The following is a 72,089-nucleotide window of genomic DNA, read 5'->3' as shown; positions in this document are numbered from 1 at the left end:
TCCTGACATTAATATGTAGACCTTTTATTTTAAGTACGTCCCAGAGGTTCAGTTGACCCTACCTAATTGACGAATTCGACAGATCTGCTCCATTCTTGAGCTTGAGATCCCTACAAGGGAAAATGTAATTACAGCCAATTTCCTCCAGACGCTTTACCACGGAGAGAACTCGCGAGCGAGGATAATGCATGCAGATTAGATGCGGCATTTGAGAGCAGGGCTGTGTTCGTCCTCTGAACTCTGCCGATATAAAGTTATGAATTATACATTAATTTGTTACAAAAACATATGCGTTGCCAAGACTTTTGGGCTATACCTATTAAAGTTGTGTACCACAGAGGTCAAGAATAGGAACTCAATTTCTAGTTATTTTGATGTTCTTGTATCTTAGGGATTCTTCTTCTTATAAAGTCATCTCCCTCCGAAGGTTGGCGATCCAATTGATTATGATTACACGCGAAACGGCAGCACGGAAGATTTCTATCGACGTATGTCCATACCACCGCCGCAAGTCTTTCAGCCAGGAAATTCTCCGTCTTCCCACAAATCTTTTTCCATCAATATTCCCTTGAATGATCAGTCGGATAAGTTCATATCGTTCACCTCTTATGATGTGCTCGAGGTAACTGAGCTTAGGCTCCTTGATGGTTATGAGAAGCTCTTTCTTGACATAGATGTTGATATTTGTCAGGACAAATATTTCTGATTCCCTATGGGAATCAACATCTATATCATCTGATGGCCAAGCAGGCATCAATTTTTAGTGATGAGATAAAGTCTCTTAGTGCATTGGCACTGCCGGTGGTTCCAGTTAGCCTACGCAGTGGCCTCCACGGTATGCACTAGCCAGCGTATTGGTAGGTGTGCTAGGTACCAACTGATGAGCCCACCCTAGCACACGAGGGCGAAACGCTGGCAACCAAGAATGAGTTAGCTGGAAAATTTATAATGTCCAATAACGGACCATTTATGTTGGTATTATAAGCTCTTTCTTGTTCAAGATGTTGAGGACTTCTTCATTTGTCTTCCTTTCTGCCCAAGATATTCGGAGTATTCTTCTGTATTAGTACATTTCAAAAGATTCAATTCGCTTCTCGCTGAGCGTCCACCCTTCGAAACCATACAGAAAGACAGGAAAGACATAACAACGTAGCATTCGAACTCTGAGCTGGAGGTTGAGTTCTCGGCTGGCGAATAAGGTCCTCATGGTATTGAACATATCTTTTGCTTGTCCAGTCCTGGATAAGATTTCACATTTTGAATTGCAATGCTGTTTAATTAGAGTTCCCAGATATTTGATGGAAGATACTTGTTGAACGATGTTCTTGATATAAAAGGAGGCCTGTTTTGGTTAAACTGTAGGTTTCACTGGTCCTCACAATGTTATCTATAATGAATTGAAGATCACTAGGGTTGCTGGCTAACACAATCGTGTCTTCAGCAAATCGGGTGTTATTAATGACATAGCCATTGATCTTGATACCTAGATTAACATCTCCCATAGCCTCTATGAACACAGCTTCAGAGTAGATGTTGAAAGGGAGTGGGGACAAGACACATCCCTGGCGCACACCTGTTCGTATTACTGTGTTCTCAATAGTAGTTCCTTCTATTTTGACCTCTGTCGTTTGATTCCAGTGCAAATGGGTAATGATAAGATGGTCACTAACATCTACACCAGTAGATTTTAAAATCTCAACACGTTTTGCATGAGATAAGCAATCGAAAGCTTTTCGGTATTCGATGGAGCAAGCGTGCACATCTATATTCATATCTAGGCAACTCTGGGTCAAAACATTCAAGGAAAATAGAGCCTCGAGAGTACCCAGTCCATTCATAAAGGCGAACTGTGTATGTCCAGATTGGCGTTCGCATTTTGGGGAGAATCTAGTGTGGATGATACGCAGAAATATCTTTAACACATGGGATATTATGCTGATCATACGATAATCCTCACAATGTGATGCACTAGCCTTTTTAGGTATGGTGACAAAAGTAGACCTTAGCCAGTCAGATGGAATTCTACCAGATTTATATATTACGTTGAACAATGTAGTTAGCAGCTCTAGTCCTCTGCCATAGCCTTCAGCAATGAGTTTGAGAGTTTCTGTATGAATCTTTTCCGGACCTACAGCTTTTCCATTCTTCTGGAATTTGATTGCATACAGTACTGCCTCTTGGGTTTTATTTGGACTTGTTTTGCTGCCTTCGCCAACAAAAGGTGGTTTGTATGGCCTTACATCGCTAAATAGGTTTTCAACATATTTCTTCCAACACTTCAACTTGTCTTCTACTCCTACCAAAATGGTGTCATTGGCATCCCTCAGTATAGCTTTACATGGCCTGTGATATTTCTCTATAAGTTCCTTGATATTCTTTGTAGATTAAACAAGTCATGTTTCTCTTGGATAAGTTCTATTTCTCTGCATCTCTCCATGAGCCATAGTTCTTTTGCTTTCCTACACTTCCTCCTCACTGTCCGGTTTAGTTCTTGGTACTGGACTACACTTTTCACTTTCCGTCTTTGGTCCATAAGCTGTAGAATATCTTCTGTCACCCATGGCTGTTTTGTTTTACTGTTCAAATGTCCTATGTCATTATCTTGAGTATCAGTATGTTCTTTAGTGTAGTCCATTGTGATCAATATCCTCTCTTTCCAAGTTGTTTATTGTTCTCATATGTTCTTCGAGCTTCAAAGTTATTTGAGCTCGAAATACGGGGTTGGCAAAGATCTTTGTATCGATGCGCTTAGGTTTGTCAGAGCGTATGTTCTTGACGAAGCGATGAAGTGTTATGTTCATGACGACGGGATTATGGTCGCTGTTAACATCCGCCCAAGAGTAGGTTTTGGCAGCTTTCACGTATCTTTTCAGATGACTTTTGATGAGAATGAAATCTATGTGATTCCTGACAATATGACCTTCACAATATGCAGGAGACGTCCATGTATAGAAGCTCTGGGGATGTAGCTTGAAAAAGGTGTTGTTCTGAACAAAACTGAACTAGACGATCACCTCTGGTATTTCTCTCACCAAGGCCGTATTGTCCAACAAGTTCATCCTCTGCATCGAGACCTATCTTAGCACTGAAATCACCAAAGACAAGAGTTAAATCGCCTTTCTTTGTAAGGGACATTGCCTCCTCTAGAATGGAATAGAATTCTTCGACTAATTTATCTTCCATATCGCCAGTTGGGGCATAAGCTGGATAATATTCATGGGACGATGGGAAGTTTTCAGTTTAAGAAACGTGACACGCTCTCCAAAGGGAATTAAATCGATGACGGACTTCACCAGATAAGATTAGAGGAGCACAGCCACTCCATATTGATGTTGGAGATCGTTACCACCAGAGTAATACAATAACTCCATGATTAGTTTGTGTTCCTGACCCAGGCCATCGAACTTCACTAAGGCCCAAAATCTTGATTTCCAAGTGTTGCATTTCTGATTCAACGTTTGCGAGTTTCCCAGCCATATACAGACTTCGCACATTCCATGTGGCGATTCTTATTCTTTTGTTATAAATTTGAAACTTATCACTACTTGACCACGGGGGGATTCTTAGCACCCTCTCCCCACTTAAGGGGTGCCTCGGACTGAAGGCCGTTTCTTTAATACCTGTAACCATAATCATGTTGAAAATTTGGAAAGATAGCTCAGTAGGACTTCGTTTCCTTTCTGTGCTGTGGTGGGAGAACCGTAGAGGCTCTTCTCACATCCAATGTAGTACCACTAAGGAAGTGCTTCTTCATGTGCTACTATATGGTACTGTTGGAGCTGCTGCCCTCCAACAGGAGATGTCCATTTAGCCCTGGACAATTAAGTTGCCTTTTCCACCATCTATGCTGTACCGAAGGCCATCTTCTCCACCATAGCTCCCGTTGAGGTCTTCACCGTAAACCTGGAAAGGGACCCCTACCAGATGTTTCTCACCGGGTCAGTGTGCTCTGGGACTCGCATAAGCAGGAGCGCCACTCTCTGGGTAGGGCTGCCTCCAAGAAAATCTAATTGAATATATGCGGTAGGTGGGGTGAGGCACCGGAAGGTTACCGCACTCTGCAGGGGACTGTTGCCCGCAATACACTGCTGAGTCACCGGTAAACTATGGCAGTACAGCGGGCGTTTACTTTCATTACGGTAAACCTAAATTGAGGACCGTTTGTGCAAAACTCAACTACAAAAAGAAAAATGTTCAGGAAACACATTTTATAGACTATCTTCTAAAAGGAAAGAAATACACTGAAAATTCACTTATAATAGAGCATTAAGGCAAAGGTTAATACTATAATGCACTTTTCAAAATAATTATTAACAACACTAGAAAAATGGAGTTGAAATCTTCAGGAACAAAAGTTTACAATATTATATTCAAAGGCCATATTTGACATAGTATGTTGAACTACACATTGAAAATTAGTATATTGGCTCGTTTGTATACTCAGAATCATTATTGTCCTCACTTCGCTCTGAGCAACGCTGCAACACTGCGGAACAGAACCATTTTGCCTCCTTGGAAGATGCATCGAAATATTTAATTAGTTTCTTAACACTGACGTGATTTGATAACTTGATACTTCTGAAGCTGGTTGTACCACTTTTCAACAGCACAACAACAATAAGATCACCGAAATAATTTGTTTGAACTTTGCACTGAATTCGATCTTTTCATTTCACATACGTTAAAACCCGTACTTCTGTCATCTTGAAGAGGAATCTGTGTTTCTAAATCTGTCTACTTGCCGACTTCAATTCATACACGTCCCAGCTGTTCTCAAGAACAAGCCATCGCCCAAGCTGATTCAGTATTTTGTAATATTGAGTCGGCACTGATATACTTTCCATTTTTCTCAGTTGATTCTTAATATTAACAAAAATGTACATGCTTGCCAAAAGTAAAAATAACTTTGTAAATGTATATGAAAAACGAAATAGTATGTCGATGTTGATTTTTTATTTAAAAAATTCGTGTACATGTGGAGTTTTGCAAATTCTCCTAACATTTGAAGCTGTTACAGTGATAGGTGTTCAGTTTAGCTAAATTCTGATGAGTGCAATTGATTCCTCTCTTATTAAACTACACCACCTCATACATAGCTCATTTTCGGAAATTTTGCAGTTGTTGAGTTTTGCAAAAAACGGTCCTTAATTACTATAGGTCATTCCATCATAAGAAAACAGTATTGCTCTTATGGCAACAAGTTTGCAATATCGAACACCTGTTCTCTACAGCATCATGGGAAAACTGCGGCACATGTATTGGCGATACTCAGCATTTCATTTCAAGGTGAAAGGGGCAAAAACTAAGCTGAAAATTACTTTTTAGGAACTCGAGGGGAGGGGTGGTTTAAAAGGGGGCTCAGTTTGATTTTCACTGTAACCATAATCATATTCATATTGAAGATTTGGAAAGATAGCTCAGTAGGAGTTCATTTCCTTTCTGTGCTGCAGTGGGAGAACCGTAAAGGCTGTTACAGCTGCGCTTCTCACATCCAGTGTAGTACCTCTAATGAAGTCCTTCTTCATGTGCTACTACATGGTACTGTTGGAGCTGCTGCCCTCCAACAGGAGACTCTGGCCTCTTCCCGTAAAGCCAAGGTGCTGCTACCTATAGGTAATTTTTTTTTTTTAATTTCGAGTGGCTATTTCTAGCCGAGTCCAACCCTTGTAAGGCAGACCCTCCGATGAGGGTGGGCGGCATCTGCCATGGGTACGTAACTGCGTGTTATTGTGGTGGAGGATAGTGTTATGTGTGGTGTGTGACTTTCAGGGATGTTGGGGAGAGCACAAACACCCAGCCCCCGGACCATTGGAATTAACCAATGAAGGTTAAAATCCCCGACCCGGCCAGGAATCGAACCCGGGACCCTCTGTACCGAAGGCCAGTACGCTGACCATTCAGCCAACGAGTCGGACGCTACCTATAGGTGATGAATGCAGAAGGGGCCTCAGTCCAGAGACTGAGGAAAGTTGAGATCGTAAGATAATCATCGCAATTCTGAAACATATTTATTGTACCTGATTAACGTTTTAAAATTCGTGATTGTGTTAACCTTGACATTTGTCATACATTTTCACTTTTGTTTGTTTTGTTTGTGATTTTTGAAGAAGGGGCCTCAGTCCAGTGACTTTTACAGCTTCTAAATGGAAAATTACATAGATTAACATCGACATCTTCTTACATAATCCATAACTGAGCTGTAACCTACCTACTGCACTTGTTTTAAATATTAGATTCGGGTGATAGTGTTGGTCGACTCCTTGATTACTGACTGCCATGACGCCGGACTGAAGCATTTAAGATTGTTCGAACGGCCAATATAAAATGTCGATCTCGTAAAAGGTATACAGAGGCCCTTTCTGTATGAAACGATTCAATTAAGGCCACGGCGTCTTTCTTCACTTTCTCACCCTTGTGTCGCTGAAAACCTTAGAACCTTCCAAAATATTAATTTTATGTTTTCCCAAAAATATGCTATTTTGGACATATTCCATTTCCGCACGAAGCGCTTCAATTAATGTACAGCCCCAGCATTTGCCTGGTGTGAAAACCATCTTCAGGTCTGCCGACAATGGGGTTTGAACCCACCATCTCCCGAACACAATCTCACAGCTGCGTGGCCCTAAACGCACGGCCACCATTCCCTATTTGTAACTAGTTCTGTGGCGTAGTTTAGTTCTATAAATGTTATCTTTAAATCATTGGACAATGAGTCTAACCGTCCTTGTCTTGTTCGCCCTTTTCTTCTCTTACCGTCCATGATCGAGTCCATTATTCTCCTAGATAACCTATCCTCCTCCATTCGCCTCACATGACCACACCACCGAAGCCGGTTTGAGCGTACAGCTTCATCAATCGCGTTCATTCCATCTCAATTTATATCTCCTCCCGCCATTTCGAGCACCTTCCTGCCATATTTCCCACCTGCTTGTACCAGCAATCATTATCGCTATTTTCATGTCTGTTACTTTTAACTTATGAATAAAATATTCTGAGTCCATCCATCTTTCACCCGCGTAAAGCAAAGTTGGTCTGAAGAGAGAGATAATTTGAATTCCTTCCGAAAAGATTCAAAGAATTTCGGAATATCTTCACGTGATCCTATTAGAAGTCATATTATTTCTAAATGTTTCAAGAAGTCGTAAAATTTAAGAAACGAGATTTCCACTTCCGGAGGTGCACATGGCCCTGAGGTTCACTCAGCCTACATAAAAAATGAGTACCAAGTTAATTCCTGGGGCAAAGGCGGCCGGGCGTAGAGCTAACTACTCTACCCCATCATGTGCTGAGGTTGCGGATAGTGGAAGCCTTTACCTTCCACCCCTCCAAGGGCCTTCATGGCCTGTACGAAGATGACTTTGCTTTTTTCTTGGTTTCGGATTATATTTTTTCTTAAAATACCCAATTCGTGGCTCGTATATATACTTTTTTTTTTACAGCATTTAATTTTTCTGGCTGATTTCATCTAATGATTGGGTCTATAATGGTGCTTTTGAATATGCCAAATTGTCTGTGCCTCCCTTATAAATCTCTCACACCTCTCAGTTTGAACACAACTGAATTAAAGAGAGTAGTCTGAGGTTTGCTATTTATTCATTCTCCGTGAGAAAGAATGTTGTATCTCTTAAAATTTCAGCTCCTTTCATATAACTGGCTGTGTTAATGAACGACTCAGACGTGAGTTGGTCGCTGGAAGTGAGCTCATGGGCCGTTATCTGCCTGCTGTAACCGCTACACGCTCGCCAGTTACGGCGTTTCTCGTAAGCCAGAAGAGATTTTTATTGTTATTATTTCACGTCTACGGAACAGGGTGGGACTATGTGGGGGAGAGTTAGCAGGGTTGAAGGTGAAGAGGGCACGTTATTTGAAGCGTCGTGTTATGCTTAAAGTAACCTAATATTAACATAGCAGCCAGAGAGAGAGTCAGTTGGAGTTCAACCTTCATACACAGTGAATGGTTTCCTAGTTCGAATCTGCCAGAAAATGAATTACTCGGATTAAAGACTGACCAAAAATCTCCAGATTTTACAGGATGGAAGCAAATCTCTGAACGTTTTGGAATATTTGTATTAGAGTATATTTTCCAAATGACTCAATATACACTCATAATGAACCTTTACTCGCATCAGTGCACACTGTCACAAATGTTCCCCACTACTGGGGCAATTGTAGCAGATTATTCTTATATATATATATATATGCCTATTTTTATTTAGAGGTACAATATTTCAGATGGTCCATGAGCATCGGTAGGTAAGCAATTACAGACAGCCATTCAAATAGGAGAGACCATGAAATGCTAGACGGATCAATATCAACGAGAATGTTGCTAATTCAAAGAAAATTCACGAAGTAAACCGGAAACAATGCACTTTTTTGACTGAATTCTTAAAATATTACATTATTATGCTGAAACGAAAATTAAGGTCATTGATGTTTCACTCATTGATTAATTGATTGATTGATTAATTGATTGATTGCTTGATTGATTAATCGATTGATTGATTGATTGATTGATTGATTGATTGATTGATTGATTGATTGATTGATTGATTGATTGATTGATTGATTGATTGATTGATTGATTGATTGATTGAGAAAATAAATACATGACAGATCAGGTGGGTCTTGGCGGATGTTAATTCAAGCATGAAGGAACAGATTTCTGACTTTCTTATTGAAAGTGTTTATTCATAATGCAGGTGTTCGAAATCTTACCGCTGCTGATTGATAAGATAAGATAAGATAAGATAAGATAAGATAATTCTAGTCTCGCATAATCCCGGAAACCAAAGATCTGGGAGAGGGTATTGTTTATCATATTCATATGTTTTGACACATGCAGTTTACAAAAAGATTAAAATAGTTCAATGATTTTTTCATTTTCTAAAAAAATAGAAACGCGTGTTTTGCATTTCAACGCATTCTATTAAGAAAGTAATGAATGTGGAACATAGGAAAAGAAACGGAGCAACGTATCATCGTCATTTCTAGTGTGTAGGCTGGTGACGTCAGCGCAGTTACCGACTTGTTACTGTCGGCATCTTGCTGTTTAATTAGCGACTGGGTGGGCATGTTATTGAATTTCATTATCGGCTCCTTGTGGATGGCCTAGCGGTACACGAGTAATATACTCGCTATTGTATGAACAATGAATATGTATATCGACCTTCCAGTGAAAATTCCTTTCTTATTCTAGTACGGTATCCTGAACGAAGATTGGCGATTATTATGGCTCATGCATCTCTGACATAAGCTGTTATAATTAGCTGCTGTAGTATATAACAGAAACAGGGAAACCTTCATCTGTCTTTTTCTCTCCTCCCTTCGATTTTCCCTCCCATAATAAGCCGAGGACATTTATATATTTCATGCCTAAAACGTACTGATTTCTTAGTTTTAATGCTGTGAGGCAGCTCTCTCTCTCTTTCTCATCCTAGTTTTCGGAGGACTGTTTACATGCTTATCCGAGCTCTCTAAGGTATTTTGAACTCAGTTCGATATACCTACATCTCAAAAGCTTGGATTTTATGTTCAGTGCCTGTTTTGAGAGTCCATGCGACATTTCCGTACCACTACTCTTTTGTCGGAAATCACCCAAAACAAACTGCTCTGCTTTCATTTGAATATTTTTCAGTTCTCGAATCCACTTCCAGGGTCCCATACATTGTCGTGGTCAGTTTTAAGTACCTTACTCCAGGGATGGAACGCCGAGGAACGCTCCCAATAGTGTGACACGTAATACTGTTAACTGTATATTTATTGAGTGAAGAACGACTTCCCGCAATTACGGGTTGCCACAGTGGACAAGGTAAAGCGTATCAGGATCCAGAAATTTTTATCATAGAGAAATATAGCGCTAATATTTTTCATTATGCATCTCCGAGCAAATATGATCTCAGGATGAGAGGCCAGATCCACGTATAATGGAGGTGACTATTCTTTCAATGCTGTTCATAGGCAGGTGGAACTTCTTCCAGAATCCCATGAACAAGTCAGGAATTGTGCCACGAGCACCAGCTGTTAGACCGATAATATCTACTTCATTCAGCTGGTATTTATTTTTGTAGAACGGTATGGTGGGCACGTAAATAATCTGCTTTTCAAAGTGGACTTCAGTATGCTGGCCGACATAGTGCTCGAATCGGATGGTCGGATCAGTATTGAGGACTTTTTGTCGTTATCTTTAAAGACAATTGTATCGTTTTGTACACCCTGTTATAGACAAGCCATGCACTTCTTCATGTACACGGAGGTTTTTACTGCGAAGTTCTTCTAACATCAATGATCTTATCTTGTAATCACGTTAATTTCTCAGCATTTTGCCGTAGGGGCAAGAATACAACCAATCACTCAATACTGATCTGCATTTAGGGCAGTCGCCCAGGTGGCAGATTCCCTATCTTTTGTTTTACTAGCCTTTTCTTAAATGATTTCAAAGAAATTGGAAATTTGTTGAGCATCTCCCTTGGTAAGTTATTTCAATCCCTAAATCCCCTTCCTATAAATAAATATTTGCCCGAATTTGTGCTCTTGTATTCCAACTTCATCTTCATATTGTGATCTTTCCTACTTTTAAAGACGCCACTCAAACTTATTCATCTACTAATGTCATTCCATGCCATTTCTCCGCTGACAGCTCGGAACATACCAGTCAGTCGAGCAGCTCGTCTCCTTTCTCCCAAGTCTTCCCAGCCCAAACTTTGCAACATTTTTGTAACGCTACTCTTTTGTCGGAAATCACCCAGAACAAATCGAGCTGCTTTTCTTTGGATTTTTCCAATTCTTGAATCAATTAATCCTGGTGAGGGTCGCATACACTGGAACCATACTCTAGATGGGGTCTTACCAGAGACTTAAAAGCCCTCTCGTTTACATCCTTACTACAACCCCTAAACACCCTCATAACCATGTGCAGAGATCAGTATCCTTTATTTACAATCCCATTTATGTGGTTACCCTAATGAAGATCTTTCCATATATTAACACCCAGATACTTACAATGATCCCCAAAAGGAACTTTCACCCCATCAATGCAGTAATTAAAACTCAGAGGACTTTTCCTATTTGTGAAACTCACAACCTGACTTTTAACCCCGTTTATCAACATATCATTGCTTGCTGTCCATCTCACAACATTATCGAGGTCATTTTGCAGTTGCTGACAATATTGTAACTTATTTATTACTCTATAGAGAATAACATCATCCGCAAAAAGCCTTACCTCTGATTCCACTCCTTTACTCATATCATTTATATATATAAGAGAACTTAAAGTCCAATAATACTGCCTTGAGGAATTCCACTCTTAATTATTACAGGGTCAGATAAAGCTTCGCCTACTCTGAGATCTATTTTTCAGAAATAAAGCCACCCGTTCAGTCGCTCTTTTGTCTAGTCCAATTGCACTCATTTTTTCCAGTAGTCTCTCATGATCCACCCTATAAAATGCTTTAGACAGGTCAATCGCGATACAGTCCATTTGACCTCCAGAATCCAAAATATCTGCTATATCTTGCTGGAATCCTTCAAGTTGAGCTTCAGTGGAATAACCATTCCTAAAACCGAATTGCCTTCTATCAAACCAGTTATTAATTTCGCAAACATGTATAATATAATCAGAAAGAATGCCTTCCCAAACCTTACATGCAACGCATGTCAAACTTACTGGCCGATAATTTTCAGCTTTATGTCTATCACCATTTCCTTTATACATAGGGGCTACTATAGCAACTCTCCATTCATTTGGTACAGCTCCTTCAACCAAACAATATTCAAATAAGTATTTCAGTTATGGTACTATATCCCAACCCATTGTCTTTAGTATATACCCAGAAATCTGATCAATTCCAGCCGCTTTTCTAGTTTTCAACTTTTGTATCTTATTGTAAATATCATTGTTATCATATGTAAATTTTAATACTTCTTTAGCATTAGTCACCTCCTCTATCTGGACATTTTCCTTGTAACTAACAATCTTTACATACTGCTGACTGAATACTTCTGCCTTCTGAAGATCCTCACATACACACTCTCCGTGTTCATTAATTATTCCTGGTATGTCCGTCTTGGAACCGGTTTCTGCCTTAAAGTACCTATACATACCCTTCCATTTTTCACTAAAATTTGTATGGCTGCCAAGTATGCTTGCCATCATGTTATTCTTAGCTGCCTTCTTTGCTAGATTCAATTTCCTGGAAGTTCCTTCAATTTCTCCTTACTTCCACAGCCATTTTCTAACTCTATTTCTTTCCAATCTGCACCTCCTTCTTAGTATCTTTATTTCTCTATTATAATAAGGTGGGTCTTTATCATTCCTTACCACCTTTAAAGGTACAAACCTGTTTTCACATTCCTCAACAATTTCTTTAAACCCAACCCAGAGTTGTTTACATTTTTATTTACCGTTTTCCACCGATCATAGTTACTTTTTAGAAACTGCCTCATGCCTGCTTTATCAGCCATATGGTACTGCCTAATAGTCCTACTTTTAAAACGTTCCTTTCTATCACATTTATTTTTAACTAAGATAAAAACAGCTTCGTGATCTATTACTTCGGTTTCTCTTTAGAGCTCATCTGGTTTTATCAGTACCACGTCCAGGGTATTCTTACCTCTAGTTGGTTCCGTCACTTGCCGAATCAAATGTCCTTCCCGTATTAGATTATTTGCCATTTGTTGGTCATGCTTCCTGTCGTTCGCATTTCCTTCCCAATTGACATTTGGTAAATTAAGATCTCCCGCAATCACATTCCTTTCCATGTCGTTTCCCACATAACTGATTATCTTATCAAATAATTATGAATCCGTATCAGCACGATCCTTTCCCGGTCTGTACACTCCAAAGACATCAAGTTACCTATTATCTTTAGGAATGAGTCTTATACCTAGAATTTCATGATTCTCATCTTTAACTTTTTCGTAGCTTACACATTTTTCTTTCAAGAGAATGAATACTCCCCCTCCCACGATTCCTATGCTATCTCTACAATACACACTCTAGTGCCGTGAGAAAATTTCTGCATCCATTATATCATTTCTCAGCCATGATTCAACTCCTATTACAATATCTGGTAAGTATATATCTATTAAATTACTTCATTCTATTCGTTTCTTTACAATACTTCTACAGTTCAACACTAACATTTTCATGTCATCCCTACTTGACTTCCTGATCTCTATACCCTCATCACCGCTCCCTAAACAACCCCGTTTCCCTGAATGTACCTTCCTATTACCCGTCTAAACAAATTTTATAACTCATACGTACCACTGCGGTATAAGTGAAGGCCATCTGAGCGCAGATCCCTATCTCCTACCCACCCATTACGGTCTAGAAATTTCACTCCCAGTTTCCCACATACCCACTCCATAGTCTCATTTAAATCCACAATCACCCTCTATTCAGTATCCCTCCTACACAGTATTCCACTGATAAGAATCTCCGCTTTCTTAAACTTCACCCGTGATGCATTTACCAGATCCCACACATCCCCAACTATGTTAGTACTTATATTGGCTTGCCATACGTTGTTGGTACCAACGTGAAACACTACCACCTTCTCCTTCCCCTCCTCCTTCTGTTCTACTTTTCTCAGCATCTGCCTGAACCGAATTCCCGGATAACACTCTACCCTGGTTCCCTTTCCTCCACACACTTTCCCCACGTGGCTAACGATGGAATACCCTATGATCAGAGCCTCAACCCTACCCACCTCCTTTGATCCCCTCCCTTGCTGGTCAGCCCTATCTTTCCCGACAGATGCGAAAGCTACTTCCTCCTCCCTATTCTCCCTCCCGTGACCCTGTTCCACCTGTCTTTTCCTATCCTTTACTTTACATTTTCCTTTCCTACCTTTTGCTTTCCTCCTACTTCCACACATCTCAGCAACAGTTCCCTGTTCCTCATCTTCCTTCTGTTGCTCTACCTGGAGTGGCTCGTACCGATTTCTCACAGATACCTGTCTTGAATAGAGCCCTTAGTCTGCAATCTCCTTCCCCTTAGAACTTTAAATCACCTGTCTTCTACAGTTCCCACCCTTCCTTCCCATCCCTCTTTTACACCTGCTGTAACCTGTACATTCTTTGAGGGAAGCCTACCTTCCTTCCTGTCTTCCACGAGAAACCTAATTATCTCCCTCAAACTCTCCAACTGCTTCCTCATACCACTCAGTGCCTCTCTACACCCACAGTTCCTACAATTGCACTCTTTAGCCGTTCTTTACGGAAAAAATGAAAAGAAAAATACAAATAAAATGACTTGTTTTGTGCAAAAAATGAACGAAAAGGAATATTATCTATGATAGTATTCAAAGATCACACGACAATTAGGTAATTAATTTACTACTACACTATAATACTACTTAGTCGTATTCTGTTTTATCCTACAACACCCTAACAGAACGTGAGCCAGTGTTTCTTTCTCTCTGAGGCATCTGCGACAGAGGTTTCCGTCCTGAGCTCTGCCTGGAATAGTCCGTATAGCAGAAACATTTGATGTCATTTTGATTGCCTCTCGCCATTCGCTACAAGATAGTCCTTGGTGATGCCTAATACAATTGTTGGCCGGAGTGTACTCATTATACAGTTCTACACCGATACCCTTCTGAAGCAAAGAGCACCAAATTGTCATTTCATGACTTCTTAGCTCTTTGGGGGATTTTTCTTGGATTTGGAAGGTAGCTGCATTTATTGGAGAATATGTTAATATCTGTGATGTTCAGAGCCAGTAAACAATGCCTCTTTTCGGATGGCAGATCACGCATGATTAAAACTGCTGGCCTCGCCGAAGAGTGTTGGAAGTAGTATAAATTTGGATGGCTCAGCAACCGCCAAGTCATCACGACCCTGGGAGAGGCCTCCACCACACGGAATGTGCTAATAAAGAATTCATGCTTAACCTCATATAACCTCACTTGAAAAGTGACCTTACGCTGGCTAGGCATCCAAGCTTTACTTCACAGATCCGGGTTTCGTCCCCAGGCCCAAGGGCGTTACCGTACAGACCTAATTTCGATGCCTAGACTAATCGCATAACAGTGTAGGCTTAAACTTACATGATGTTAATGGCTGAGCATGTAGGCTTAGCCACATGCTGACCAGGCGTTAACCTAACGGGTTGCCCTTCCCTACACCCTGGCTAAAAGTACAGACTTAACCTTAATTTGACCATGCGTTAACCTAACCGGTTGCCCTTCGCTACACCATGGCTGAAAGTGCAGGCGTAACCTTACGCTGACCAGACGTTAACCTAATCGCTTGCCCTCCCTTACACTACACTTTGTACTAATGGAACTAGGGAGATGGTGTATGGCTTAATACAAATGCTTTATTCTTAGGAGCGTAACATTGGAAGGCAACCTCAGGGGTTTGGAGCTGAACTTGGAACAAGATGGCGGCTACATACACATTGTATTAATGGGACTAGGTAGCTGGTGTTAGGCGAAAACATATGCTTTACTCATAGGGGTGTAACTTTGGGAAGCATCTTTGGGGCTCGAAGCTGAGCGATGGCAGAATCATTCCTCCTCCTCCGCCTCCTTATAGACTTGGACTTCCTCTCCTCCTCCGCCACCACCTCCTTACAGACTTAGAACCGTATGACTACCTCCTCCGGAGTCCAGACTTAAGAACAGGAAGACGGACACACAGGGCACTGATACATGTGTTTTCCTCAAACAATTTGCTCCTATCTTAATTAGCGTAGGATAAAAAATCACAAAACTTCGGTCAATGTTTTTGAGAAGTCAATAGGTACAGGATACGCCATCACAGCTCTCAGTTCTCCAGGTCTCCCTCCCTTCTTAGACTGTGCAAAGCAGGTCAATGTGTCTCCAGGCCAGCGTACTGCGAGAGTTCAAGCTACAAGACTAGACTTACTGATATCGGTACGACCTTTACAAAGGAAATTTAATGTCCTGTTCAGTACACAGACATCTCCATCTTTAGATGGAGTAATATTAGTCATACATGTTTTAACTCATTTGAGCCATCTTCAGAGAAGAAAAGTTAACATTTTACTTAATTGATGCTAAAAGGATATCGTCGTTACCGGGGCAAAACATCCTATGTGAAATATTTTAGCTTAGAACTTTGGCCGGTAAGGTTCTGTCGTCTAAGGTCCAATATTGTGTGACTATTGTCAAGACATTCCCGCTCTTCATGAAGTATGTGCTGCGGGTCAGTATATCTCAAAACATATTATCACATAGGAGGTTTTGTCCCGGCAACGACGAAATGTTAATACACAATTAAGAATAGAATGAAAACAAATGAGACATGGTGGAATTAAAACAAGTGTATATAACGAGGTTCTGGACCTCTTAGTTTAAACGTGCAGTGTGTTAAATTAAAAAATCAGGACGAATTAACGGTGTTAAAATTTAAAATGGCAGTCTTAAGGAAAATTTTAGGACCACAGCAAAATGCTGATGGGGAGTGGAGGAATAGAAAAAAATTATGATCTCTACAAATACACCGAAAAAGTCACTGTCACCATGCGAAAGCGAAGGCTAAAATTCTATGTGTATCTAGAAAAAATGGATGAGAAACGGCTAACTAAGAAATTATTCAAGTACATCACTGGACTGAAAGTTTCGACGAAGTGGGTAGAAGAGGTAAAAAGAGGTGCAATAGAAAGTGGACTTACAATGGATATGATTCACAACAGAAAAGAATTAAGAATCCGAGTTACAGTATCAAAACATTCCAGGAGGAACCACCAAAATGTAGACCCAAACTGGTCATATCTGAGAAAGAAAGGAAGATTAGAAATGAAAGGATGAAGAGGTTCTGGGAGATGATGATGGTGAAGAAGAAGAAGAAGAAGAAGAAGAAGAAGAAGAAGAAGAAGAAGAAGAAGAAGAAGAAGAAGAAGAAGAAGAAGAAGAGTCTTAAGTTCGATGCGGTACATAGGCGGCCAAATTCGGAAACAAGAAGTTATTAGTCGTCCTATCGATGAATACTACGTAACTAAAATTATATAGAATTAAATTTCCGATCATTTATGTCTTATATTGTTTTACCATATCGGCTAAGGTAACAGAGGTATTCATGAATTTGTATTTCTGTTGCTAAGTTCGTATCAACACCGGCCACGGGAAAACAGAACTTAATGAAAATCGGTACTTAGAGACGGGGAATAAGTTTTACAAGTTGCTTAACGTCGTACCGACACAGATAGGTCTTATGGCGACGATGGGAGAGGAAAGGTCTAGGAAAAGGGAAGGAAGCCGCCGTGGCCTGGCCTTAATTAAGGTACAGCTTCAGCATTTGCCTGGTATGAAAATGGGAATCTACGGAAAACCATCTTCAGGGCTGCCGAGAGTGTGGTTCGAACCCACTATCTCCCGAATACTGAATAGTGCTCACACTTAAGGGACTGCAGATATCGAGCTCACTCAGGGAATAAGAAACTACAGTACAGTTTAAGCTATAAACAATTTTATTCACCCTGCATGGAATGGTAGTTTAGGGGAAGGCGCCTAAAATTTAATTTTTAAATACCTATGTTATTGGTCCTTTTGAAAAGTATACATACATACATTATCATTATAGACTGTTATGCCTTTCAGCGTTCAGTCTGCAAGCCTCTGTGAATTTACTAAACGTCGCCACAATCCTCGATTTGCAACTAATGTTGTGGCCTCATTTAGTTCTATACCTCTTATCTTTAAATCGTTAGAAACCGAGCCTAACCATCGTCGTCTTGGTCTACCTCTACTTCTCTTACCCTCCATAGGAGAGTCCATTATTCTCCTAGGTAACCTATCCTCCTCCATTCACCTCACATGACCCCACCACCGAAGCCGGTTTATGCGTACAGCTTCATCCATCGAGTTCATTCCTAAATTAGCCTTTATTTCTTCATTCCGAGTGCCCTCCTGCCATTGTTCCCACCTGTTTGTACCAGCAATCATTCTTGCTACTTTTGCTACTTTTGAAAAGTACTACATAACAAAAGTTATAGAGAATACAATTTCCGATCATTTATGTTTTATTCAGTTTTATAAAACCGACTATGAAAAAACTGGTATTTCAGAGTTGGAAGAAAACTAAATGTGAAGAACTACTATATCAAATGCTAATAAAATTGACTGACAATAACATTAGAATGATCATTTTTTTTGGTAATAGTCTTTGTCTCTTATGCTGCCACTCATCTCCGAAAGATGGCGCAACTGCTGCGTACCGTGTGTAACAGCCTGCCTGAATAGTGGTGGGAAATAGCTGGGGAGTTAGATAACTTTCTTCTTTAGCTTGCCATTTCTCTGGTTCATACATTTTCTGATACTGGTGGTACGTAACACACTGTTTCATCATAGTATTCCAGCTATTCGATCCCTACTCTGACGCGCTGAATGGAATGATCAGTGTGCACACTTAACGGAACAATGGCAGAGGCTCACTTACGACCTGGTGTAGAATTACAATGTCGGCCTATTCCAAATTATGGCACCACAATTCACTAAATAACTCAAAATTCAATCTTGAAAAGAACCATTTCTTACGAAACGTTCCCTCCTCTTCACTTTTATTAAATTCTACACTCATTTTATTTCAAATTAGTAGCGAAGAGGGGTTTCTTCTCTGGCTTGGAGGAAAAATTTGCCTCCAAGTCTGATAGTGTTTTCCCCGGCCAGTATAGTGAATTGAACCTTTTCGACTCACCGATTACTCCTATTAAATAGATGAGTAAAATGGCATTCATTTGATCGAGTATTTCATATAATACCATTGCTTTTAATCGCAACATTCCTACTGGCGCCATTGTAATGACCTATATTGATTTCAGTTTGAACAACCACTAAGTCTTCCTGGGGATGTGAAAAGGCAGGTGGAGAGTGAGTGCCTGCCATTATAATGAAAACTCCCCAACTTGACTGTGACTGATGGTAGGCAAGAGGTCCTACCATTACAATGAAAAATACCTAACCATTCTTCATGTAAGAAAATACGTTTCGTGACTTCCTCGTTTCTAAGGTAATGTTAAGAGCTTTGCAATTTAATACAATCCTACTCACAACGTGCACACTACCTAACCTAGAATTCTGTATAAAATATAGAATTCCGTAGCGAAGCATGGGTACATCAGCTAGTAATTAACATAATTACCCAACAACAAGTACAACAACAACAACAAAATACTATTACAACAACAAGAGTACAACAAGCAGTTCTATGGAAAGTTATGTCTACATAAGATTCGGAGATATAGGAGCAGGATTCAGGATATTTTAGCATTGGCAGGATAGTGCCTTCCAGCTCCCTTTAACTGTTTAAATTACGCCCCCTAATACACTGCCAGTCATCAATACCGTCTAACAACCATAAAACCATTCAATATTCTTAACTATTTGCTATAGACTGCATTAACAATTCAAGGCTATGGAGATATCCTGAAATTCCTTCTGTGGGTGGGGATGATAGACTTCATCCACGGTATCCCCACCTATCGTAAGAGACGACTAAGAGGGGGACCAATGGCTCTCAAGTACGGTTCCTTTAGTTGAGTAGGGCATTGCTTCCAGATATTCGTGTCATTGTCCATGCTTTCATCTATGCTGACCGACCTCCCTTGGTCAACTAATGTTATTTTCTGACTCCGACGGTATTAGGTATTAGGTTTGAGAGGCCGAGGGAGTCTTTCATATCCGTCCCCCTTCTCTTTCCTTTAACGCTGGGGTGACTGGCTCAGACCTTGAAGTGCTGGCCTTCTGACACTAACTTGGTAGGTTTGATCCTGGCTCAGTCCGGTGGTATGTGAAGTTGCTCAAATACATCAGCCTCATGTCGGAAGATTTGGTGGCACGTAATAGGACTCGTGCGGGACTAAATTCCGGCCCCTCGGTGTCTGAAAAAGCTGTAAAAGTAGTTAATGGGACTTAAGGCAATGACATTGTTATTATTTGTTTTAACGAAACCTTCGTTTTCCGAAGCGTGAGACCTCTTAGTGTACCCAGAGGATGGCTGTCCTGTTGTATTTCTCACAATGAGAGATTTAGTGACACCAATCGATGTCAATGATACACGAAAGCTCTCCTGATGTATTCGAGATCCCATGGTGCAAACGAGTGAGTTTTCAATACATACATACATACATACATACATACATACATACATACATACATACATACATACATACATACATACATACATACATACATACATACATACATACATACATACATACATACATGATTTCATATTAGCCGTCAAAGGGGAAACCGTTAAAGAAACGGATTGCTATACGAACATGGAAGTGAACAACTTAGTAACATGGGCTAAAAATAATAAAATTAATTTCAATGAACAGAAATCAAACGCTCATCAAATGCTCGCAACGAGGAGAAAACGACGAGACGGAAAATATATGAAAATCTACCTCGGTAATAGTACCTTGAAGCAAGTCGATAGGATTAAATATCTGGGGATAACATTTGACCACAAACTTAACTTTAAGCACCACATTATATATATCATGTAGTTGACAACTGTACGAAATTAATTCACGCATTGTCAAAATTAGCAAAAATATGTTGGGGACTTCAACTTGAGGCTCTTATGAAGGAAGAATACAATCTCTGTTGCTGTACGGAGCACCTGTATGGATTGGAGCTATGGAAAAGGAATGCTCCAGGGAAATTAACGTAAGAATGCAAAGGCTTATTAACATAAAAGTCGCGCCAGGTTTCCGAACTTTACCTAAGGAAGGACTGTGTGTCATTACAGGACAGACACCTACAGTATTGTTATTAAAGCAGAAGAGAGTGAAAATTTATACTGTGTTTTCAAAGAAATGAGACGAAGTAATTAAATAGACCTTGCAGTGGGAAGTGAACATAGATTACATCCAACAGAAAACATCGCAATTAGTGAGTTCAACGAATCTGAAAATGGCGTCCTTCAAATATTCACAGATGGAAGCAAGAGTGACATCGCAGTTGGTTCATAAGTAGCTATATTTCCGGAAAATAAACTTATAAGACAGTTGAAATTTATACTGGATAAAAGATGTTCAAATAACCAAGCAGAACAGTTGGCATTTATGAAATAACTTGAATCAATTAAAACATTGGTATTAAAGGAAAATATCTCGCGGAAAGACATGGTAAACAGTGACAGTAAAATAACAATATAATAACTACAACTACCTTATTCACCAAATAAAGATAAAAGCGAAGATTCTTGCAAGTAACAAGTGGAAAATCGAGCTCATCTGGATTAAGTCTCACACTGGGAACTACGGTAACGAAATCGGAGATCATCTGGCCAAGGAAGCAGCGCACAACAGTGAAATTAGGGTCTTCCAGCAAAATTCCTAAAACGTGTTTTGTTTAAGGAATTGAGAGGTGAGATCTTAAGAAAACGGCAGAGTAAATGACATCAAACTACAGAGGGTTCGGTAAAAAATCAGTTTTTCCCCGTGTAATGGACAGACTTTTCCGACATATTTATTTAACGCCAATTTTCACCGCAATGGCAACGTACTGTATCATGGGAAATTGAGAGCTTATTTTCATCGTTTTAAAATTTTAGATAGTCCATGTTCATGTATGATCAAACGGTTGACGATTTATTATTTCACTGTGAATTACTTGAGAGAGAAAGAAGCGGTTTAACTGAAGATATGTTATGTACTAGGTCATGGCCAGTGAGCAAGAGTAGGTTAGTCAAAAATATTATTTTTAAACAGTTATTCCGTTTCACAAACTCCATTGTATATGAACAACTGTGTAAAAAGGATATAATTTGGTCCACATTATTATTTTGTTTACTCATTTACATCATAACAGCCATAGAATTAATTGACATGTAATTTGAAAATCAAGTTACATTTGTAATATGATTACTTAAGAATGTAGTAATACTATCATGTAATGGGCGATGGTGTGAATTAACGATAAACAATTAATGTTATTAACATTACGTCCCATCAACTACTTTTACGGTTTTCGGAGGCGCCGAGGTGCCGGAATTTTGTCCCGCAGGAGTTATTTTAAGTGCCACGAGGCTGACGTATTTGAGCGCCTTCAAATACCAGCGGACGGAGCCAGGTAAAAATATAAAAAATACATACATACATACATACATACATACAATAATAACCACCACCACCAGTGTGTTAGTCTGTACGTTCCGTCCAAGCTTGTGACTTATGACTGCACATGGCAGTTGTAACTTGCGTGGTGGTCACAAAAATGGCTGCCGCAGGGAGCCGAGAAGTCAATGGCCACCTGGATAATGTTTGATCTCCCTATCAGAGTTCTGTTGTTCGAATATTGATTATGATAATTTCTTGTTTTGGGCAGAATAATCCAGTGAGATATTTAGTGACACCAATCTCTGTCATTAATAGCTCTCCTGATATATTCCAGAATCCAAGGTGCAAACGAGTCTGTTTGTAATCATTGTCAACGAGCTCTACCCATTATGTTCCATGGAGGCGATCTGATAACCTTTAATATCATTATGACCGAGCGAGTTGGCCGGGTGGTTAGGGTCACGTAGCAGCGAGTTTGCATTTGGGAGTTGGTAGGTTCGAATCCCACTGTCGGCAGCCCTGAACGTGGTTTTCCGTGATTTCCCACTTTCACGCCAGTCAAATGCTGTACTTTAATTAATTAAGGCCATGGCCGTTTCCTTCCCACTCCTAGCATTTTCTTGCCCCATCGTCGCCATGAGACCTATGTGCGCCGGTGCGACGTAAAGCAAATTGTAAAAAATATAAATAAAATGTCATTATGGAACAAGTGAGTGGGGGTGGGGGGGAAAATACACCCACTATATCCCTTGCCTGTTTTAAGAGATTCCTGGAGGGGGGCCCAGGGGATCTCAACTTGGGTGCGTGGATTGACGACCTTGGTTCCCCTAGTTCAATTACTTCTAACAGGCTGTTCATTTTCATCTTCCCTATCCAACCAAACTTTGTCATCTCTTGTTCTCTTCCATCCCTGAAGATATTAATTTCGTAACGACCATTTTCACGGCCTTCGTGGACCTCCTCTTTCCGTTGCCAATACCTTTATTCTTCAAAGTATCGGACGACTCCGATTTTCCCTCCGACTAGTGTCAAGAGGGCATTGTTGTCCAGTTGCTAACACCACCACATTACAGGATAAGAACCTTTGGTGATGACCTCCCACCCCCCTCATGTCTATTGTGGGCCATATCCGCAGCTACTTGATTTCTTTTCACAGGAAGTATCACTTTCAAAATTTTATCCTCTTCTTACCATGACAAGTTAAGAGGCTCTCTGGTAGATTGTTTGCCACTTTAGAGCTGTTCACTTCTATTAGTTGCCAAGTTATTGCGCATTTTAAGGAACACTTTGAAGATTTTCCTTTGATCACGTTAAAACTTTGTTAAAGTAAAAGCACGCTTGCTGTGTGTTTGGTACAAGATGAGCAGTTTTACTCAAGATATTGGAAATAATTTATCTTCACTCTTCTCTCTACCCGTGCAGTGATAATTTTACTTTTGACAGTAGAATTCGTCCAATGTTTTTGAAGACGTAGAGCAATGAACCGTGCGGGTAAAGTAGTTGAAAAATTGATGAGAAAATTGAACGAGGGTTTTTCTTCCTTCTTAATCCTTGTATTGTACAGCGTTGATTTTCCCTTGGACTCAGCAAGTGATCCGACCTCTACGGCCTCAATGGCAATGTCCTGGAGAGTGATATTTTGGGTCGGGAATACAGCTAGGGAGGAAGATCAGTACCCTGCACAGGCGGTCTTACCTGCTATGCTGCACAGGGGCCTTGTAAAGGATAGAAGGGATAGAGAAGTAAGATGCCATGACCTTAATTTATGGTCTGGAGGAGAAAGAGAAGTGGGAAATCATGGAAAACCATTCGAGGATGGCTGAGGTGGGAATCGAATCACTTTACTCAGTTGACCTCCCCAGACTGAGTGGACTCCATTCCAGCCCGCGTATCACTTTTCCAATTTCGTGGCAGACCCAAAAATCGAACCCGGGCCTCCGGAGGTGGCAGCTAATCACACTAACCATTGTACCACAGAGGAGGACACGACGGTTATTAAAGAGCACAATATTAGATTATAGGTAAGTGGCAATGTTTAGGACAATTCAACATATGCACGTGCAGTAAATACGGTAAGGGTGTGGTTTTCGGTGACCTCGATTATACCTGACCATGGAAGAGCACAACCCCTGCTTTTAGATTACTGTCGTGGGGTTGCCACTTTTTGATAGAAGAAATAAGGGACATTTACTTTAAAATACGGGATTTTTCACAAAAATTACGGACAGTTCATAAATACTAAAAAATCAAACGCTAGGTACCGATTTCAGTTAGATTATAATTAGTTTCATTAACAGAATAAGATAATGATTGAAATTCGTAACTTACACCCTCTTAAAATCAGTACATACAGTATAATGCATCTGACATCTTGACACTGATGTCTTCGATGGCTTTTGATAACCTCACAATTTACACAGATTTGGTCTCAAACAGTATGAACAATCACGTTGGAAACTGGAATGCAAGACGACGTAAATAACGAAGCATACTCAGCTTTACCAGAAAATGGCGAGACATCAGGGGATTACTATTTTTCTGGGCTCTAAAGAAAAATAAAAGTAATGGAGCTACTTTGAACTTCAACGTCTCTCAAATCAAATACGGAATTTAAAATATTTAGAGACAAGAAAAGACAACGCTCGTTTTTACGGGCCAACAGTTTATAATACGGAACGGAAAATGTTCACCTCAAATACGGAATGTCCCTGACAATACGCGACAGGTGACAACCCTAGTCTCGAGTGTAAACTGATTCTTGACGTTGTCGGGTAGTGTTGGGTTAGAGACGGAACATGTTGACAGACTTGTATTTACTGTATCTTGCACAAACTATTCACCTCTACAGGATGTTGGGCATAGGTGTTGCATTGTCTGAGTACCGCAACCCGATTTTCTGTAGGGTTCCCCATGTATGGAGAGTACCTTTACATCGCCTCAGCTCAGATTGAAGATGACTGTTCCTAAGGCTGTGTAGAGTGATAGCCTTCTAAGTCCTATTGGGGGTTCGATCCCGGTACAGGCCAATCGTATTTGCTGGAGCTCAAATACTTGAGCCTCGTGCCGGTAAAAAGAACCTTCCATGCGGCAACATTTCGGTATCACGCGTCTCCGAAAACCATGGCAGTTGAAGAAGCATCTGGGTGGTAGGCGATTCAGCGACGATAGAGTCGTTCAGCATACTGCCATGACCTGGCTTCAGGAACTGGACACAGATATCTTTCACGTCGGCACTGATACCGTGATGTAGGCCTACCGTTAAAACAAGAGTTTGGACAAGATAATAATAATAATAATAATAATAATAATAATAATAATAATAATAATAATAATAATAATAATAAATTATTAATTAACAATTATTAATTGCAATGTCCTATTATTATTATTAAAACATTTGCTGGCAAGATATAGTGTTTACAGTGCACTATGTCTTCTCGTATGGGCTAGAATAAATTTGTTACTTTCATTGACCTGTCTCAGTCTCATCCTAGGCTTTGACAATATGAAAGTGGCTGAGGTATGAGTGATGCTAGTAACACCTTTCCTTATGCAGCCAGTCCCTGCTATGAATGGTGTGAAAATGTTGCTCATAGGGTCGGTTGGTGCACGCATTTCAGTGGGCTTGGCTGACTGATGTGCAATGGCAACCTCTGGCTCAGTGAGGAAAGCAACGGGAAACCACTTCACTCCTCATTTCTCTAGTACGCCTCTTCAGTGACACCTAGGCTATCTATGACAGCTAATGGTGTACCTGTTGAGGATCCAACCAGCTTTCGGGCTGAATAACCAACATACATACTCAACCCTTTACCCTTCAAGCCTTTGAAATGTGGCACCGGCATAAGACTATCACAGGGTCGCTGACTGGGTACTACCCACAGAGACATCTTCGAATATTACAAACTAACCTTAAATTACTAGGCAAGAAGGATAAGAGAGAAGAAAAAATAATTAAATAAGAAGATCTGAATGAGAACCTTTTGTAAACAACAGATTTATTAAAATGCTAAACTTTGGCAAAGTAATGCTTCTATACAAATTAACAACAAAAATAATTTCGGACCATGTATTGATACATCACTCACTATATCATTCGGTTCATATGAATTCTGTTCAATTTACATAATTATGTATTATGAGGCACTCCTCACACCATCATTTGTTAGGAGTTCACCAACCTAAATTACCAAATTAGTTTCCAATTTTGTCAACTCTGACCCTGAGATATCAACAACCTGATTCATGAACTCAAAATCTCCTCCAAACACATCACTCGATTTTATTCCTATTACCTATCATTTTTCATTTTATAAATCAATTCAATTTCCATCATCTCTAGTTAACACCACATTTCGCATGCTTAGGATCATAAGGGCGTATCTACAATTTTTGACATTTTGAGGTTATGATATCATTGCAATGCGGAAAGAATGCTTTATTTGGGTAACAGAACGGCGTATCTCTAACTATGCTAGTTTTTAAAATTTGCATGGCGTAAGTCATTAAGAGATTTGTTTTAGTAAATAACAAAAGGGCGTATCAGTATAAGCCCATTTGTTACTCACGAACACGTAAGATATGAGGCACATACTTTAGGAACAAAATGGCGTAACACCTGATACGCCACTTTCACTCTATTATTTCGTTTATTCTCTTTGGAAACCTGTGTAACTAGCGTGTGTTAAACATATCATCGTTTTGTGAGGTGAATTAGTTTCTCTATTTTCGAGCACTATAAGAGTAATGAAATACTTGATAGTGTTTTAAAACTAGAATAATACTATAAATGAAGAAGGTGAGTCTAAAATATGAGCCACACAAATCAACAAAGTATATTACCAAATACAGTAGAGACAATACGCGACACTCTGCGAAATATTGAGGGACAGCGATTAGATCTCTATCTAGCGGAGTGACCTGAGAGTTACTGATTCTGTCATAAGAGTACGTGTATTTGTTTGCGAAGTTTTGGGGGTTATTTATACGTTTGTATTAAGATGACATAAGTAAATAGTAACGTGTGTCATTCCTTTATATCTCCTGTCAATATGAGTGGAAGGATATATGCTGCGTTTGGCTGCAATAACTATGAAGTGCAGAAGGATTCGCGGTCTTTCTTCCGCTTCCCCCGTGACATGAAAACGTAAGTAAATACTGTGTTTGCATATATATCCTTCCAGTTACAAAGATATTTTTATAGAAGGCCTACTTCCTAAACTTCTGACCTGCGCGCCCCATATTTTAACTGGCTTAAAATATTATAATAAGCTTATTTTATTGTATTAGCGCAGCAGTTAACCTTCAATACTGATGTGTTGTAGGTGTGATCTGTGGGTTTTGATTTAATTAAGGAACATGCATATGTGTGTGGCTGGTTGTGTTCCAAGTTACCCCATTTGGAATGCCGTAATGCGTTGTCAAGCACTGAAGAAAATATGGGTGATTTAAGAAATGTGATGATGATGCAAAGGTGAGTGGCTACTCATTGAATTCGATTTACAAGCTGTACTGAACTGGCCACATACAAATGCCAAAGCATTGTTTTACAAAAGAAGACTTGCTTTCTACAACCTAACAGTGTTAAATGCAGTTGCAAATAGTGCTGTCTGTTACACGTTGAATGAGACTATAGCTAAGAGAGGGTCATCTGAAATAGTATCATGTGTTTATAAGATTCTTACTCAAAATGCAAATGGCAAAGAGATTGTTTTTATACAGATACGTGTAGTGGCCAAAATAGGAATGCGTATATCTGTGCAATGTGTCTCTTTGCTGTAAAACAATTAAATATACCTGAAATCAACCACAAATATCTTACTCCAGGCCACACACAGATGGAGGTTGATTTGGTACATTCTATGATCGAAAAAAAGAAGAAGAGTGTTCACATATTTGAGCCATCTGGTTGGAAGACAGTCACCCGCCTAGCAAGAAAATCACCTTACGAAGTAGAAGTTATGTCACAAGATGATTTCTTTGATTTTAGAAAAGTAAAGCAGGCCCCTATAAAAAAACAACAGTAGATGTTAGTGGTCAAAATTACCGAGCTCGATAGCTGCAGTCGCTTAAGTGCGGCCAGTATCCAGTATTCGGGAGATAGTAGGTTCGAACCCCACTGTCGGCAGCCCTGAAAATGGTTTTCCGTGGTTTTCCATTTTCACACCAGGCAAATGCTGGGTCTGTACCTTAATTAAGGCCACGGCCGCTTCCTTCCCACTTCTAGCCCTTTCCTATCCCGTCGTCGCCGTAAAACCTATCTGTGTCGGAGCGACGTAAAACAACTAGCGAAAAAAAAGTGGTAAAAATTAGATGAAAATTGTGTGGTTGAAGTATTTGAAAGAGGATCCCAAACATGTTTACTTCAAGTACAACATGCATGAAAAATTCAACAAAATGCATATTGTAGGAAACAAGAGATCAGCACTTAGGAGGAAACAGAACTGTAACAGTGTTAGAGAGGATCTATTCACAACCTCTTCCAATTTCGGTTGGAAAGTTAAAAGATTTTCAAGAACTTTGCAAACAAGGTATTATTAAATCCAAGTATCATAAATTTTATATGTCCCTGAAGTCAGTCACCACAAGCCAAGAGAGTGACAATGATCTAGATGATGTTGGCAATTGATGAGTATCCTTTTCCTTTATTGATTCTTGCAATTATTGCTTACGGATTTCATCAATGTTATGTCAGTGCCGTTTTTTATTAGCAATATGAAAAATATTCAAAACTGGTCTACTGTATTAGGCATATTGCTTTAGTTTAGTTTTGTTATGCTTTAAATCAGCAATGATCTACATATTTATCAAAGTTTAATGTAGTAACTATCAGTCTTATTATCAGTCTGAATTTAGCATAGTCTAGATAAAATATTGTATGGATGTTCTGTTGTAACTTTGGAGTGTTCTGCATCACAAACATATTGAGTTTATTAGGCATTTTTTCATGTAAAACGCAAGTTTTCAGTCAGTGTTGTGTTAATAATGTAATGATCACGTTACTGTATCGTAACAATAAAATTATTATTATTATTATTATTATTATTATCTCATTTTTCTTGGACAGTTCGACTTACGCCTTGCCGTTATTTTAAGTTTTAAAGTACCAGACAAGTACTTACACCACCTGACTCATTGAAAATTGTGAATAACAAAAGGGCGTATGTCAGGGAAAAGAATTTTAAAATAAAGTTAGGAACAATATTATTCGAACTTGTTTTGAATTACTTCCTTTTTTGCTTAATTCAAACCTAAATGAAACCATTTAATTGCATCATCATGTGCTGGTACTTATCTTGTACTGGTGATTTACTCTTAAATAAATTGTGTAGTGATATTTCTGATTTTCTCAAAATGGCAGAAATGTAGATACGCCCTTATGATCCTAAGCATGCGATTTTCAAGAAATGATAATAATAAACTATTAGTGAAATTGACCATCATTACATCCATTAATTCGTCAGAGTGACCTTCGAAATCTATATATATAAAATAACTTGTCCTGACTGACTGACTGACTGACTGACTGACTGACTGACTGACTGACTGACTGACTGACTGACTGACTGATTCATCATCGCCGAGCCAAAACTACTGGACATAAAGAGATAAAATTTTGGGGATATATTCATATTAAGACGTAAGTGATCGCTAAGAGAGGATTTTTGGATATTCCTTCGCTAAGGGGGTGAAAACGGGGGTGAAATTTTAAAATGAGTTGCTCTATATCTCAAAACTTTAAAAGATTACAGATGTTAAAATTGGTATTTAGAATCTTCTTTAAAAATAAGGAAACACGTATTTTTTTGTTTTCAGAAAATCCCAATAGGAGGGGTGAAAAAGGGTGAAAATGGGGGAAAAATGGGTTGAATGCCTTTAATCAGGATACCGGTACCTATATCTCAGAAACTGAAGATATTACAGACCTGAAAATTGGTACTTTTGATCTCTTTTAAAAATAAAGAAACGCGTAATTTTTTGTTTTTGGAAAATCCAATTAATGGGAGGGTGAAAAGGGGGTGAATTTTTAAAATGAAGGAATCTATATCTCCAAACTTTTAAAGTTTGCAGATGTAAAAATTGGTATTTAGAACCTTCATTAAAAATAAAGGAACACGTATTTTTTTGTTTTCGGAAAATCGTAATAGGAGGAGTGAAAAGGGGCTAAAAAGTGGTTGAATGCCTTTAATGAGGCTACTTATATATCAGAAACTGAAGATATTACAGACCTGAAAATTGGGGTTTGGGATCTCCGTAAAAAATAAAGAAACACGCATTTTTTTGTTTCTGGAAAATCCAATTTAGGGGGGTGTGAAAAGGGAGTAATATTTTAAAATGTGTGTATCTATCTCAAAATTTTTAAAGGTTATATATGTGAAAATTGGTATATAGAATCTCCTTTAAAAATAAATAAACACACGTATTTTTTCGTTTTTGGAAAATCCAAATATTGTGGGGTAAAAAGGGGGGAGGGTAAATTTTTTAAAATGAGTGTGTATACATCTTAAAACTTTAAAATTTACAGATGTAAAAATTGGTAGTTAAAATCTCCTCTAAAAATAAAGGAAAACGTATTTTTTGTTTCCTGTAAATCCCAATAGGAGGGGTGCAAAAGGGTGAAAAATGGGTTCAATGCCTTGAATGAGGATACATATATCTCAGAAGCGAAAGATATTACAGAACTGAAAATTTGTATATGGGATCTCCTTTAAAAATAAAGAAACACGTATTTTTTAGTTTTGGAAAATCCAATTAATTGCGGTTAAACAGGAGTGACAAATTGGGTGAATTTTTGAAAGACTATATCTACAGAATATCTTGGAAACGTAAAATGTTACAGACGAAAAAAGTGGGTGTTTGTATCTCCTGTAAATCTAAAGAAACATAGGTGATTTGTGTTTGGAAACTCCACTTAAGGGGAACTCAAAAGGGGTGAAATTTTAAAATGAGAATTTTTACAGTTTATCTCAAAAAACTTAACATGTTACAGAAGTGAAAAATGGTATTTTTTATCTCTATTAAACATAAAGAAACGTGTATTTTTAGCTTCCGGAAATACCACTTGGGTGGAGGGGGGGGGTAAAAGTGACTGAAAATGGTGTTGAATTCTTTTAATTAGGCTACTGATATCTCAAAAATGAAGATGTTACAGACGTGAAATTTGATATTTGCAATCTGCTTTAAAAATAAAGAAACACGTATTCTCGGAAAATCCAATGAGGGGGGGGGTGAAAGAATTGAAAAATTAATTAAATTAATTGAATGAGAATACATACATCTAATAAAAACTAAAGTTGTTACAGACGTGAAAATTCGTATTTGGATCTCCTTTAAAAACAAAGAAAAACGCGTTTTGGGGGGAAACCATCTTGGAGGGCGGGAGTGTAAAGGAGTTGAATTCCTTTCATGAGGACACATAAATCAAAAACTGAAGAAGTTAGAGTCGTGATAATTGGTATTTAGAAGATCCTTTACTATTAAAGAAACAAGTATTTTTTGCGGGAAAATTCACTTAGGGGGGAGGGGAGTAGTGTGAAATGAAGTGAAAAAAGTAAATTATTTTTATGGGGATACTTATATCTCAAAACTGAAGGTAATAGACGTGAACATTGGTGTTTGAAATCTTCTTTAAACATAAGAAACAAGCCTTCTTTTAATTTTTTTTGGGAGGGGGGGTGCCGGTAAATAAACTTAACGGCGGTGGGGTGTAGAAGGAGGTGAGACCAATTGATTTTACTGTTCTTAATGTACTTATAAGAGCGCGCCGGCCTCTCACAGCTGGGTTCCGTGGTTCAAATCCCGTTCACTCCATGTGACATTCGTGCTGGACAAAACGGAGGCGGGACAGGTTTTTCTCCGGATACTCCGGTTTTCCTGTCATCATCCATTCCAGCAACACATAATAATAATAATAATAATAATAATAATAATAATAATAATAATAATAATAATAATAATAATAATAATAATAATAATGATGTTCCGGACCGTCGTCAAATGTGCGGACCGCGCTGGAAACGGCTCCTGGACGGGTAATGACTAAGAATGCAGTCCGGCCGCGGGTTCAGTGCCTTCTAGGCACCCAATATGACACCACGCCGGATCTCCTGAAGGATTTTATCCATATTAAAAATGATTATAGGAAAAGATGGCAAAGATTTACGGACCCAACTGACCGGGAGGAATACCTGAGCCTAGCCCGGGAAGAACGAAATCGATTGCTGGAAAAGAAGATTGAAAAATGGGAGGAAACATGCCGTAATCTAATAGAAAACGAGTCAGATCGGGAATTTTGGTGGGTTCTCGCAGAAAACGAGTCAGACCGCGAATTTCGGCGGATTATATATATAAAACAATAACCATTCAATTATAAATTTCAGTATAATACCGTAGCGAAGCACGGGTATCTTGCTAGTCCAAAATATAAATCCAAAACCTTCATTCATTTATTCCTGAATCAATTAATCTGCATTCACTTTCCATACTTTCAAATTATTTAGTTATTTAAATTATGAACCTTGTAATTATGATTCTTCAATCATTTACTTTATTACAACATTCCATCATGAAATTATGAAGCTGTATGAAGTCATTAAATCCGACATTCGTCGTATAATTCATGAACTCCTTATTTTATTAAATTAAATTAATTAATTTATTATTATTCATTAAATTGATGTTATCACCATTATAAAAGTCATTGCATCTGGAATCGTCAAAATTATTCAATTATATTTATGAAATCAAAGGGTTACTGAATCCACAAATTTGTTAAAATCATATAATTATTTATTCAATACTTTATGAAATCATTCCTAATATTATTTAAGTCCGAAATCTATCTGACTCATTCTTTCCTATAGCATCCTCTACTCCTATATTTGCAAATAATACGGAACGCGACCGAATCGATAGTGACCCCTGACACGAATAAATGAACTTACTATTCTGATTCATTATCAAACAAAATATCTCGCACAAACATAATCAGCTGTTTCCATAATACGTAAAATATACTCCAACTCTGTAGCAAAGAACCTATACTAATATCATAAACCACAAACTTAATCTACACTGATTCTAAGACAATAGGACAGAACCACATTGTCGCAATAAATCAACCATAATTGAAATGAATTCACACATCGACAAGAAATTATGCAACTGCAAACCAGAATTTGCATTGCCCATACATAGTAGACATATAATACAATGAAGCAAATACAACATCAGTCAAATAAATAATCACAGGAAAATCATATTCATTGACCTGGCCAGGCGTCGAACTCCGACCTTCAGCTCCGCACCATTACAGTGACCTATCATTCTGTACATCACAATGGACTGTCTCAAAGTATATCATTTTACTCTCAATGTGCTGTCCTAAATTCCTCAAGTCGGATTATATTATGAATGACACTTATTCTTTACTTTAAGACCCTAACAACGCTGTTTGAACTCCTCTAATACACATATCCAGTCGGCACGGGCGACTATCTTATCTCGCTCCTATCACATGTTTATTTCACTAGCACGGCCATTCATTCTCATTAGCACCAAATTAATATATATCTCTCTCCACTTTAATGAACTCATATGTTTCCTCAATATCAACCTTCGTATTACTGCTTCTCTGAGCTAACAATAATCACCATTTATGAGCATTCAACACTTTCAATACACATTATTTGCTCCATTTATCACGTGTTTAATTTCACATTCCTCACAACTTTCAGTATATTAAGATACACATATATCACTTGGCCGGTATTGATTCCCATATTACTGCACCTCATTGGTTCGACTCCTGCTACTGGCATTTGTGTCTTAAAGGTTCTACTTCGAAACTAGACTCACTAAATCTCGGATAAATCTATATGAAGAATATCTATTCCCTACAGCACATTTCGTCTACTAGTTAAAACACAGGTTACTTACTGATGAAATAAACTCTAAAATTCCACTGCAATGTGCCTGGATAGCCAAGGTTTGTATCTTCTCGGTCAATGAAACTTTCTCGATGATCTTGATATCATGCAACATGCTATACTATGCTATTTAATTCCCATGACTATAACATTTACTGAATGCCTCCTATATCACTTCAAATATTCACACACACGCTGATATCTTTAGTAGAAGCTCGCGCACTAAAAGAAAACCATATTTCACACACGTATTTATCACTATAAAAATCATATTTATACACCTGTTATCTTATTAAAGAAGACTATATACAACACACGCATATTAGCTAGTTATTCACTCCCCAGGCATCAGTATGAAAATTACGCCCTATAACTCTAACTATCCTTGCTACAGTGAAAGAAAAAAATATAATGAACATCATGCATGAAATTAATTAAATAATAACAGCTAATCATGTATAAGCCAGATATAGTGTATCAGGGGTACTTATCAAATTCGGCGACGTTCCATACTCAGCTCCACGGCCTCATGGTTTCAGGTCGGCCCCATGCTGAGAATTAAGCCATCATACCGGCGGCCTTAGCATGCGAACCAATGCCTTTCTCGAGACCTACGTTCTTCATTCTTGCAGATTTTAATGTTTCACACGGCTTCATATATTTCACACTAAAAGCACAAACACATATATAAACAACTTATAATAACACATTAAACACTTATTTACACCAATAATATAGACTTTGTCTCTGTTATTTCACGATTCTTAGTACACGGCACTGCAAGGCGTCTGTATATCGATATCGTTACGGTCTTCCCTGCTTTATCAAAGTTAATATTACAATATTATCTTCACAATTCTACAAGATTTTCACCATTATCTAGTTAAAATGAAATCTATCGGATCCCGTTGTATCCTCTCGAAAGTTACAGTTATCAGACTGAGAAATGCTCAAAATCGTTAGTCTGCATCGGACACCATGCGCCTTTCGTCCGGTCCATTCAAAACCACGTAGCGGAGTGCGTTCTTCCAAGCGGCATGCGGTTTCTCCCTGTACAGTAGCTTCCAGGCACTGAGTCCGGGGAACCCCATCATTAGTGGTGCATTATCCTGTCATGTAAGGCTGCATTTATTGGTTACGATAGATCATTAGGAATATGTCTTCTTTAATTCTCGTCCACGGGAAAACTTAAATTTGATTCCACACTGTCCCTCGGTAGATTTAGTTAATTTTGGAGGTCATTCATACGGGCGTCCATATTTAATTTTCCCCCATCACATGGAACTTGCTGTGCTCCTATTCGCTACTCAGAAATGTTGCCAACTTATGATCTGAGTACCTCGATCACCCACTTCTCTCATAATAGCGTAGAATATTCCATGACTTCCATACTACATCATCAAATGTCCGGCTCCATGGCTAAATGGTTAGCGTGCTGGCCTTTGGTCACAGAGGTCCCGGGTTCGATTCCCGGCAGGGTCGGGAATTTTAACCATCATTGGTTAATTTCACTGGCACTGGGGCTGGGTGTATGTGTCGTCTTCATCATCATTTCATCCTCATGACGACGCGCAGGTCACCTACGGGTGTCAAATCGAACGACCTGCACCTGGCGAGCCGAACATGTCCTGGGACACTCCCGGCACTAACAGCCATACGCCATTTCATTTTAATTTTTTACATCATCAAATGACCCTGACACGTGGACCTTAGCTCCCAGCTTGGGCAAGCGAAGTTACACCATATCCGGCCTCCATTGTGACTGTAATCCATTTCCCTGTACCTTTATATAATTTACCATATTTTAAGACAATGATATGGACCATTTGGGTTCAATACATACAAGCTCTTTAAGTCTTTAGGCTTTTTCAATCGTGAAATTACCAGCGTTTCGCCCCGTTTAACAGTGGGCTCATCAGTTGGAATGCTACATCTTTCCAAGACGCTGGCGCTGTTGTGCCGTTGAGACACCACTGCAAGACTCCTATGTATGTATGATTATTATTATTATTATTATTATTATTAACAAATGCATCACAATTGGGAAATATCCTGGTTGCAATGGTCATTTACAGTAATGTGATAATAAAGTTAAAACATAATTATCCAACAATAACAACAACAAGATATCTTTCACGTTGGCATTGATACCGTGATGTAGGCCTACCGTTAAAACAAGAGCTTGGACAAGATAATAATACTAATAATAATAATAATAATAATAATAATAATAATAATAATAATAATAATAATAATAATAATAATAATAATAATAATAATAATAATAATAATTCTATTGAGAGAAAATATTACAAGAAATACTATTAGTTTAACTTTCTAAATCCAGCACATCATATACAAATTCACACACATCTTAAGTATTTCCAGTGCTTACTATACTACGGCTTACTATACAACAGGTTGAGCTTAGTACTAGCTTAACATTACATTGCCATATACATTATTTTTTTATAATTAGCTTTACGTCGCACCGACACAGATAGGTCTTATGGCGACGATGGGATAGGAATGGGCTGGGAGTGGGAAGGAAGCAGCCGTGGCTTTAATTAAGGTACAGCCCAAGCATTTGCCAGGTGTGAAAATGGGAAACCACGGGAAACCATCTTTAGGGCTGCCGGTAGTGGGGTTCGAACCCACTATATCCCGATTGCAAGCTCACAGCTGCGCGACCCTAACGGCACGGCCACTTGCTCGGATCAGAGGATTCAAGAACAACTGATTATTAGGAGAGTCTTTCCATCCAGCCTTCCCCTAACAGCTGTTAATGAAGGAGATAGACCCTTGTTTTCCTCATTGGTGCTGTCCAACTCCCTCCCTTCACGTTTCGCCCTCCTCTCCACCCGCTCATCGAGGCTCCGGAGGAATCTTGACACCTTTCCTTATCTTCTTCGGGTGGGGGTGGTAGTATTTTTCCTTAGTACCCCCTGCCTGTTGTGCAAGGTTACCAAAAGGAGGAGCCCGGATTCTCAATATAGAAGAGAGGGTTGGGGACCATCGTTCCGTTAGCTGAGTCTGGCATTGCCTCCACTTACTTGTACCAGGCTTCTCGCTTTGATCATTACTAACCTAACTCTCTTGATCAACACCTGTTCTTATATGACTCTGACGACAGTAGATTGTAGATGTGAAATCAGTAGAGATGGGTAAGAGTAGTTCGCCACAAGGACTAGTGTAAGAACTGCTCAGTCCCTGAAATGAACAGTTCTTTGGGAGCAGTTCTTTTAGTTCCTACTCTTCTCCCTCAGTAACTTCGCTCGCTAGAGTCCCAGGCGGCTGGGCTGCCAACAATTAGTACGTTTATATGTAGGATTCAGATCGATCTCAGTACACTTCCCGTATTCTAAACGCCATGTAAACGGAGACTCAGTTTTGATTGAGTTTCAAGGTCGATACGATGAAATCTGGGATCGTATCGTACTCGGTTCGAATTGAGTTCCATGTAAACGCGGATCGTACTGAGATCGTATTGAAAACGACTGCGCACACACTCCATGTTTGTTCTGACGAAATCATCTCCATCAAAGTTCTGTCGAAATAATAACTATAATAAGCCAGTAAATATATTTACCTGTATAAAAGATCAGCAACTGCAATCATATTATAAGACGGCCAGCCCTTGCGATTAACAAAATCACGATAACCTTCTGTTGGGGGTAAAATTGGAATGTGTGTTCCGTCTATTGCTCAAATTACATTTGGAATAGAATGCCACACATACTTTGAAAACTTCAAGTTATCTCCTGGGCTTCCACTGCATTTGGCGTTTTTATTTTCTAAGAGGAGATATCGATTTTACTACAATTCTGCATCGTTCATATACGCCGATGTTGCCTGGCGGATTCAATACGATAATCAAATAGCCTACTACATGTAAACGGGGATCATATTCAATACGGTAAGAGTACTCAAATCGATCTCAATCCCCATGTAAACGTACTGAATGGTCCGTTGGTATGTTATATCTGCTTGCACTTCGCACCACAGCAGCCGAATGTACCTTTAAAAATTAACGATCATGATTGTTTTAAAGGTCATAGCAATTAGGTTACTGAGAATAAAATGATTAATGGTTCGATTTTCAATATATTTTCTTTAAATATCTACAGGAACAATGTTAGAATACCTCTGAAATGTGGCCATCAGTCACAAAGTACGGTCACAAACCATGGTATTAATTTCACTTGCAAGAGGGGGTTTGGAAAAGGATGTGGAAGGAATCAGCCACGGCTTTTGAAGAGGGTACTGTTCTAGAGTGTTCCTGGAGGGAAAATGGAAAACTAAAGAAAACCCTTAATGAACAGCCGATGGAGATATTCAAACCCACAGCGCCTCCCGAGTCCGGGTTACAAGCAAGCAGTACTTACCGTCACGAAACACCCGTCGGTTATAAACTATGAGTTCGGTGATTCCACATTATTAATATTTTGATTATGGAACTTGGGCTATGATTTCAAACCCTCTAAATATCGCATTACGTGCGTATGAATTACGCCTATTTTGGCTTTGAGTACTTTACATCACGAACACAAAAGTGTAAAAAATTGTGTCGATACTTACACAAATTTAGGCCAAGTTTTATGGTTTCCGTACTAGTGTTTCGTATTGCAATCAATCTACACAAGTAAATTTGCATTTCACTAGAAAATTTCCTCTGCGCACTCCTGTAGAAGAGTCCAGGGCCAAACTTCTGGTTAGTCTTATTCCAATTCCTACTCGTAGTCCCATCACGTCCCGCTCAAACCGCATACAAGCCTCTCATTGGTCGCTTGGGACTAAAAGTACTACAGCTCCGTAACTAGTCTCCCGACACGAAAATGTAAAAAATTATGTAGATATTTAGGGCCTACATAAATGTACGCCAAGTTTTATGGTTTCGCAACTGGCATCACATAATACAATCAATCAACACAATAAACTTATCTTTCACTGATCACTGGCCAACCTCCTGTTCTGATTAGTCTTACTCCTACTCTTAGTTCCACCATGTCCCGCTCATATCGCATGCAAGGTCCGACTCGTTGGCTGAATGGTCAGCGTACTGGCCTTCGGTTCAGAGGGTCCCGGGTTCGATTCCCGGGCGGGTCGGGGATTTTAACCTTAATTGGTTAATTCCAATGGCACGGGGGCTGGGTGTATGTGTTGTCTTCATCCATCATTTCATCCTCATCATGACGCGCAGGTTGCCTACGGGAGTCAAATAGAAAAACCTGCACCTGGCGAGCCGAACCCATCCTGGGATATCCCGGCACTAAAAGCCATACGACATTTCATTTTCATCGCATGCAAGCATCTCATTGGTCGGTTGGGACTTAAAGAACTACAACTTCCTTGAAGAGTTACTCATCCCGAGGAGCAGGTCTTTAGGAGCAGTTCAGTCAGGAACGACACATCTCTAGAAATCAGTCTGTTAAACAGCCAATGCAAGCATCGCTGTAAGGATGTCGCAAAAGAGAGGGAACGCGTTTAATACTGAAGAAAAGTCACAAGTTATGTCGCGATTACAAAATGGGGAAACAAACGTCAACAGCGCGAAGGAATTGGGAGTATCACTATCAACGATTTACACAGTTTAGAAGCACAGAAAGAGTATCTCATTTATTAGCCGAGACGGTGTTCGGCATTATTGATCATTTGACATCAGGGCCTCCCATGGTGCATGCACCGGTACATTGCGCGCGCAAGGTGCAAAAGAAGACTTCGCTAGGTTGACCAGAATGCATACCCTCACTCCTCGCATTTGAGCAATAGCGCTCTCTCTGTCTTTCCCTACGCCTGTCTCGCTCACTCCATCTGTTTCCGCCTCCCTCACTCGCTTTGTAGCTCTCCACCATCCGAACAGCGTTGAGCCGACCTTAGCCGGGTCTCCCCGAAACAAAACGCTGGTCCGAACAGAGCCAAGTCGAACCGATGCACGGTGCACAGAACCTCTGCGCCTCGTTTAACACGCGTGAGATTTTCGGACGTTTGAGATTGTTGCTACTTCTTTCCTCACTTATTATTTTATACTTTGCTGACAAAAATTCTTCTCAGTCCCAGTCCACAAATACTATATTACAAATACAAGCAAAGTCATCTCCATAAGACTCTTGGAGGGGTGGAAGGTAAAGGATTTTACTATCGGTAACCTCGGCACTTCATGGGGTAGAGTGGTCAGCTCTACGCCCAGCCTCCTTTACCCGTAGGAATTTACCTGGTACTCATTTTTGTGTAGCCTGAGTGAACCTCAGGGCCATGTGTACGTCCGGAAATGGAAATCTCGTTTCTTAAATTTCACGACTTCCTGACGGGGATTCGAACTCACGTCCTTCCGGGTGAACTGAGCACGCCCTTACCGCCTCGGCCAGGCAGCCCCTATGTTACAAATACAGTACTTTCTTATGTTTCTTGATGTTTTAACCTTATTCTGTTTGTACCCGGAGATACACCTCAACTCCGCTCATTTAAAGGAAGCACCTTAAGGAACGCTATCTCTCTAACAAAACGTGAAACACCTAACGGCATGAAGTTGGGACAATGACCTGAAGATGTCACCATTGAAGTATTGAGTAATTGTGTTATTGTGAAGTCGCCTAAACTGACTGGATTTATTTGCTTTGTGTTTGTTTACTTCAAGAAGTTCAAACTTTCCTCCATAGATGTCATTACAAAAAAAATACAGGTCATGCACTCTGGTGTAAGACGGAAGATTTAGTGATTTAAAGAAGTTTTTTGTTCTCATGTTTCCCAACGAAATTAATGTTAATTTATTTTGTTATTTCAAGGTTTGCAACACTTCTTTCTCATTCCGCCAGTTTTTGAATCTGATCAATCATAAATATTCCGTAATTAATTTTCAACCAATCACGTATTTCTTGTTCATTTTGAATTTGCCAATAAAAATGTGAGGGCGTGCCCAGACTTCGTCCAGATTCCTCTCGACCCGTCCCCTTGAGTATATAAGCTAAGGCTTTCAGGCTAACTTGTCTTTTGATTGCCGTATTTCTGAGTGTGTGTGTTAAGAAGGAGGCGGGGCGCCTCATTCTTCACCAGGCAATCCATCAGCCAAGGTAATGACCAGCAGTCTTATTTTTCTGTAGCTACCTCCGCAGACTTACACGAGGGGAAGGTTCAAATTTCTAATTATTAACCCCCTGTTTTCTAAAATGTAAACCTTATTTCGCCTAATGTAAAATTTCATAAATTCTAAAAACTCTAAATCGGGGATAGAGAGTGCGTTACCCTCTTGAGTTTCCCTTCAATTTAATTTGATGTGACTATGATTTTGTAACCTTATCTCTTTTGTGTAAAGTGTTAGATTAACCTCCATTCTAGTCACCTCAGTAGCTTGGGATTAGCCTGTGCATCATCGGGCCGAGAGCCCAATTAGGGTTTTTAATTTTCCAGGAGTGCAAGTGTACGCCTCCATTCATTTTGTGTTCGGGCCAGGAATTTAACCTGAACTTCTTTCCACGAAGGCCCAGTAGTTTGGGTAATAGATAACCCTGTGTAAAAATTGTACACGTGTAAGAGGGGCCTAGAGAGGCCAGAAATGTATAAGATTTTTGATGTAATGTTGCCTTGAGTAGGCTGTAAGAAATTCGGAGCGCCGTCTCCTTGTATAATGCTGGAGAGCATGTAAGTTCTGTCTGAGATTTCTGCAGCATTGAGGGGTGCCTCTGGAATGCTATAGATTTGTCACCTTGGGAGCAAAGTACTCTTGAATTGGGAGATTTCTGTACCTGCCTAAATAATACCACATTTGCGAAATCGTAAATTTGTAAACTAGGGGCTTGAAGCCCAGAAATTGTTAAAGTTCCGAACCTTGGGTTTTCCAATTCTTGAAATTGTCATTGTACCTGTAATCATATTCACTAAGTGAAAAATTAGTTAAGTTTGTGATTGAAAAAGAAATATAACCTATGTATGTTAAAGTTTTAACTTAATTTTTTATATAGTAGATAGACCCATTCCACCCAGCACCTTCTTTCACCTCTTTCTGCTCCACGGAAACTCCGTAACACTGTTAATTAACCATGTAAATAAAAGAAAAGCAAAGTCATCTCCGTACAGGCAGTGAAGGCCCTTGGAAGGGTGGAAGGTAAAAGCTTCCACTATGCGTAACCTCGGCACTTGATGGGGTAGAGTGTTTAGCTCTATGCTCGGCCGCCTTTGTCACCAGGAATTAACCTGGTACTCATTTTTGGTGTTGGCTAAGTAAACCTCAGGGCCATGTGCGCCTCTCAAAGTGGAAATCTCGTTTCTTAAATTTTACGACTTCTTGACGTGGATTCGAAGCCACGTCCTTCCGGACAAACCGAGCGCGCCTCTACCGCCTCGGCCAGGCAGCCCCTTAACCATGTAAGCGCGCAGAATACAACATAGAGATATGACATTTTTAACACAAAAATTGTTTGTTCGATCATCGCCTATAACGACCGTTAACTCGTGTCGTTCCATTTCGTCCAGGTGCCATTTCGTCCAAATACCACGAACAGAGGCAGGTGGTTAACTCTCTACCGGTCCACTAGTGCTATTTCGTCCAAAAACCTATAACTGATAGTTTGATAGGTCTACAATAACTGTTTCATTTCATTGCGTTCCTTTTGTTTGTAATAATGGACGTTACTCGCTCCGCTCGTTTTCAACCAGTCAACTATATTTTACAATTAAATGCTTATAATGTAAACCACATAGTGAGAATAAAAACAAATATTTTTACAAATCAGGTGATAAAATATATCCAAAGTTGCATTACTAAAACACCTGTTCAAATAAATATCTTATCATATATCAAGCAGGAATATTTGTTTATACATTAAAATTAGATGGGGACTTTGAAGGTCTCTCGGGAAGGAGCCCCAAGGGAATTTAGGGAAATCATGTCCTTTAGAAACATCTAGGGAAAGTTCCCTTTAATTTCACACCTCAATCATCAAAATCGGACTTATAAAACAAATGTAGTTCACTGGACAAAAATTTCCTAACGGAATTAAATATAAGATAATATACTCACTATTAACTGTGTTCCTCGAGATTGCCATGAAGTCACGTTCAGCCAATTTTCACGTTACTACAAAGGTTTGATTAAAAAAACAAACCAAATCTGGCAAACCAATAGGCGGCCTTTCAGCCTCGACAAGTTTTGTGTCTATTTACAAATATATGCAGTGTATACAATGTATGCAGTAGCTAATGCGTTGTCCGATGATGAAAATCAGTAAATTTTTTGTTCCTCTTAATCCATTTTAATTATGTAGGAGACGTTACTCAAAAACTTTTCAATGTCTCGTGACTTCTCCAATTTTTAAATGACTCTTTCTATTCTGTTGTCCATTACAATATACTACTTTATCCTCTTTAGACCTTCTAAATTTAGGTCAATCCTGATGATTTTTGTGTCAGAATATTCTGCTTCTTTCTTTAGTGTCATAATTGGTGTTTTATTCGAGAGTGTGGTTTGCAAACGATTGCATTCAAGCGATGGTTCCATCCTTCCACAGCGTTGTTGGTACGATGTCGCCTGCAGGTACAATTCATGCATCAATTGGAAAATGAGGGTTTTCTAACCACTGGTCAATGAAATAGTAAAAAATATCCTCCACATCTGTCGTCTTTAAAAAGGCGAGCAGCGCTCATTCTCACGGCGTCTCGTATTTCGTGGCGTGTGTTGCCATCTTTGGCAAGCCCACGGTTTTGTACATTCCTCCAAAGACTTTGTGAAAAATGAAAAAGCACCCATGAAATTCTGCAGCAGGAAATACAGTGTTGATTACCTCGATCACTCCAGCTTCGAAATCAGCGTTTACTCTCTCAGGGGACCAGTCTGGAATCACCCGAAGAATGGCTTTAAACAGGCGAATGTAAGTTAAATTTCTCTTGTCAGGAAGTAATGCGAAAACTACGGGGGTTATGTTTTTTCTTCCACAGTGCTTCCTAAATCTACATGGATGGTGTACAACAGAGAAAATTGTTTGCTAACACTCTTAAAGGTGCCATCCATGAAAAACTTCTTATTTTCTTTTAATGCAATATTTCCTGAGGAATTGGTAAATATAAGTATTCGCTCACCATCACAGTTGTCAGCAAGTAAGAAATTATTTCCATCTGCCATCTTCAAACTGTCTGAATCCAACTCAACTTCATCTCGATGATTGGGTTCAGCCTGAATTCTCTGAGCATCCCTTCGCTGTCCATGCAGAGTAGACTTACAGTTACATAATTGAGGAATTCTGGTAACTAGTTCAAATCCGGATTGTAGAAGAGGTTTGAATTCGTCGTCAAAAATCTGAAACCTAAAGGAACTAACGACACTCTGTCTATAAATAAAATAAGAGTTCTGTCTGTACATTACTTGGAATAGTGCAATTTTGGCATAATTTCGTGTATTGTGTACATCGCAGAAGCCGAATCGAACTTTATCTCAATGTCTGTCTGCCTGTCTGTCTGTCTGTCTGTCGAGCAAGACGTCACTCGCAGAATTTAAATTAGCTTTGCTAGTTTATTTCCTTCGGCCTCAGGATTTGCAAGGAGTTCAAACTCAATTTAAATTAATATATGCCTATTTAAAAGCCAGTGGGGCGGAGTCCTAGAGTCTGGGGCGTAAATATTGTCACTAATAAAAATATAAACCTACATGTGAAATGGATTTATCAGTTTCTTCGCGGGCTCTCTTCGTTCCCTTTGCCATTGCCTTGTGAACTTCTTGTGGAGCCACATCGGGAACACATGTATTTGGATCTCTTCTTTAATAATTCCACGGTTTATAATAAACACTTTTCCACTACAAAAACGGCTAACACAACGCCACACAACTTTACCGCACTTCTTCTCATTCTTAACAGTATACCGATACCCGTTAAGTAATAAACTGTGTTGGCCCCTTGTGGTGGTTGAAAACTCCATAATTAACAAAGTTGTTAATTCATAGAGATTATTCGAAAGAATGAAGTCTCTGTTCATAAACAAAGGTGGGGAGGGCAGATGTGGAATTTCACAGCAGGGGTGGGTGGGAAATCCCACAGCCAGTTGTCGATATCCCACAACCTATGGTTGTGCACATAAACACAGGGGTCATTGACCTCCGACTACCTGCACCGCCTCAACCCTTGTCAACATTTCGTCTGGACGAGATGGCACTCATTAACTTGTGTAATAATTTGTAAAACCGAGCTGGATGAAATGGCACGTTTTTCAAGGAAATTTGTTGCTGGACGAAATGGCACCTGGACGAAATGGCACTAAACCCGTTCACTAACGGACCCTTCGAAGTAGTTAAAATCCTTTTCGACTGTATTACATTTTTCCCGTTTGATTAATGTTAATAGAGGATGGTTGCCGTCCTTCTCCTTAATACCTTCCCTAGCACAACTACACAGGCCTCCTTATCAGCGTTTAATCGGTCTGCACGATCCTGCAACGGTCTCCCACACCAAATAAAGCTCCTGACACCTGCAGATTTCGAATAGGCTGTCAAGTAGGAGTTCGTCAATACTGTGGAAGCTCGGTAAACAGAACTAGTATCTAACTAGTGGACCCGTGCTTATCCGCAGCATTCCTTGTCAACTCGTGCTAATACGCATCCCTTTTCAATAGTTTTATGAATATTTAATACCGGTAATGTAGTTTAAAACACTCATTTTCATACAATATTCTCTGTGCTTCCACCATTCGGCCGTATCTGGATCTTAACATTTTCAAACAATCTTGCCCGAGATAGTGGCTGTATATTCGTTCGCGTGAGTAGACTACCCACTTTATCAAGAGTTTGTCCCTGCGCTTTATTAATGGTCATACAGAAGGCTAGTCGAATTGATACTTTCCCGTCTGTACGTACAGTACTGTTTCCACTTATTAGCATGTACGTTATTAGGAACGTCCTGCCATCTGTTGAGTATACTCGGAAGCTTGGGAAGGTCGGAGAATCAAGGAGTATCTAGCAGATAATAGTATTCTTCCATGATCAGATAAAGTGTATGCTCTCTGTCTTTACAGGTAGTAATCAAACATGGCTCTATGTAATGATATTACTGAGTATGAAAATCACACAAATCAGATTATTAAAGCAAGTGTTAGTCGCTTAGCAACCTGAAGTACAGAATGTATTGCGAGTTAGGATAAGCCTTCACCTGCAATTATTGGAGTGATCATTTAATGGTTTGATTTTATGATTAATCGAAGTTGACTGAACTTGGAGCCTATCAATGTCTCATGATTCACCGGAAGGTGATTCTGGAAGGAATAAAACAGAAATAAAGCAAGTCAGTCCAGTAGAACGGACGCACTGATTTGCCAAAACTCTTTTTATATATAGATAGTATTATTGCCACTAAGTATTTTGTACGGTTTTCAGAAACGGCAACGTGCAAAAATTTTACCCCGTAAGAGTTTTTAACGTCCCAGTAAATCGAGCGACTGGAGGCAGACGTATTTGATCACCTTCAAATACCACTGGACTGAGCCAGGATCGAACCTGCCAATTTGAGCTCAGAAGGCCAGCGCTGTATCTTATGAGCTACTCAGCCCGGCGTAATCAGAACTGAGAAGCATGTAATAATGTGTCTACAGTAACGTATTCAGTTAAAGCTACAGAATTAGCAGCCTCAGGACGAGCACAATGCAGAATTACTTACAGGTTTCCTCATTTACATTTACAGCTTGACCTCTGTTAAATCTACAGTACAGTACTAACAATGTACGGTGGTGTATTTGTATTTTATTCCACTAAATGCTACATTAAATAACCACTTTTTTCTTTTACAATCGCCTTTACGTCGCACCGACACAGATAGGTCGTATGGTGACGATGGAATAGGAAAGGTCTAGGAGTGGGAAGGAAGCGGCCGATGTCTTAATTAATTAATGTACAGCTCCAACAATTGCCTGGTGTGAAAATGGGAAACCATGGGAAAAATTCTTCAGGGCTGCTGATAGTGGGGTTCGAACTCACTATCTCCCGAATGTAAGCTCATAGTTGCGCGCTCGTAACCGCACGGCCAGGTCACTCCGTAATAATCACTCATAAGCGCGGTGCTGTTTTTAAATTCTTTCTTTTCATTGCAAGTGCGATTGTACCAAGCATTCTCTACTTATTACCTGAAATTTCAGATTTTCTGCGTTCGGATTACCGGAGTTTTGATTAATGTATTTTATTTAATGAAATACTTCCTCTCATGTAGAGGCTGCCTTGCAACAAAGTATACTCTTACATTCATTTTTAGAAGAGAAATAGACATACTTAAGACATTTTGATGGCAATCTAATTGTAACAATAATTTCTTAGAATTATTAATGGGTCCTACTCATTAGCTGAATGGTCAGCGTTGAGGCTTTCCGTTCAGAGGGGTTCGATTCACGGCCGGTTCGGGGATGTGAATCACCTTTGTTTAATTCTTTCGGCCCGGGAGTGGGTGTTTGTGTTTGTCCCAACACTTTCCTCTTCATGTTCAGACAACATCCTACACTAGCAACCACCACAAAAACACTAAAGGGAATCCGGCCGTAAAACGGATCGAGAGACACATGTGTGACTCAGTTCACACCCGCGACCGCACAAGTGCGGAAAAAGCGGTAGAAGAAGAAGAAGAAGAAGAAGGAGAATTTCTTACAATTATTAATGGACCCCTTAAGGCTATGATGCCAATTTTCCCTAACGTTGTAATTGGCAGAGATACCTGTTTAAAAAACGTGGCGGCGAAAACGGGAATTGTTCCCTTTGCTCCAATCATCAGCCCCTTTATGTCAATTACCTCTAGCTGGTATTTTTCCCTGAAGTAAGGAAATGTTGGTAGGTAAATATTAATCTTCTCGAGGTTGACATCGGAGGGCTGTGACAGTGGGATATGTTACTGCAATATGTAAGTGAGGAGAATATCGGAACCTAAGAGTTTGGCTTCAGAAGTGCCTTTGGTACTAAAAAGGCATTATTCAGTGTGCAACTATTAGTCCAACAGTGCCGGAATGTTAATATCGATGTTTTTGGTTGTTTCTTAGACTACGGAAAAGCTTTCGATGTAGTCCTCCATAACGAACTCATTAACATTCTTCTGGAATTACGGCCTGATGCGTGGGGCATCCGTATTATTGGTGATCTCTGTTGGAAGCAGATTGCTGGTATAAGAGCTGGTGTCGTGTTTCGGAAGAAGTGCCAGTTATGAACAGAGTTCACAATGTTTTATATACAGTGAGTTTCTCTCATTGGTTGGCCGGCAGGCGCGCCCAGCTTGTCTGCCTCCCGTTGACTCATCACTTCCCGTTACACAGCGCAGGGACAACACGGGAATGCTCGCACTTCGCAGTTCAGGTCCGTGCTTAGAACGTGTATTAAGTGTTGATCTGTCGCTCTAACTGTTCTCGAGTTGTGAAGTGTTACTTCGGAGAATAATTCTTGTAATGCCTCCACATGTGTATACGGTAGAGGCTAGGGTATTTATGTACGATAATTATGTAAAAACAGAGCCTTGCAGCGAAGTTGTTAGGCGATTTGTAACACAATTTCCAGGCATATGCCATCCACATAGAGAGAAAGTGCGTAAACTGGTAATCAAATTGAGAGGAACTGGTTCTTTACTCGATAAGAAGCGAAGTGTTATAAAACTTAACGAGGAAAAAAGTAAATATAATCGCTGAAAGATTAGATCATACGCCTACAAATTCTCTAAGACGACTTGGACCAGAAGCCGGTGTTTCGAAGTGCTCAGCATGGCGGGCTACGGAAATGTTAAAATTGAAATTATACAAGAAATAGCCTCAATTACGGAAGACGAACGTGTGCGTTTCCTAATAAGAGCCAGAAATGTATGAATGTAGGAGGAGAATACAGGGTCATTCATAAAGAATGAACCGAATTCGAAGGCTCATTGCGCTGTACTCAAGCCATGTAGCGGAACGAGTCGCATATCGTTATAAAGGGCGTGGCCTCACATTTCTATTAGTAGTCAGTAGAGTACTCCACATCTTCCTTCCCTCCTCTCCCCGCCCCTATCCCTCAATCGATTCAACTTGTACAGCAGTGAGCTCACTCAATTGCCGCGTGAGACTAACAATGGCAACACCTCAGCAAAGCGTTCTGTATTGTTGCGTTCGCAGGGACCGGGTCTGTGGTCACAGTGCAACGCGAGTTCAGTTGGAGATTTAACGACGACGCGTACGGGCCCTCTCCCAAGAACATCCGACGGTGGTTCCAGCAGTTCCAGGAAACGGGATGTTTGTGTAAAAGAAAAAGCGCTGGTCGACCGCGAACTGCATGGTCAGAAGAAAATGTTAGGAGAATCCGAGAGGCGTTTACTCGGAGCCCCCGGAAATCCATACCTCAAGGTCGCCGTCAGCTTCAGGTGAGCAGTACCAGTACCTGGCTTGTTCTGAAAAGACGCCTACACATGAAGCCGTACAGATTTCAGCTGGTTCGGGTACTGAGACATGTTGACAAGGGACAACGGATCGAATTCTGTGCTGCGATGCTGAACATGGAAAATGATAATGAAGACGCCCTTTTGCGCCTCAATTTTTGTGACAAAGCAACCTTCCATATCAATAGCTGTGTTAATCGTCACAATGTTCGGATTTGGGGAACCGAACACCCACATGCTACAATCGAGCACGAACGGAATTCTCCCAAGGTAAATGTTTTCTGTGTGGTCAGTAATGTCAGGGTTTATGGCCCATTCTTCTTCAACACAAACACTGTCACAGGACAAAGGTATCTCGCACTGCTATGCACCTAGCCTTTCCCTCTGCTGCAAACACACTCATGCAACTTCATTTTCCAACAAGATGGAGCCCCGCCCCATTGGAGCTTACCAGTGCGAGCATTTTTGAATGAAACAGTGCCTCAACAGTGGATTGGTCAACACACTGCTACGGATCGTGCTCTACTCGCATGACCTCCCAGATCCCCTGACCTCAATCCTTGCGACTTCTTCCTGTGGGGGTACGTCAAGGACAAATTTTATGTTCCATTACTACCCACTACACTGGATGACCTTCAAGAGTGGATAACTCGTGTGATCAACTCAGTGGATCGTGATATGCTGCAACGAGTTTGGGAGGAGTGTCTTATCGCCTTGATGTGATCCATGCTGCTGGTGGTGGTCACATTGAACACTTGTAGGACTAAACTTGAACATCAGTCAAACACATGTGTCTTAGGTTTAATCGTGTACTACTGACTTTTGGGAAAATATAGCTTGATGAAATCGGTTCATTCTTTATTAAAGACCCTGTATTTCCAACATCTCCTGTCATAAGGTACGAGTAAATTTTCTTAATTCTTTATTTTTGCTAGTTGAGTTACGTCGCACCGAAACAAATAATTATTATGCGATGATGGGACAGGAAAGGGCTGGGAGTGGGAAGGAAGCGGCCATGGCTTTAATTAAAGTACAGCCCCAGTATTTGCCTGGTGTGAAAATGGAAAACCACGGAAAACCATATTCAGGGCTGCCGACAGTGGGATTCGAACCTACTATCTCCCGAATACTGGATACTGGCCGCATTTAAGCGACGGCAGCTATCGAGGACGGTTTTCTACCTTTATAATTCTTATTTTCTTAATTTTAATTGTTGTCTCATGTCATGCACGGATAAAATGAGCGAAGTGCTGTCCTTGTTATTATGCTGCGGAGCGGGGAGTGATGAGTCAACGGGAGGCAGATAATCTGGGCGCGCCTCCCAGCCAACCAATGAGAGAATCTCACTCTATAAATATATAAGGTACCCGTTCGTCGAATGGAGTTATGAGCAAGGATTACAGTGGTAAAATTAAAGTGGCCCACAAGTATAACACGGTCTTGTAGACAATATTTGCAACCTTCTCATCGGGTACATAGATATAAAGGTTATACCAATTTGACACTAGAGACCACGCCACGTAAAGCTGCCCGTCACTGAAACACTGGTTTTCTAGATAATGACGCTAAATGAAGTGGGAATTATAAACCCACTAAATATAAATTATAAACCTGCACAACATTAGAAAGGTAGAAATACGGAATATATGTACAATAATATGACGATGATGATGAAAATTGCTAAACAAAGCAACCACAGCCTACAGCAGTTCCCAACTCTGGATAAGCACGCTTATCACTCTCAACAATACAACTGCAGAATCCAAACGCTTGCCGTAGAAAGGCTCGCTCATTGTTAGCACTCTCAACAATACAACAGTAGAACCCAAACGCTTATCGTACTATGGCGCGCTCATTCTTAGCACACTCAACAATACAACTGTAGAATCCAAACGCATATCGTAGAATAGCGCGCTCATTCTTAGCACTCTCAACAATACAACTGTAGAATCCAAACGCTTCCCGCAGAATGGCGCGCTCATTCTTAGCACTCTCAACAATACAACTGTAGAATCCAAACGCATATCGTAGAATAGCGCGCTCATTCTTAGCACTCTCAACAATACAACTGTAGAATCCAAACGCATATCGTAGAATGGAGCGCTCATTCTTAGCACTCTCAACAATACAACTGTAGAATCCAAACGCTTGCCGTAGAATGGAGCGCTCATTCTTAGCACTCTCAACAATACAACTGTAGAATCCAAACGCATATCGTAGAATGAAGCGCTCATTCTTAGCACACTCAACAGTACAACTGTAGAATCCAAACGCATATCGTAGAATGGAGCGCTCATTCTTAGCACTCTCAACAGTACAAGTGTAGAATCCAAACGCTTGCCGTAGAATGGAGCGCTCATTCTTAGCACTCTCAACAGTACAACTGTAGAATCCAAACGCTTGCCGTAGAATGGAGCGCTCATTCTTAGCACTCTCAACAATACAACTGTAGAATCCAAACGCATATCGTAGAATGGAGCGCTCATTCTTAGCACTCTCAACAATACAACTGTAGAATCCAAACGCTTGCCGTAGAATAGCGCGCTCATTCTTAGCACTCTCAACAATACAACTGTAGAATCCAAACGCTTGCCGTAGAATAGCGCGCTCATTCTTAGCACTCTCAACAGTACAACTGTAGAATCCAAACGCCTCCCGTAGAATAGCGCGCTCATTCTTAGCACTCTCAACAATACAACTGTAGAATCCAAACACATATCGTAGAATGGAGCGCTCATTCTTAGCACTCTCAACAGTACAACTGTAGAATCCAAACGCCTCCCGTAGAATAGCGCGCTCATTCTTAGCACTCTCAACAATACAACTGTAGAATCCAAACGCCTCCCGTAGAATAGCGCGCTCATTCTTAGCACTCTCAACAATACAACTGTAGAATACAAACGCTTGCCGTAGAATGGCGCGCTCATTCTTAGCACTCTCAACAGTACAACTGTAGAATCCAAACGCCTCCCGTAGAATAGCGCGCTCATTCTTAGCACTCTCAACAGTACAACTGTAGAATCCAAACGCTTGCCGTAGAATGGCGCGCTCATTCTTAGCACTCTCAACAGTACAACTGTAGAATCCAAACGCCTCCCGTAGAATAGCGCGCTCATTCTTAGCACTCTCAACAATACAACTGTAGAATCCAAACGCTTGCCGTAGAATGGCGCGCTCATTCTTAGCACTCTCAACAGTACAACTGTAGAATCCAAACGCCTCCCGTAGAATAGCGCGCTCATTCTTAGCACTCTCAACAGTACAAGTGTAGAATCCAAACGCATATCGTAGAATGGAGCGCTCATTCTTAGCACTCTCAACAATACAACTGTAGAATCCAAACGCTTCCCGTAGAATAGCGCGCTCATTCTTAGCACTCTCAACAGTACAACTGTAGAATCCAAACGCATATCGTAGAATGGAGCGCTCATTCTTAGCACTCTCAACAGTACAAGTGTAGAATCCAAACGCATATCGTAGAATGGCGCGCTCATTTTCAGCTGACCTGTTCACAAACGATCAAGTAGCCTATTTCTTAGCAAAGTCGACCGCAGCCAAAAACACAAGAATGTTGAATTTTCTCGAAAACTGTTAAAGTTACGAGGAAGATGCGTATTATATTTCGTAAAGGAATTCTAATTTCAAGGCTACACAGTTACTTCATTTTTCGATGGGATATACCGTTTACCCGCTATTCTAGTCGATGTAGGGAAATAATTACCCAAATTTGGGACATACCCCTATAAATTGCCCCCTCTAGTTCGAATCGGTGCATTATATCAAAATCAAAAGTATCCCTTATATCATTCTGGATTTCAAGCTATGTCCTTACCAAATTTCAGCAGAATCGGTCCAGTAGGGTTCGAAAAACAAAACAAAACAAAACAAAACAAAACAAAACAAAACAAAACAAAACAAAACAAAACAAAACAAAACAAAACAAAACAAAACAAAACAAAACAAAACAAAACAAAACAAAACAAAACAAAACAAAACAAAACAAAACAAAACAAAACAAAACAAAACAAAACAAAACAAAACAAAACAAAACAAAACAAAACAAAACAAAACAAAACAAAACAAAACAAAACAAAACAAAACAAAACAAAACAAAACAAAACAAAACAAAACAAAACAAAACAAAACGAAACGAAACGAAACGAAACGAAACGAAACCATGCCATACCATACCATACCGTACCATACCATACCATACCATACCATACCATACCATACCATACCAAAACAAAATAAACACCATACCTTCGTACGTTCCTCATCGCCAGATGTTTCTTTCCAGGCTTGGGTCAATGTCATACTTTCATATGTGTGTACACCTGTTATGTTATGTGACCCTCTCAGACGGATTCTGATGGTTCCGTCAGCTTCCGCTCTGAACACTAGCGTTGTTTCGCGTTCGGTGATCCATTTCGTGACGAATTAACGTACCACTTCCCCTTCTATTATGACGTCTAAGTTCAATAATCATTGTTTGTGAAGCCTTTCTCGTGAACAGTCGAGATTTTCTTCTGAGGAGGCAGAGCAAAAGTCTCTGCGAAACATAAAGAATATCACCTTTTTTCTTGACACTGCATAAGCCCAAAAGCCGATAACATATTTTCCATACCTTCTTCAAATGCCGTATCCACTCCGCCAGACGTTGGCGATCACCATGGAGAAAACACCCCTCCCTTTAATGAACTTGAAGAGTTCTTCGGTATTGTTGATTCAAGTCCAGTCTTTGAAGTTTTGGAGCCATGACATCGGTGGTCTACCAGCTCATCGCTTGCCTTGTATATTTTTTGTATTATGAGGTGTAGAAGCCAGTATTTTCTATGTCGTAGAACATGGCCTAAATAAGCTGTTTTCCTGGCTTTGATGATATTTGCCAGCTCACATTCCGCTCTAGCTCCTCTTAACACTTCATTATTGGTTACAGATACAACCTCATTTGTGTTTGTAGTGCAGATTTAGAATAGTGTGTGAATATAGGACGGTAGTGTGTATGGCATTCTACAATACGGAAATAAAATATTACTAATGATGAATCAGGGATAATCTGTTACAACACTATCAAGAACGAACTGCGCTGGGCCAAATTTGAAAATAGTCGTATATCACGCGAGCCCACAATCACTCGTTGACCACTGCTCAATACAAGCAGCAGGAAAATTGAAGCCAGAAAAGAAGAAACTTTTGTTTTCAAGTACAATAACGAAGGAGTGCTTATTTCATCTCCCGCGTTAAGCCAATTGCAAAGTTTGTAATATTCTTAATCTCCTTCATCCGCCGCGCCAGATAGCACGAGCCGGGGTTGATCTTATTGCGAGTCTTAACACCAAGTACTTAGAACTCTCGCAGCCAGCGCGAGCAGTGCGGCAGCCAACTGCCAGAAGCCTGTGTTAGGGCACAAATGTGTTTCACCTGTCGTTAAAGGGATCCAGTTGAGAGGATTAACTTAAAATGTAACGAGGGGAAGTCCAGCGAAAATAATGAAGTGAAATGAAGGTAACGAAATAAAATGAGGAAGAAACAGCATACTGGAGAAAATGGGCAAGAGTCAAGATAACAAAACGGTACAAGAGATACGAAGAACTTAATGTTACAACTTGGTGCTTGTCATTGGATATAATCTGTTGTGTAATGTTAATGTGTACATGTCAGCATTTTACTTCATGACAGTTATGTGTGTCATAATAATTGTCCTGATTCGAGTGACAGCACTCTCGGATTTAATATTTGTTTTTTCAATTTGCATTAAGTCACACCGACAGAGATAGGTATTGTCGCGACGATGGGATAGGAAGGGAATAGGAGTGGGGAGAAAGCGACCGTACACTTAATTAAGGCACAGTATTTGCTTGCTGTGAAAATGAGAAATCACGGGATATCATATTCAGGGCTGCTGACACCGGGGTTGTGTTTAATAGCAAGCAAATCTGTTTATTCGAAACAGACTTTCAACCTATTAGGTCGTGTTACGTACATTTAGTACGTGTTGAAGAGATGTTAAGTACAGAACAAAAATGGCTAACCGAACACCAGTGGGATCCGAACCCACAACCTCCCCATTTCACGTCGGTTGTGGGAGGTTGTAGGTTCGGATCCCACTGGTGTTCGGTTGGCCATTTTTGTTCTGTACTTAACATCTCTTCAACACGTACTAAATGTACGTAACACGACCTAATAGGTTGAAAGTCTGTTTCGATTAAAATGCGGTCGTGAAAATTCAATATTCATAAATCTGTTTATATTAATATACATGGTCTCTCACATAAATCCAGACCGAACGCACGATGTTTGTAGTGTGCGCTACGGCAGCTGCCTCAACCGAGCTTAAGTCGCTGGCGGCCGCCCTGCTTTAAGCGTGCATACAATCTTATATGAGTGAGTTCTGCTACTGCAATGTTTCTGATTTCATTCGTAATATTTTCTTCTAGTTCCTCCAATGCGTGAGGATATGTTCGATACACTTTTTCTTTCAGTTTACTCGACAAGTAAAAATCACCCACTGTTAGATCTGTAGAACGAGGAGGAAATAGACCAGCACTGATCACTCTGTCTGCAAACACTTCTGAGATTGTAAGAAGGGAATATTCTGCTGTATGAGCAGGGGCTGAATCTTGTTGAAACCACCCATGAGATTTTTCTCCTTCCGTTAATAGATGAAAAACGGCGTCAAAATGTCATCTCGGCACAATTCTGAATTTATTGTCATCTCGAAAAAAATAGGCCCAATTATTCGTCTTGCACTGACAGCACACCAAACACTAATCCTCCTGTCATACTGAGGGACATATTAAACACCATTAGGATATTCTGCACACCAATAGCGAGAGTTATGACACGACCATTAAGATGAAACAAGAACTTTTACATACGAAAATACGGTGCTGCAATGATAACTGTTTCGCCGTGTTAACAGCTGAGATTCAGACTGGCGATTGATGCTTGCCAGGTCGAACACGTGCAGGCTGCTTGCAAAGTCAAGAACTATGCACGCGCCTCACATACTGCAGCTGCCGTAGTGCGGAGTAAAAACACCTTCGTTCGGTCTGGGTTTATAATGAGAGACCCTGGACGTCACAAGTTATAGTTTGAACTACGTTCTGGATGCTTCCCTGATGCCAAATAAGTTTGGAATACCATTTACTTTTAACATCCGGAATATCGCACATTCTTCAAACAATCAGGGTCTGTTCGTTACTCGACTCCTTCGATGCAGATTTCTCCTAGCCAGGGAGTCATAGAATTGGTAATACACAGCTGTAACATATTTTTAAAGTTTCGTTTAACTTGAGACGAGTAGTGACACGATTGTTTGAATACAGAAGTGTGGATTTTCGACATAATATTACCGTATTTCATGTCAGAGCGTTGATACAATATAGACAATACAATATGTCCTGAGTGCCTGTCCTGAAGGGGTGGTATTGAGATATTCCCGCCATCATTCAACACGACACATGGTCACAAATTCGCTGAGAGATTACGGGTTCACGGTGCACGAAGAGATTTCTGGCCAGGCTATCGATGGGAATAACACGCGTATTGACACGATAGACTGTCAACCAGCTAGCAAGCACAGACTAATCTTAGATCCCACAAAACGCTTCGAGTCGCACATTGGCCAGGTCGAAGAAGTGGACGCCGTGAAGAAGAGATTTACCAGCCAATAATAAAGACAAATATCGCCTAGACAATATCTCCGTTTATGGACTCATGATTGGAGCTCGAGGCACAATACTTAAATTTCTTGTACAGTGTGGGATTCTCTCGGTCACAACCGGACACGACTTCAAGACATCACTATCGCCGCAATATGAGGTTCAATAACCACATTCCGCAATCATCTATATAACATTTGAAGAACATCATACCACATTCCAAATTTATTCTTGAGCCTTGTGATGGTTATATCTATCTGGCACACTAGCAAACTCCCCAATAACTTAGAAGACAAAATACTGTGTAGTCGACATACTTTGCCCTCGTGGTAGCCTCCTCATGTGGAGAGTTACGTTAATCTTAATCATCTACTTAAATCATATTATGCTTTATATTACACAAAATACACGGCACACAAAGGTTATCGTATTCACAAAGCCGTACACATGAGATGTTGTCAATTGTGTACCCTGTCTTATTTACAAATTACATACACATTATACACACACATTGATGAACCTCCATCTTGAACTGACTTGAAGGAGAAGAAGAAGACTGCTACATTAGCATGTTAACCAACTTCCAACACAACAATATCACTGCATTAGTTCACACACTTACTAACAACCAACACTGTCTCCTTATACACCTTGCCTGGCCAGGCTTCTAGAAAAGTATGGCACAACTTGTTTTCTCGTACCGTTTCGAGTCTCCAATAACCTATGTACAGATGGATAGAACATTCTATAAAATTCGAGTGACAAAGGTGCGTTGTTTTGGAATCTTACTCTGTGTTTCACAACATTATATCGGATTTATACATCATATTTACAGGTAATAATAAATTATATACTGTTCATTACGTGTTCTTACATTAAACAAAGTATTATTAATATACATACAGCAGATGTATCGTGACATAACCTCACATGTTTTGTTACTGTACATAAGACAGATCATACAACACAGAAATAAAAAAGATACGACCATGATATACACCAAATAAAGACCGTACATAACTACGTAAATAATAATAATAATAATAATAATAATAATAATAATAATAATAATAATAATAATAATAATAATAATAATAATAATATACGTAAATACTTCATAGCCACACCTCACAAGTCATAATAATAATAACACGTACTAATCAAGCTCGATATTTCCACCATTTCCCCATGGGTTTGGAGAAGTGTTTCCAAGATATACTAGTCCATTACACTTGCATCAAGGTAAAGATATAGTTGGTACGGTCACACTGAGTCCAACCAATAATTCCCTCTTTGGTCGCTTGAACGAGGATTTGAAGTATACACAGGACAGGGTATAGTTGACAGTTATACATGTGTGAGGTAGTTTGTATTTTCCCGCAGTCACAAAGTTCTGTCAGTTTTTCTAAATACCCCGACTTCTTGAGGTTGTCCTGAAGGTCTTCCAACACCATTCCTCAAACGATTAAGTGACCTCCAAGTTAGCCCAGAGGTGGAGATTCATGAGGTAACATCCACTCTGAAAGGTTTTGTATTCTCCTTCGCCACAAGTCTTGGCGTGCTGTTGCTGGGGATTTGTTTAAAGTGGTAGAGAGGTTAAGGAAGCTTTTTCTTGATTTTTAATCTTTTTAGGAGTTGGTCGAAGACCAAATAGCGGGCGACTCCCGTTGTTCGCCGCCCTTGTCCTCTCATACCTTGCCACCACTTCCCAACGAACATCAGGGGGAGCATTCCAGTAAGGTAGTACAGTTTCTCAGTAGTGGTTACTTTGAGGCATCCTAGAACTACTCTGCAGGTTTCATTCCAAGCTACATCCACTCGCTTTCTACGCGCCGAGCTGAACCATACAGTGGTTCTGCCACAGAGAAACTGAGTGCCAAAGCAGATGTCCTCAGTACTGTTGGATGTACGCTCCACTTGGTCGAGCAGAGTCTACGAAGGAAATTTTTTCTGTCCAGTTTTCGTGCAGTGTGTCCAGTGTTTTAGGGCCAGTCCACGGTAACTTCAAGGTACGCTGTTAAAAAGCAGTGCTCCAATAGCCCGTCCTCGCACTCCACCACCGATTGCCTGTTAGATTCCCGATTCTTAAGATGAAATGCATACACCTGATTTGCTGAAGAGTATTCGACATACATGACGAGGGAAGTATTTGTCCTTGAACGCTCAGAATTGCATCAACGTTGGTAGGAATGGTGAAATATAGTCGATAAAGTTATATATATTTTCTTCTTCTTTTTACTATTTGCTTTACGTTGCGCCGACAACGATGGAATAGGAAAGTGTTAGGAAAGGAAGAAGTCGTGGACTTATTTAAGGTAGAGGAACACCATTCGCCTGGTGTGAAAATGGGAAACCACAGAAAACCATCTCTGTCGCCAGTGGGGTTCGAGCCCACTATTTCCGCGCTCAGTTTTCTTCTTCTTATACTCATTTCGTTAGAGAAGCTTGACAAATATCACGGAGTCATTTTACATTTAGCGTATCCGAGTTTCCGTACCGTGGATGTCGAACAAGTGTCGGAAATTCAACATCCAGGATAATCTTCCCCTCTCATGTCCACGTCTCCCTTGTGTGTCAGGGTGAATTTGTATTTTTGGAAGATGTGATCGAAAGATAATGACTTCCGCGTTTATCGACGTCATGACTTTGCATAATTCCTTGGGATGACAGAGCACCTTCTCGTTTTCAAGCGAAATGTTTTTCAGAATTATGTTGGAGGATCTCAAGTGAAAAATCGGTGAACTTTTTCATCATGCACTTCATAATATTGCTAAAACGTATTACAAGCACGAGAAAGGTTTGTAAGTTTAATCCTTAACGTTATTGCTTATTACGTCCATTAACAACTCTTAACTGTTTTCGGAAACGCCGAATTGCCGATATTTCGTCCCGAAGGAGATCTTTTATGTGTCAGTAAATCTACGGAAACGAGTCTGACGTATTTGAACACCTTCAAATACCACCGGACCGAGTCAGGGTAGAACCGGCCAAGAAGGGTTCAGAACGCTCTTCCTCCTGAGATACTCAACGCGGCTCGTAAGTAAGTAAGTAAGTAAGTAAGTAAGTAAGTAAGTAAGTAAGTAAGTAAGTAAGTAAATAAGTAAGTAAGTAAGTCAGTAAGCAAGTGTGTGAATGATTGAGTAAGTAAGTAAATAAGTAAGTAAGTAGGTATGAAAGTAAGTAAGTAAGTGAGGAAGTAAGTCAGTGAGTAAGTAAGTAAGTAAGTAAGTAAGTAAGTGTGGGAGTAATTAAGTAAGTAAGTAAGTCAGTAAGTAAGTAAGTCAGTAAGTAAGTAAGTCAGTAAGTAAGTAAGAATGTAAGTGAGGAGGTAAGTCAGTAAGTAGGTGTGTGATTAAGTAAGTAAGTAAGTAAGTAAGTAAGTAAGTAAGTAAGTAAGTAAGTAAGTAAGTAAGTAAGTAAGTAAGTAAGTAAGTAAGTAAGTAAGTAAGTAAGTAAGAAAGAAATAAGTAAGTAAGAATGTGAGGGAGAAAGTCAGTAAGTGAGTGTGTGTGAAAGTAAGTAAGTAAGTAAGTAAGTAAGTAAGTAAGTAAGTAAGTAAGTAAGTAACTAGTAAGTAAGTAAGTAAGTAAGTAAGTAAGTAAGTAAGTAAGTAAGTAAGTAAGTAAGTAAGTAAGTAAGTAAGTAAGAATGTTAGTGAGTAAGTAAGTCAGTAAGTAATTGTGTGAGTAAGTAAGTAAATAAGTAAGTAAGTAAGAAATAAGTAAGTAAGAAAGTAAGTAAGTAAGTAAGTAAGTAAGTAAGTAAGTAAGTAAGTAAGTAAGTAAGTAAGTAAGTAAGTAAGTAAGTAAGAATGTAAGTGAGTAAGTAAGTAAGCTAGTAAGTGTGTGAGTGAGTAAGTAAGTAAGTAAGTAAGTAAGTAAGTAAGGAAGGAAGTAAGTGTGTGAGTAAGTAAGTAAGTAAGTAAGAAATAAGTAAATAAGTAAGGAAGTGAGTAAGTAAGTACGGAAGTGAGTAAGTAAGTAAATAAGTAAGTGAGTTAGTCAGTGAGTGAGTAAATAGATAAATATGTAAGTAAATAAGTAAGTTAGTAAGTAAGTGAATAACTGAGTGAGTGAGTGAGTTTGAAAGTAAGTAAGTTACTGAATATGTGAGAGAGTTTGTAAGTAAGTAAGTAACTGAATGTGTGAGTTAGTGACTAAGTAAGTAATTAATCGAGGAATGTTTGATTTTACCTGGTAAGATTAAGACCTTCAAGCCTTCTCTTTCATTTAACCAGTAATACATCATATTACATTACAATCATCCGGATTAAATCGCGAAGCAAACACAAAAGACCTGTAGAATCACATGGAGCAGGTACAACAATAAAAGTCAATATCTCGGAACACTTCATAGACTACCTACCTTTTTACAAATAGGATATTTCGTTTTGAGCTATTTTCCCTCTTTCAACACTGTCCTTGTTATCCATATTCTAATATTCAATCATCTTATTGTAGGTTTAAATTAATTTTTTCCTCACAGTATTATGACCAACTAACGGGCACCATTGAACTTATTTAGCAGATGACTGCTTTATGCACTTCCAGGAATATCTTCATCCTGTCGCTGTGTTTTTCTTCCATTTTTCCGTCAATATTTGATAGAAAGGTTTAAGAATTTAAAATTAACCTACCAGCACATTCGTGACAAGAATGGTTGTGAGTAGCAGCTTCAAGTTTATATATGATCCTTATTGGTGCATGATGTCTCCAAAGAGCTTTTTGAAGGTACGAATAGCACTTATCCCTCTGATACTTTCCGAAAGGTGGTTCCTCTCACGGCAGGCAAGTACTGTACTGTGAATGAACGTAAATGGAGATGGCAGCTCCATGGGTAGGTTCCAAGGTTGGATGTGAAACACACGACCACATAGCTGATTTTACGCCCATGACGTCATAACGATGGGTTAGGCCCCATTTGATTTTTCTCGACAAAATCTGCCAGAAAAAACATTTGATCGTAAATAATATATAAGGTTTTGTGGCTGAGAATAACGAAATTCGGTATACTTTAAAAAATATCAAAATGTTTTGGTTCGAGTCATCATTCCATAGACTGGTTTGATTAAATTCTTCATGCCACCCTATCCTGTGCTAACCTTTTCATTTCGTAACTTCTGCATCCGGCATCTGCTCTAATCTGCTTGTCATTTTCATACCTTGGTTTACCTCTATCGTTCTTACCACCTAAATTTCCCTCAAAAACTAATTGAACAACTCCTGGGTGTCTTAAGATGCGTCTTATCATTCTATCTCTTCTTATCGTCAAATTTAACCAAATAGATCTTCTCTCACCAATTCAATTCAGCATCTCTTCATTCGTGATTCGATCCAACCAAACTCACCTTCAGCATTCTTCCCTAACACCAAATTTCAAAAGCTTCTATTATCTTTCTTTCTGAGCTAGTTGTAGTCCATGATTCACTTCCATACAATGACATGTTGCAGATGAAAGTCTTGAAAAACATGTTTCTAATTCCTATATCAATGTTCGAAATAAGCAAATTTCTTTCCTTAAGAAAGGCCCTCTTTGCTTGTGCTAGTCTTTCTTTTATGTCCTCATTACTTCTGCCATCGTTAGTTATTTTACTACCGAAGTATCAATATTCATCTACTTTTTTAATGCTTAATTTCCTAATCCAATATTTCCTGCACCGCCTGACCTCCTTCGATTGCCCTGCATTACTTTTGTTCCGGACTTAATTTTCATCCCGTTCTTCTTCCCAAGTCTGTGTTCATAGCAGCCAGCACTTTCTCCAGATCTTCTGCAGTCACAGATAAAATAACAATATCATCGGCAAGTATCCGAGTTTTGATTTTCTCTCCTTAGATTGTGATTCCCTTTCCAAATTCCTCTTTGATTTGCTTTCCCGCTTGTTCTATATAAACATCGAAACGGAGGGGTGACAAACTGCAGCCTTACCTCACTCCTTTCTGGATTGCTGCTACTTTTTCAATGCCGTCGATTATTTTCCCTGCAGACTGACTGTTACACAGATTGTAGATAATTCTTCGTTTTCGGTATATGATCCCGATCACCTTCAGAATCCAAAATAGCTTGCTATTTTATCAAATGCGTCTTCTCGATCTGCGAACGCCATGTACGTGGGCTTGTCCTTCTTAATTCGATCCAAATACGTAGATCGAGTCATAAATCATGGCAACTAATTTTTTATAATAGGTGGACACAGTAAATTTTATTCTTGAAAGAATTTTACATATTGTTATCTTTAATACGAAACAGATATGAGACTAGTTACTTGTAACTATTCTTTCTCGCCAACAGGAGACAACAAGAAAATCTAAGATATTCATTTGGAAACGTACGGTATGTACTTGCGTATGATGCCAGTAGACGGTGTATGTAAACAACAGTGTGGGTCTAAGCATGCCCCCAAGTTCAGTGTGTGAGTGAGAGCGTCACAGAATGGAAGTCAACAAGCAGAGCAACGATCGTATATTAAAATAGCAGTTCTCCGCGGTAGAAATGCATGCCGATGCCATGCAGACCTGCGGGAAGCACTAGGGGTGCATGCCATGCCCTATAGAACAGCGGCGAGGTGGGTGGAGACGTTCAAACGGGGTAGAGTATCAACTGCCGATTTGCCTCGCTCAGGCCGTCCAGTGTCCATGAACAAAGATGTACGGATAATGGTGTGACTATGATCTAATCCCCAAAGTCAAGAAGCCATTACGTGGACATCGGTTTGCTAACAAAGAGGACATCGTAACAGCATTTTGGAGAGAGGTGTCACACGTTGGCGATACAAATGCAGCGAATGGTATTCAACGCCTGCCCCACCACTGGCAACGCGCATCGGAAACCTTGGGTGATTATTTCGAAGGTCTGTAACCAGTGGAGACCTGTCCTTTATACGTAGTCTTGTGTATTTGCTGTCTATACCATAATAAAACAACGTTTACCAATGGCCTGTGTTCTGTCGCTCTCCTACGAGAATCTCCTTGTCTTCAGGCACTATGCATACGTACATGCCCTACATTTTCAAATGCATACCTTAGATTTTCTGTGTTGTCTCCTGTTCGCGAGAAAAAAAAGTTGCCATGACTTATGACTCGACCATCGTATAACACTAATAAGCGGAAATTAGTGGCAAATACCGGCACTGTACGAATTGAATCGGTTGTCTCTTTTACTTTTATATGATATGGACCAACGAGCTAGAAGTGACTAACATAGCTGCTACAGCGCTCTGGGTGGTGCCAAGGCGAACTAACGACGCCATAGCTTAAGCACCATCCATAGAGTTTTCTCCGCTTACAGCGCGTTACTTTTAATAGATTAGTTCGAATAAATCAACATGCTCTCTACGTGTGCGGCATGCAATTACATAAATTGCAGAGAAAACACAAAGGAAATATCATATTCCAATTTTTTTTAAAAGTAAAGTACACAATTTTTGGCGTTTAGCAGAATTACGTTGCATGTGTATGTAACATAATTCATCATGTTCTGAGTAGGCCTACTTTTATTTTCTTGTAGGAACTGACGAAAGAGCACGATAAACGGTATCCGGCCTGTCTGAGTGACTCAGACGGTGGAGCGCTGGATTTCAGAGGCTAAGTTGGCATATTTGGTATTTAAAGGTGCTCAACTTCGTCACCCTTGTGTCAGTAGATTTACCGACCAGTAAAGGAACTCCGGTACATTCAACATTATTGTCCAACACTATTGTCCAAAAGTTAATCATAAGTTACGAGCAAGTAGGGCAACAGGAAATAGATCGCAAATCGCACGGCATATGCACCTACTAACTTTACGTGTTCGCTCTGTATAGGAAAGGAGTGTTCCCTGCTTTGACTAACGGTGTAACTGCAAGGTAAACACAGCCATTGCCTGCGCCCCATATTCCCTCAGTCGTGCTTGCCCTGCTATGGTGTGTGGTGAACATGACAGCATAATGGCACAACGACGCCATTTGGACCTCGTTTTGCAGGGTAGAATACTCGGACGCCTGGAAGGAGGCCAAACACAGACCGAAGTCGCTATATAGAGGAATGGGCCACAATGAGTCATTTCCAGGCTTTGGAGAAGATTCCGAGACACAGGAGATGTTAGTCGTAGGCCAGTACCAGGTCGACCAAGGGTAACCATCCCAAAGCAGGACCAATATCTGGCCTTAATCGCCCGACGAAATCGGAGTGCACCTGCAAGGCAATTGTCGGCGAAGCTTGCGGCTGTCTCACCAGGGGTTACCGTTTCCCGGCAAACTGAGTACCGGAGGCTCAGAACAGCAGGGCTGTTTACCCGGCGCCCATCGGTATGCGTCCCGCTCACTCCAGCACAGAGACGGGCCCGTTTACTGTGGAGCCGTCAAATCGAAACTGGACCATTGACGATTGGAGGCATGTGCTCTTCACAGATGAATCCCGCTTCAGTTTGCAGAACGATTCGGGTCCCACATTAATCTGGAGAGAACCAGGTAGCCGATACAAACATAGGAATATCGTGGAATGGGACCAGTATGGGGGTGGTGGCGTCATGGTGTGAAGCGGCATCATGTTGAAAGGCCGCACGGACCTGCACATCTTCATGGGTGGTCCGAGGAACACTGTTAATGCTCGTAGATACAGGGATTAGGTACTGAGATCACATGTTCGACTCTGCAGAGATACGGTTAGTCCAGAAAAGGTCTGCGGATCTGAAACCTGTAGAACATGCCCGGGGTAGGAATGGGGGGGGGGGGGCGAATTGCATCCCGTCAGCCTCCACCAAGGACCCTCCAAGACCTTCGCATTGCCCGTTCGGAGGAATGGGATCGACTGCCACAAGAGCTCTTGGACCATTTGATAGAGAGCATGCTACGTCGCTGCGAAGCATGTGTGACCGTTAGGGGGTTACCATACACTCTATTAACTACATATTTTGTTGTGGAAGACATTGCCAAGTTTTGTTAGTTGTTGTCGAAGGTGTACCTTAGTTATCTGACACTGTCCTTGGACAAGTTGTGTGACATATGGTGTGTGAGTCAGCTTCCGTTTGTTCAGCAATCCGTCTGACATTCCTATCAGGCGGTATGGCCTCGGTTAGTGATGATGCTTAACTTTTGGACACTAGTGTAGTTTGTGGGATGAAAACCCAATAGCACCATTTATTATTACACAGTATCCTACAGGGCAGAGTTCCCCACCATTTTGAATTTAAAATAAATATATAGAGAAACACAATGATACAAGACCTTTGCTGTCTAAGGCCACACCTTAAATGTTTTGAATTTTTTAGTCACCTCATCACCACTGCCTACGACAGGGAGTAATATGAACACTTTCAGTCCTACATCAACACTACTACTGAGCGAGTTTGCTACGCGGTTCGCGGCATATAGCTCTTAGCTTATATATAGGATATAGTCAGTTCGAATCCTACTGCCGACTACCCTTATAGGTGGTTCTCCGTGGTTTCCATTCTCACATCAGACAAATGCTCGGGCTGCTATACCACATCCTTCACAGTGCTAGCCTTGTCGTCTTCCATACCAGCCATAAGACGTGTCTTAATGGGTGCAATATAAGGCAAATATAAAGAATCGGCATCACCAGAATCTTCCTTCAAAAGTATGGAAGTGAAATATTCAGGTAAGTAGACCTTCGTGATTTAAAAACATTAACACAAGAAGGAATGTCCCATTTGTAAAACAGTTATTTTAAATTGTTTATCTTACAACTTCTTGTTCTGATTTTGTTTATTATTATTATTATTATTATTATTATTATTCACATCGTTATGCCCAAGTGATGAGCATACTTGAACTTATTTAGCTAGTGATTTTTCTTTCTTCTCTTAGCAAAATCTCTTCATCCTCTCACTGAAATCCTTCTTACGTTCTTCTGTTTTATTAGTTCTAGCTTTTGGTTCCACGAAACAATGATTAGTAATGAGTGTTCTGAAAGCAGATCGGTTCCTCACAGTTTCCTGTTTGATGTTGATTTCCTGAAGATATGATTATATTTCATTTAACCAATTCTTCTTGACTTTCAGTGTGAGGACAAAGTTTAGAATTATTTTGGTCACTCTATCATTTTTCATTCAGTAACCATAGAATTTCGTCCTTTTCCTAAAAGTATCTGAGATGTTTTTCAGTATGGCCGAAAAATTTCCGTAATTTTTTTCTTTCTTGCTTTCCTATATCTTCTATGAGTGATCTACCGCCAATGATTAAGGTTTCCGAAGCGTATAATGCTTCAGGTTTTATTACTGTATTTACAATGTCTTAGTTTTGTTTTCCGAGATAATGATTTTTGTTATATGTGTTCCAAGTGATTTGATATGCTTTCTGTAACTCTCTCCTCATTAACTTCATGATTTAATCCAGTTGGACGATTTCTCCAAGCTATTTGAATTTATTTACTTGGGAAATTAGTTCAAAGTTAGTTATCAGAGCTTGCCCTTCTAGAAACCGAGAGGCTCTTTCCATGTACTGGGTTTTTTCGTATGGTATTTGAAGTCCTGTTTTGGCTGCAATTTCATAAAGGTTTTCAAGGCAGTGGATGGCTTCTTGCCTATTACTTGAAAAAATTTCCAGGTCGTCTGCAAAAGCTAGACATCCCACGTGAATTCTGGTTTTTCAGTTGCCTACCAAGAGTTATTCCTTTAACTTCTTTTTCCCCGGTTCTGATTCTGATTACTTTTCCTAGAACGAGATTGAACAAGAGAGGCCACAGTCCATCTCCTTGTTGTCGAACACCTGTGTTGACATCAAAAGGCTCAGATACTTCTCCGAAGAATTTAACTTTGGAAGTAGTGTCAGTTAATGTTTGTCTGATCAATTCTCTTGTTTTTTTTCTATCTACTTTAAATTCTTCGAATACTTTGAAAAGTGTCTGTCGGTCTATTGAGTCATATGCTTTCCTCAAGTGTGCGAAGGTGATCACTGTTTCTCTAGTTTTGCGCATTTGTAAGAAGGTTTTGAGTATTTGTTCTGTGCTTTACATGCCTTTTCTGAAACCTACCTTGTATTCTCCAATGGGGTGATCTGTTTGTCCATCAAGTCTTCTCAGTAGAACGTTGGAGAAAATGTTGTAGCTAAGTGATACTAAGGAGATACCTCTATAGTTGTTGATGTCAGTTTTATCACCCTTAATGTGCAGTGGGTGAAGCAGTGCACAATTTCAGTCCTCAGGAATTTTTCCGTGATCCAGATATCGCTTAGAATAGCATGAAGCATTATTATTATTATTATTATTATTATTATTATTATTATTATTATTATTATTATTATTATTATTATTATTATTATTATTATTATTATTATTATTATTGGTCTTACGTCCCGCTAACTACTTTTTCGGAGACGGCGAGGAAGCGGAACGCTGTCCGGCAGGAGTTATTTTACGTGCCAGCAAATCTACCGACACGAGGCTGACTGATTCGAGCACCTTTAAATACCACCGGACTGAGCCAGGATCGAACCTGCCAAGTTGGGGACAGAAAGCCATGGCCTCAACTGTCTGAGCCACTCAGTCCGATAATAATAATAATAATAATAATAATAATAATAATAATAATAATAATAATAATAATAATAATAATAATAATAATAATAATAATAATAATAATAATACTTCTCCGAAGAATTTAACTTTGGAAGTAGTGTCAGTTAATGTTTGTCTGATCAATTCTCTTGTTTTTCCATCTAATTTAAATTAGTAATTATTATTTTATTAATATTATTATTATTGCTTAGTGTCCGGCTCCCTGGGTGAATGATCAGCATGCTGGCCTGGGTTCATAGAGCCCCCCAGATTCGACCGCTTCGAGGATTTTAACTGGGTAGCCGATAGTTAATTCCTCTGGATCGGGGACTGGATAACCATCTTCATCTACACACAAGAGAGCATTCTATAAACCCCCACAGAAACACGAAATGTTGAACACACCCACTCCACCTAGGATTGGTGTCAGGAAGGGCATCCGGCCTTAAAATGTGAATTATTCCATTCAAAATGCTGAATCAGGTAACTGGGAAGAGACCGAGAATTATTATTATTATTATTATTATTATTATTATTATTATTATTATTATTATTATTATTATTAAAGCGATAATTTCTCCATGTTGTTATATTACTTTGTTCAAGGTTTTCGGTTCTATATTTTCATTCTCTGTAAGTAGGGCTACATTATGTATTTTGATTTTTTGAAATAACTGAAAATGTGTTAATTTTTCTTCTTTTTAAAACATGTAAGCATGTAGTCTAATGCCTTTTTTAAAATGCATTATGCACCTTTTAGTGCTTTCCTAATTAAAAATTAATAATACCTATGAAATGGTATTTACTCCCGCAGCCTGTGTACTTGCTTCATCACTACACCCACTTCTTTATATTTGTTAAAATATGGCGGACGCGGCGTTCAAGTAGATTCAAATATGGCGGCCTAATATTCACTCTTTAGCGCCGTTTCTACACGTTGATATGGACATATTAAAATAAAAACAATCGTCCTAACGCACATACAGACCTACATTTATTTATAGACAATCAGGCCATAAATTAATGTTAAACAATAATAGCTTAAGAAACGGAATTTTAACGTGGAGAAAAAGCTTCTCTCTGAAAGTTCCACCGTTTCATTCGAACCACTGAGTGTCCATTATTATCTCCCCGGTCAAACATTTTGATTGGTTAAAATAATGTAATGGGTATACAATTAATGTCTACCATTCGATGTCATATCGCTGCGCTGCGTCCAGATGGCAGAGCACGATATAACCAGATGGATATGTGGCGTTATTTGCAGCATCAGTGGTGCGTATCTTCTTTATGACTGTCACATGACGTTTTATCTCACATTGTTATATGGACTCCAATCAGATCTATTATTGTTGACCGTGTGGTCTGCTCCCCATCTGTTCGATATCAGCTGACCCACGCCATTTCTCTTCCAGATTTTTCTTCTTCTTCTTGTTTCTCTGTTAGGGTCTTCTAGGGATCAGGAGACAGTTTTAAAACTTCATCCCTTGTTGTTACTTCTTCCTCCTCCTCCAATACTCTTTCATCTGATCACTAGGCCTCCTTTCCCCCTCCATTTTGAGCCTATTTTCCTTCCGTCGCGACCTTAGAATCCTTTCATTTTTAATACTTTCTTTCTAAAAACCTCCTACTATTATTAACCCTTCTTGAACCTTATTATTATTATTATTATTATTATTATTATTATTATTATTATTATTATTATTATTATTATTTTAACTGGGTAGCCGATAGTTAATTCCTCTGGATCGGGGACTGGATAACCATCTTCATCTGTTACTTCTTCTTCTTTTTCCCTTATATTGTTTCTTTCCAAATTTTTCTTGACTTCATGAATCCAGGTTGTTGTTGACCTCTTGTTCCAAAGGTGCCTATTTAAAGATCTGTTTGGTTAACCTTCTGTCATCCATTCTGTATAAACGTCCAAAAAAATAGCAATCGCCTATTCCGCACTGTATCTGTTATGTTTTTTATGTTCGGAATATTTCATCATAACTTCATCACTTCTTGATTTCCAGAGTCTTATAGTTCTAAGCGGGCAGAGTATTTTCGTAGAATTTTTCTTTCCAGTACTTCTAATTTATTCAGCTTGTAAGTAAGCACTAGACACTCACTCGCGTTTAGGCATTCCGGATTGACTACTGTGTTGTATTTTGAGGTTTTTAGATAAACACTATTTGTTGTAGATATTCCTACTTATACCGTGTGCTCTTTCCATCTTGTGTATCCTACCTTCTAAAGCGGATTTTTCCAAACCATTTATAATAATAATAATAATAATAATAATAATAATAATAATAATAATAATAATAATAATAATAATAATAATAATAATAATAATAATAATAATAATAATAATTGTTACGGAGATATTCGTGGCAGTCAGAGGTGAAAGAAGGTGCGAGCTGGCATAGGTCTCAACTACAAAATTAAAGTTAATTTAAGACTTTAACAAAGGTTATATTTTCTTTTCAAAATCAACAAATAACAGATAACAACATTTAACAATTTCCACTAGGTGAAATAACAACGAAAGGCAGGTACAAAATAATTTTACCCGCTCAGGGTTTGTTTTTACAAGGTTTTGGGCTCCGAGCCCCACAGTCACAATCCTTGAGCTATTAGCCCAACTTTACCAATGTACAAAATTGAACAAAGGGGAAGAAAACCCCATCATGCCAAGGAGCACTTGCTCCTAATTACAATGTTAAGCCTTCTAGGGGCACACAGAGATCAAATTTAGGAAGGAGCAGACCTGCTCTCAATAGTTCAAGCCTATCAGGAGGCCATAAGCAGACTTTACACTCAACTGCCCTTAAGGAATACTTATAAATAAACAGGGACAACTTGTACCCATTCTACTGGGCCTAAAATGAAAAAAATAATAGATTAATTTAAACGGCCCTAAATACAAGGGGGATGGAGGCGAGAACTTGCACTCCTAAATACACATATTAAAACCTAAGGGGCACTAGGCCGATAATACAGGGGCTAATCCCAATCTATGGAGGTGACTCGTATGAGAAAACTTAACACATTAAGGAAGCGTAGAAACGGTTATGAAAACGTAGTCACCTCAATTTCAAAATGAAGGGGAGCTCGAGAGGGTAAATCACTCTCTATCCCCGCTTTACAGTAAAAGAGATTAGTAGTTTTTTCATAGACTGAAAAGGAATTTACACTTTAAAGTGGTAGTTACATATTAAAGTTTTCGAACCTTCCCCGAGAGTTAAACTGCTGAGCTAGCAAGAGATAAAGATGTTAAGAGGCCAGTACCTTGATGAAGAACTGCTGCCTGAAGAACGGGACGCTTCCCCCCCCCCCCCCCTGCTACACATCCACACACTAAGCTAGATGTTACTGAAGTGGCGCGGAGACAAGAAAATCAGCAGTTTTTATACCCTCGTGGAAAATTCGAGACTTTTCAGGAATGAGAAGACACACCCCTCAATTTTATTGGTTCACTAATAATTACACATGGAAATTCGAAGAAGAAAGCAATGATTGGAGGAAAATTAATTACAGAAATTACGGATTAGCTGAATTCAAAACAGGCGGAAAGGAAGGATTAATGTTGCCAACCCACAAACCACAGAACAAAATTTAGTAAGAACAAA

The sequence above is a fragment of the Anabrus simplex genome, chromosome 6, assembly GCF_040414725.1.
Source record: "Anabrus simplex isolate iqAnaSimp1 chromosome 6, ASM4041472v1, whole genome shotgun sequence".
Taxonomy (NCBI): Eukaryota; Metazoa; Arthropoda; class Insecta; order Orthoptera; family Tettigoniidae; genus Anabrus; species Anabrus simplex.
This window is presented reverse-complemented; position numbering follows the sequence as displayed.